This window comes from Dendrobates tinctorius, unplaced genomic scaffold (assembly GCF_039654945.1).
Source record: "Dendrobates tinctorius isolate UK_male_01 unplaced genomic scaffold, ASM3965494v1 ptg000028l, whole genome shotgun sequence".
Lineage (NCBI taxonomy): Eukaryota > Metazoa > Chordata > Amphibia > Anura > Dendrobatidae > Dendrobates > Dendrobates tinctorius.
In genome coordinates this window covers 26,320,187-26,392,275 of record NW_027361696.1, presented here as the reverse complement: position 1 = coordinate 26,392,275, position 72,089 = coordinate 26,320,187, and the positions used below count along the sequence as shown (strand labels likewise).

At 46.4% G+C, this 72,089-nt stretch overlaps 2 long non-coding RNA genes across 2 annotated transcripts; one reads left to right on the top strand and one right to left on the bottom strand.

Annotated features, from left to right (window-relative positions):
- Positions 1 to 45,411: 45,411 nt before the first annotated feature.
- On the bottom strand, positions 45,412 to 48,043 carry LOC141085239 (uncharacterized). The gene is made up of 4 exons (XR_012231239.1): positions 47,949 to 48,043; positions 47,334 to 47,397; positions 47,081 to 47,119; positions 45,412 to 45,871 (listed from the first exon to the last, which is right to left on the bottom strand). It is a non-coding gene; the product is annotated as an uncharacterized lncRNA (long non-coding RNA).
- Positions 48,044 to 48,142: 99 nt separating this feature from the next.
- On the top strand, positions 48,143 to 65,936 carry LOC141085240 (uncharacterized). Its single transcript, XR_012231240.1, has 4 exons — positions 48,143 to 48,334; positions 56,625 to 56,761; positions 62,015 to 62,080; positions 64,272 to 65,936. It is a non-coding gene; the product is annotated as an uncharacterized lncRNA (long non-coding RNA).
- The last annotated feature ends 6,153 nt before the right edge of the window (positions 65,937 to 72,089 follow it).

Here is a 72,089-nt window from a genome sequence, read left to right as displayed (position 1 = left end):
TGCTGGTACTGGGGAGGTTGCTGGTACTGGGGAGGTTGCTGGTATGTAATAGGAGGGGGAGGATGGAAAGTGGCTGGAGGGGGTGCAGGTGGAGGAACTACTGGGGTGGGAGGAGGAGGTTGGGAGGTAACGTGCTGGAGAGCACCGTGGCATGAATGCATTACATGCATCTGCTGGGTAGGAGAAAGCGTTTCCATGCGCTCCACAACAGACCTGAAAAAGGTGTGGTTTGGCGAAGATCTTGCTTCTGAATGCATGGTTTGCAGAAGTGTCTTCACCTCCAGAATGCTGGAGTTGATCTGCTGAAAGCCTGCGGAGATTTGCTCTGACAAGACTTTTAGACAGTTCTGGAAAGATGCATTCAGATGCAAGAACTGTGGCGCATAACTCTTTTCCTGACCCCTCTGCCGCTGCCGCCCAGTACCCGCAGGTGTACTAGAGGTGGCAGGGGCAGAAGGGTGGGGTAAAGGGAAAGCGATCTCCTCACCAGCAGCTTCATGTAATGTAGGCGGCCACGATGCTCCTGTGCTTGTGGATGGGACAGATGGGTCGAATGTGTGGGAAGGCTGGGAAAGTGCAGATGTACCGGGGCGGTCGAAGTGTCCCTCGGTGCCGGTCTCCTCAGGGATCGCCTCAGAAGGGTCCAACCGTGCAGGCTCCCGAGTGCTGCTCACTGTGCTGTGGAATAAAGAGAAAAAAAAACAATTAAAATAGTGACATGGCATGGCCCTGGCTGAAAAAAAATTGTTACATCTAAACATTTTTTTTTCACATGTGGTGTGTAATATTTACCTTCTGGTGACCATTGTTTCCCGGAGGAACGACAGGGCTCGTGCGTACTTGTACTTGCTCCTGCGTCCTCCAGATCCACTCGGGGCCCGCATCTCTTTATTGAACTCCTTCTTGAAACGATCCCTCACAGACCGCCACCGCTTCACAATTCTGTCCCCTGAAACGAGAAAGGACAAAGTGGTTAGTATACAACATCAGTGTTTCCCAAACTCCAGTCCTCATGGTCCCCAGGGGTCATGTTTTCAGGATTTCCATAGTAAATAGAAATCCTGAACACATGATCCATGGGGACCACGAGGACTGGAGTTCGGGAAACACTGGTTTACATCAAGCAACCGGTACTGTATATACTTACACTCTTTAATCTGGGCCCGAGCATCGAGGTCCTCCCAGCGGCCCACAAGGAGCGAACAGATTTCCTCCCAGAGTCGTCGGGTAACGATCAGGTCAGCATGGCGGCGGTCAGCCATATTCCATAGCGGCTCACTTTCTCTGACGAGATCGATGAGGTGGTCCACATCAATTCCTCCATCCTCACCGTCCGAGTCGGGAGCACGCTGTGAAGGCTGTTAAAGTAAAAGAGAAAAATAGCAAAATTAGTCACCACACTTTAAGACATGAAATAAAAAGTGTACCAAAATTTAAAACTTAAATATTATACTTACACGCTGGTGACCGCCGCTTTGCTGTCGCCGACGACCCTGGGAGGCACTGCGAGGACCTCTTGGCCGAGCACCAGATTGGGAAGACTAGAGAAGAAAAGAAAAAAATTTATGTGTTTGGATGTAGGCATTTGTTTGCTGTGTGTGGTCTGCAGAACATTGTTTTCTCTGTGTTGTGTGTAGTGTGATGTTGTGTTTCTGCGTTTGATGCAAAAAACTTACGAATTGTGAGCCCACTCCAGGTGTCTGTCCACCCCTTCCTTCTTCTTCTGGGAGCTCCTCTTCAGCTTGTGATTCCTGTTTTGAAATAAAAGCCAATGAATAGACATATATTACAGAGATGATGGATTTTGGAAATAAAAACTTACCGTCAAACGCTGACGATGCGAGGGAGGGCTCCCAGAAGAAGATGTGCTGTCCTCTTGCTGGCCAGACTCCATGGCTGTGGGAATTGCTGCTGCTGTTGCTGCTGCCAGTGCTGCCACTGATGCTGCTGCTGCTGCAGCATCTCTTGGGCGGCTGTTGAATAAAGAGAAACAAAGGGCCAATGAATATCTTGATATTCCATGGCCCTAGTTTGGAGGAATGGGGGATTTGATAATTACCGTCTCTCATCTGCTGCTGGACTCCCCTCCTCAGCATGTTCTATTTGCTGCTCCATTTGGGGTGGTGGTGGTGCTGATGGTGCTGCATTGGTCTCCTGATTCTCCTGCGCCTGGTTGCTGTCTTGGGTGGCATGTTGGGTGTGGCTGAGGGTCCCACTGTCTTGCTTTTATATATGTGTGATGTGGGCAGAGCTACTGAGCATGCTCAGACCTAAAAAAACGGATACGGCCACTGGATCCAGCTTTCGCCGGATCCGGCGCATTGCGGCGCTCATAGACTTTCATTGTGCGCAAAAGCCGGAGACGCCGGATCCGGCGTGTCCGGCTTTTTGCCGGAGACAAAAAACGTTACAGTAGCCGTTTTTTCCAGACGCCGGATTGAGACACATTGCCGGATCCGGCGAAAACCGGAAGAAACGATCCGGCGCAAATGCAAGTCAATGGTGGGGAAACCGGATCCGGCATTGCATTTCGCCGAAACCGGTTTTTGTCAAAAGAGACGGATCACGCCTGACGGCGAAAACCTGATGTGTGAAAGAGGCCTAAGTTATGCTTATATGGTTTTTATAATTGTCTTGCATTTGCTCTGCTGCCACCTGCTGTCTTTTTTTCTGCATGGCATCCTGCAGCTAATTAATTCTTGTTCATGCCTTTCACTTCTGGTTCAGAGGTTACGCCTTCCCTTCCTCTTTCCAGCCATTTGTTAGTTTCACTTTCTCTGGGAGATACATGCTTGTACCGAGCTGTAAAAGGCATCAGTTTTTTGACCACACTTCATTGCTCACACCTTGTTGTTAATACTCTGCATTTCTGGAGAACCTATTGTATTACCAATCATATGCTGTATGTCCAGATTTCCAATTAAACAAGTCTGGACTTCACACTCCCTGGTGTGCATTATCTCTCCAGACAATGAGCAACATGATCATGTCTGCCCTGCATTAAGGAAACGAAGGTAGGACCTCTCCCAGCCCCTAGTCACTAGCCACATCTTCATTCACCTCATGCAGGGACAGAACAGTCGAAAAACTGCCTTGAAACCCAGCAAAAAATCACCCTTATATCCCAACCCATCTGCCTGCTTACATACTGCAGCCCTGCTCTGCTAAGAAACTGTCTGCAGCGGCACCCCAGACCACATTGTGCATAGAGACTCTCTGTATATTATACCACATTGCTGCAGATTGTCAGACTGCAAAACCCCACAATTCTCCAAAAACAGCTTGGGAATCTTATCAGGACATCTTAACTAAGCTGCACTGTGATTTCCAGCCTCAAATTCAAAAGTTCAGTTTCTTAAAGAGACAGCGCACCTTAAATCAAAATGGCCGAAAAAGACTCGGCATTGTTCCCCAGTGTCGAAACAGAGCCAATACAACTCGATACTGCCCATTATGAAGAGCGGGAAACAGAGCCAGCTTCACAAACAGACCAACACTCATGACCAGTACGCTCCCTTAACCCCTTCCTGACATCCGACGTACTATCCTGTCCATGGGACCCGTGCCCCTATGCCCATGGACGGGATAGTACGTCTACCGCGATCAGCAGCGCCCACGTGGTGAGCGCCGCTGATCGTGGCTGGGTGTCAGATGATTATCACAGCTGACACCCGGCACAATGTGTCAGGGGCGGTCACGGACCGCCCCCGACACATTAACCCCTTGCACACCGCGATCAAACATGATCGCGGTGTACCGGGGGTTAAAGGGAAGCATCGGCAGGGAGGGGGCTCCCTCCGTGCTTCCCTGAGCCCCCCACGGCAGCGCAATGTGCAGTTCTTCTGCGGGGGGCTCCTTTCCTGCAAAGCGCAGGCATGAGGAAGCCTTCTGCAGTGCCTGTGACAGATTGCTGATCTGTCACAGTGATCTGTGATGTGACAGATCAGCGATCTGTCACAGGACAGTGATGTCCCACCTGGGACTATTTAATAAAGTTAAAAAAAAAAATAAAATAAATTGTTAAAATAATTTAAAAAAAAATCGCCAAATAAATTAGAAAAAAAAAAAAATATTCCCCCAATAAATCCATTTTTTGGAAATAAAGAAAAAAAAAACAATAAAAGTACACATATTAGGTTTCGCCGCGTCCGTAACGACCCGCCCTATAAAACTGTCCCATTAGTTAACCCCTTTAGTGAACCCCTTAAAAAATAAAAAACGAAGCAAAAAATAATGATTTATTATCAAACCGCCAAACAAAAAGTGTAATAACGCACGATCAAAAAGATGCATATAAATATCCATGGTACCGCTGAAAACGTCATCTTGTCCCGCAAAAAACGAGCCGCCACACAGTGTCATCAGCGAAAAAATAAAAAAGTTATAGCTCACAGAATAAAGCGATGCAAAAATAATTATTTTTTAAATAAAATAGTTTTCATTGCATAAAACCGACAAAACATAAAAAACCGACCTAAATGAGGTATCGCTGTAACCGTACTGACCCGAAGAATAAAACCGCTTTATCAATTTTACCACACGCGGAACGGTGTAAACGCACCCCCCCAAAAGAAATTCATGAAACGCTGTTTTTTGTTCATTCTGCGTCCCAAAAATCGGAATAAAAAGCGATCAAAAGATGTCACGTGCCCGAAGATGATACCAATAAAAACGTCAACTCGTCCCGCAAGAAATAATTATATTATTTATATTTATAGAAATTATAGCTCTCAATATGTGGTGATGCAAAAACTATTTTTACAATAAAAAGCGTCTTTTAGCGTGCGACAGCTGCCAAATATAAAAACCGCCATAAATAATAAATCGAACCCCCCCGTTATCACCCCCTTAGTTAGGGAAAAATAATAAAATAAAAAAAATGTATTGATTTCCATTTTTCCATTAGGGTTAGGGCTAGGGTTAGGGTTAGGGCTAGGACTAGGGTTAGGGCTAGGGCTAGGGTTAGGGCTGAGATTAGGGTTAGGGGTGTGTTGGGGTTTGGGTTGGAGTTAGAATTGGGGGTTTCCACTGTTTGGGCACATCAGGGGCTCTCCAAATGCAACATGGCGTCTGATCTCAATTCCAGCCAATTCTGAGTTGAAAAAGTCAAATGGTGCTCCTTCCCTTCCAAGCTCTGCCATGCGCCCAAACAGTGTTTTACCCCCACATGTAGGGTATCAGCCTACTCAGGACAAATTTCAAAACAATTTTTGGGGTCCAATTTCTCCTGTTACCCTTAGGAAAATAAAAAATTGGGGGCAAAAATATCATTTTTGTGGAAAAAAATGATTTTTTTATTTTCACGTCCGAGCGTTATAATCTTCTGTGAAGCACTTGGGGGTTCAAAGTGATCACCACACATCTAGATAAGTTCCGTGGGGGGTCTAGTGTCCAAAATGGGGTCACTTGTGGGGAGTTTCAATAGTTTGGTACATCAGGGGCTCTCCAAATGCACATGACACCCGCAGACCATTCCAGTCTGCATTCCAAAACGTCACTGCTTCCCTTCCGAGCCCCGACGTGTGTCCATACAGTAGTTTTCTCCCACATATGGGGTGTCAGCGTACTCAGGACAAATTGGACAACAACTTTTGGGGTCCAATTTCTCCTGTTACCCTTGGAAAAAATGAAAAAATTGGGGACTAATTGATCATGTTTGTGGAAAAAATACGATTTTTTTATTTTTTTTATGCCCGGGCATTATAAACTTCTGTGAAGCCCTTGGGGGTTCAAAGTGCTCACCACACATCTAGATAAGTTCCTTAGGGGGTCTAGTTTCCAAAATGGTGTCATTTGTGGGGGGTTTCCACTGTTTTGGTACATCAGGAGTTTTCCAAAAGTGACATGGTGTCCGATCTCAATTCCAGCCAAAAACGTCAAATGGTGCTGCTTCCCTTCCGAGCTCTGCCATGCGCCCAAATAGTGGTTTACCCCCACATGTGGGGTATCATCATACTCAGGGCAAATTGCACAATAACTTTTAGGGTCCTGTTACCCTTGGAAAAATAAGAATTGAGGGTGAAAAGATCATTTTTGTGGAAAAAATATGATTTTTTAATTGTATGGCTTTGTTATAAACTTCTGTGAAGCCCATGGGGGTTCAAAGTTCTCACCACACATCTAGATAAGTTCCTTAGGGGGTCTAGTTTCTAAAATGGTGTCATTTGGGGGGGTTTCCACTGTTTTGGTACATCAGGGGTTTTCCAATCGCGACATGGTGTCCGATCTCAATTCCAGCCAAAAACGTCAAATGGCGCTGCTTCCCTTCCGAGCTCTGCCATGCGCCCAAATAGTGGTTTACCCCCACATGTGGGGTATCAGCGTACTCAGGACAAATTGCACAATAACTTTTAGGGTCCTGTTACCCTTGGAAAAATAAGAATTGAGGGTGAAAAGATCATTTTTGTGGAAAAAATATGATTTTTTAATTGTACGGCTGTATGTTATAAACTTCTGTGAAGCCCTTGGGGGTTCAAAGTTCTCACCACACATCTAGATAAGTTCCTTAGGGGGTCTAGTTTGCAAAATGGTGTCATTTGTGGGGGGTTTCCACTGTTTTGGTACATCAGGGGTTTTCAAATCGCAACATGGCGTCCAATCTGAATTCCAGCCAATTTTGCATTGAAAAAGTCAAACGGCGCTCCTTCCATTCTGAGCTCTGCCATGCGCCGAAACAGTCGTTCCCCCCACATATCAGGTATCAGCATACTCAGGACAAATTGCACAATAACTTTTGCAGTCCAATTTCTCCTGTTACCCTTGGTAAAATAAAAAAAATTGAACCTGAAATATTTTTTTTATGAAAAAAAGTTAGATGTTCATTTTTTTTTTTAAATATTCAAAAAAATTCCTGTGACGCACCTAAAGGGTTAATAAACTTCTTGAATGTGGTTTTGAGCACCTTAAGGGGTGCAGTTTTTAGAATGGTGTCACTTTTGGGTATTTTCTATCATATAGACCCCTCAAAGTGGCTTCAAATGTGATGTGGTCCTAAAAATAAAATGGTGTTGTAAAAATGAGAAATCGCTGGTCAACTTTTAACCCTTATAACTTCCTAACAAAAAAAAATTTTGGTTCCAAAATTGTGCTGATGTAAAGTAAACATGTGGGAAATGTTAGTTATCAAGTTTATTGTGTGCCGTATCTCTGTGATTTAAAGGCATAAAAATTCAAAGTTGGAAAATTGCGAAATTTTCGCCAAATTTCCGTTTTTCTCACAAATAAACGCAAGTTATTTGAATGAAATTTTACCACTAACATGAAGTACAATATGTCACGAGAAAACAATGTCAGAATCACCGGGATCCATGGAAGCGTTCCAGAGTTATGACCTCATAAAGGTACAGTGGTCAGAATTGTAAAAATTGGCCCGGTCATGAACGTGCAAACCACCCTTGGGGGTGAAGGGGTTAAGTCAACTTTAAAGGTCCTCGAGAACTACCATTCCACGAACGATGAGTTCAATGACAACCTGGCGACCTATGGGAACGAGTCACCTCCCTCATTTCAAGCATCCAACGCCACAAAAATGATACAGCGAGTCTACAGGACACTATAAAACGGCTAGACACGGCCCACGGAAGATACAAGAGACTGTCTGCAAGGTACGTTGCCTTCCTAAAAGACTCTAATATCGACGAAGCCTCATCAGAGTAAAGCAAAGAAGATTCCACAAACAGAGAAAGGAATACCACCGTGCAAGACGCAATAGGTAAAGCGGAGTTCCGTATTGCTCATCTGCAAGAAGCTAGATCTCACAGGTTCGGTTCATCCAAGCACTCTTCTTGGTCATACAAATCATCCTGCTCAAGAACTTCAACTCTCAGCGACAGAATCCTAGAGGCCCGTTTAAACGCAGAGCGATCCAAACTAGGACGTTCCTTTACAGAAAAGAAAGCTGAAGCAGAGGCACAGGCCAAGAAAGCTGAAGCAGAGGCAGAAGCCAAGAAAGCAGAGGCAGAATCCAGGAAGGCAGAATCAGAGGCTCAAGCAAAGATTCTTCAAACACAAATGGAGGAAGAAATCTCATTAGCTGAAGTAAAAATACTCGAGCAAGCATTGAAGCAAAACCTCGACCCGATTTGCCTACCACCACTGGAAGAAGATGACCCAGCTGTACCAGTGACTACGTGCAGAAATAGATGTCTGCAGCACACACCTTTTCCAGCGACGTTCAACCCAACAATGTGGAAATGTAAAACCACATCCTTACAGAAACGTCCAAGTCCGCCCAACCTACGGTGCCAGTGTTACCCACAGCATCTGCAGAAACCCAAAACCAATGCCATAATGTCTCCCCTCAGGAGCAGCAATCATCACAAGACTACCACAAGATGCACTCCAGTCCATCTCCACAGTTCAAGCCGCAGTCATCGAAATCTCCAGAGGTTAAACAACAGCTCAACCCTGCAGCAACATCATTCTACCCAGGAACAATTCACCCTTCCACGCCACACAGCTTATGCGCCCGAGGGACACCACAAGCTAACACGGTAACAAGGAGTGAAGGATCAAACATGTCCGAGTTTGCCAGGTTTATGGTGAGCAAAAAGCTAATCAGTACCAGCCTCTCTCAAAGTTTGACGACTGTGTAGAGAACTACAGAGCCTGGAAAGCAACCTTCTAGGCCGCAATTGCTGACCTCAACCTATCCGCTGACCAGGAGCTCAACCTCATGGTTAAATGGTTGGGTGCTGACTCCACAAACCGTATCAAGAGTCTTCGGACCGTCTACGTGGGGCAAGCTGAAGCAGGTCTCGCTGCTGCTTGGCTGAGACTCGAAAGAACCTATGGCAGCGCTGAAGCCAAAGAAAAGTCTCTATTCAAGAGACTGCAGAACATTCCAAGCATCAACCTTAACTCCTTCACCCCCAAGGGTGGTTTGCACGTTCATGACCGGGCCAATTTTTACAATTCTGACCACTGTACCTTTATGAGGTCATAACTCTGGAACGCTTCCATGGATCCTGGTGATTCTGACATTGTTTTCTCGTGACATATAGTACATCATGTTAGCGGTAAAATTTCTTTCAAATAACTTGCGTTTATTTGTGAGAAAAACGGAAATTTGGCGAAAATTTTGAAAATTTTGCAATTTTCCAACTTTGAATTTTTATGCCCTTAAATCACAGAGATACGGCACACAAAAAACTTGATAACTAACATTTCCCACATGTTTACTTTACATCAGCACAATTTTGGAACCAAAATTTTTTTTTGTTAGGAAGTTATAAGGGTTAAAAGTTGACCAGCGATTTCTCATTTTTACAACACCATTTTATTTTTAGGACCACATCACATTTGAAGCCACTTTGAGGGGTCTATATGATAGAAAATACCCAAAAGTGACACCATTCTAAAAACTGCACCCCTTAAGGGGCTCAAAACCACATTCAAGAAGTTTATTAACCCTTTAGGTGCGTCACAGGAATTTTTTTGAATATTTAAAAAAAAAATGAACATCTAACTTTTTTTCATAAAAAAAATACTTCAGGTTCAATTTTTTTTATTTTACCAAGGGTAACAGGAGAAATTGGACTGCAAAAGTTATTGTGCAATTTGTCCTGAGTACGCTGATACCTGATATGTGGGGGGGACGACTGTTTCGGCGCATGGCAGAGCTCAGAATGGAAGGAGCGCCGTTTGACTTTTTCAATGCAAAATTGGCTGGAATTCAGATTGGACGCCATGTCACATTTGGAGAGTCCCTGATGTACCTAAACAGTGGAAACCCCCTACAAGTGACCCCATTTTGGAAACTAGACCCCCCAAGGAACTTATCTAGATATGTGGTGAGAACTTTGAACCCACAAGGGCTTTACAGAAGTTTATAACGTACAGCGGTACAATTAAAAAATCATATTTTTTCCACAAAAATGATCTTTTCACCCCAATTTTTATTTTCCCAAGGGTAACAGGACCCTAAAAGTTATTGTGCAATTTGTCCTGAGTACGCTGATACCCCACATGTGGGGGTAAACCACTATTTGGGCGCATGGCAGAGCTCGGAAGGGAAGCAGCGCCATTTGAAGTTTTTGGCTGGAATTGAGATCGGACATCATGTCTCGATTGGAAAACCCCTGATGTACCAAAACAGTGGAAACCCCCCACAAATGACACCATTTTGGAAACTAGACCCCTAAGGAACTTATCTAGATGTGTGGTGAGAACTTTGAACCCCCATGGGCTTCACAGAAGTTTATAACATAAAGCCATACAATTAAAAAATCATATTTTTTCCACAAAAATGATCTTTTCACCCTCAATTCTTAGTTTTCCAAGGGTAACAGGACCTAAAATTTATTGTGCAATTTGTCCTGAGTACGCTGATACCCCACATGTGGGGGTAAACCACTATTTGGGCGCATGGCAGAGCTCGGAAGGGAAGCAGCGCCATTTGACGTTTTTGGCTGGAATTGAGATTGGACACCATGTCGCGTTTGGAAAACTCCTGATGTACCAAAACAGTGGAAACCCCCCACAAATGACACCATTTTGGAAACTAGACCCCCAAGGAACTTATCTAGATGTGTGGTGAGCACTTTGATCCCCCCAGTGCTTCACAGTTTATAACGCCCGGGCGTGAAAATAAAAAATTCGTATTTTTTCCACAAACATGATCTTTTAGTCACCATTTTTTTTATTTTTCCAAGGGTACCAGGAGAAATTGGACCCCAAAAGTTGTTGTCCAATTTGTCCTGAGTATGCTGATACCCCATATGTGGGAGAAAACTACTGTATGGGCACACGTCGGGGCTCGGAAGGGAAGTAGTGACGTTTTGGAATGCAGACTTTGATGGAATGGTCTGCGGGTGTCATGTTGCCTTTGGAGAGCCCCTAATGTACCTAAACAGTGGAAACCCCCCACAAATGACCCCATTTTGAAAACTAGACCCCCTAAGAAACTTATCTAGATGTGTGGTGAGCGCTTTGAACCCCCAAGGGCTTCACAGAAGTTTATAATGCTCGGGCATGAAAATAAAAAAAATCGTATTTTTTCCACAAACATGATCAATTAGTCCCCAATTTTTTTATTTTCCCAAGGGTAACAGGAGAAATTGAGCCCCAAAAGTTGTTGTCCAATTTGTCCTGATTACGCTGACACCCCATATGTGGGAGAAAACTACTGTATGGACACACGTTAGGGCTCGGAAGGGAAGTAGTGACGTTTTGGAATGCAGACTTTGATGGAGTGGTCTGCGGGTGTCATGTTGCCTTTGGAGAGCCCCTAATGTACCTAAACAGTGGAAACCCCCCACAAATGATCCCATTTTGGAAACTAGACCCCCCTCGGAACTTATCTAGATGTGTGGTGAGCGCTTTGAACCCCCAAGGGCTTCACAGAAGTTTATAATGCCCGGGCATGAAAATAAAAAAATCGTATTTTTTCCACAAGCATGATCAATTAGTCCCCAATTTTTTCATTTTCCCAAGGGTAACAGGAGAAATTGGACCCCCAAAAGTTGTTGTCCAATTTGGCCTGAGTACGCTGACACCCCACATGTGGGAGAAAACTACTGTATGGACACACGTCGGGGCTCGGAAGGGAAGCAGTGACGTTTTGGAATGCAGACTTTGATGGAATGGTCTGCGGGTGTCATGTGCGTTTGGAGAGCCCCTGATGTACCTAAACTATTGAAACTCCCCACAAGTGACCCCATTTTGGACACTAGACCCCCCACGGAACTTATCTAGATGTGTAGTGAGCACTTTGAACCCCCAAGTGCTTCACAGAAGTTTATAACACTCGGACGTGAAAATAAAAAAATCATTTTTTTCCACAAAAATGATATTTTTGCCCCCAATTTTTTATTTTCCTAAGGGTAACAGGAGAAATTGGACCCCAAAAATAGTTTTGCAATTTGTCCTGAGTAGGCTGATACCCTACATGTGGGGGTAAAACACTGTTTGGGTGCATGGCAGAGCTTGGAAGGGAAGGAGCACCATTTGACTTTTTCAACTCAGAATTGGCTGGAATTGAGATCAGACGCCATGTTGCATTTGGAGAGCCCCTGATGTGCCCAAACAGTGGAAACCCCCAATTCTAACTCCAACCCGAACCCCAACACACCCCTAACCCTAATCTCAGCCCTAACCCTAGCCCTAACCCTAGCCCTAACCCTAACCCTAGCCCTAACCCTACCCTAACCCTAACCCTAATGGAAAAATGGAAATAAATACATTTTTTTTATTTTATTATTTTTCCCTAACTAAGGGGGTGATAACGGGGGGTTTGATTTACTATTTATGGCGGTTTTTATATTTGGCAGCTGTCGCATGCTAAAAGACGCTTTTTATTGTAAAAATAGTTTTTGCATCACCACATATTGAGAGCTATAATTTTTCCGTATTTTGACCCACCGAGCCATATGAGGTCTTATTTTTTGCGGGACGAGTTGACGTTTTTATTGGTACCATTTTCGGGCACGTGACATTTTTTGATCGCTTTTTATTCCGATTTTTGGGACGCAGAAAGAACAAAAACCAGCGTTTCATGAATTTCTTTTGGGGGGGTGCGTTTACACCGTTCCACGTGCGGTAAAATTGATAAAGCGGTTTTATTCTTCAGGTCAGTACGGTTACAGTGATACCTCATTTAGGCCGTTTTTTTATGTTTTGTCGGTTTTATGCAATGAAAACTATTTTCTATAAAAAATAATTATTTTTGCATCGCTTTATTCTGCGAGCTATAACTTTTTTATTTTTTCGCTGATGATGCTGTGTGGTGGCTCGTTTTTTGCGGGACAAGATGACGTTTTCAGCGGTACCATGGATATTTATATGCGTCTTTTTGATCGTGCGTTATTACACTTTTTGTTTGGCGGTTTGATAATAAATCATTATTTTTTGCTTCGTTTTTTATTTTTTAAGGGGTTCACTAAAGGGGTTAACTAATGGGACAGTTTTATAGGGCGGGTCGTTACGGACGCGGCGATACCTAATATGTGTACTTTTATTGTTTTTTTTTTTTTATTTCCAAAAAATGGATTTATTGGGGGAATATTTTTTTTTTTCTAATTTATTTGGCGATTTTTTTTCAAATTATTTTAACACTTTATTTTATTTTTTTTTTAACTTTATTAAATAGTCCCAGGTGGGACATCACTGTCCTGTGACAGATCGCTGATCTGTCACATCACAGATCACTTTATATGCGTCTTTTTGATCGTGCGTTATTACACTTTTTGTTTGGCGGTATGATAATAAATCATTATTTTTTGCTTCGTTTTTTATTTTTATTTTTTAAGGGGTTCGCTTAAGGGGTTAACTAATGGGACAGTTTTATAGGGTGGGTCGTTACGGACGCGGCGATACCTAATATGTGTACTTTTATTGTTTTTGTTTTTTTTTATTTCCTAAAAATGGATTTATTGGGGGAATTTTTTTTTTTTTTTCTAATTTATTTGGCGATTTTTTTTAATTTATTTTAACACTTTTTTTTATTTTTTTTTTAACTTTATTAAATAGTCCCAGGTGGGACATCACTGTCCTGTGACAGATCGCTGATCTGTCACATCACAGATCACTGTGACAGATCAGCGATCTGTCACAGGCAGTGCAGAAGGCTTCCTCATGCCTGCGCTTTGCAGGCACTGAGGAAGCCAGCTTCCTGCAGGCCCCCGTCGCCATCTTGGATTCGGGGGCCTGCAGGAAAGGAGCCCCCCGCAGCAGCACTGCACATTGCGCTGCCGTGGGGGGCTCAGGGAAGCACGGAGGGAGCCCCCTCCCTGCCGATGCTTCCCTTTAACCCCCGGTACACCGCGATCATGTTTGATCGCGGTGTGCAAGGGGTTAACGTGTCGGGGGCGGTCCGTGACCGCCCCTGACACATTGTGCCGGGTGTCAGCTGTGATAATCAGCTGACACCCGGCCGCGATCAGCGGCGCTCACCACGTCGGCGCCGCTGATCGCGGTAGACGTACTATCCCGTCCATGGGCATAGGGGCCCAGGTCCCATGGATGGGATAGTACGCCGGATGTCAGGAAGGGGTTAAGGAAGCCCACAAGCTTCTGGACTTAAGTGATCTGCTTATGTAGCTGGAACTTGCAAAAAGACACCCTCGTCTGTATGGATTGTGCTACCTGGACACTGCCCATGGGGTGAACCCAATCGTCTCATAGTCTGCAAGAGAAGTGGGCAGTATGTGTTTCCAGGTACAAAAGCTCACATGATGTCACCTTTCCTCCGTTCACTCAGTTCTGTAAGTTCGTTGACGAACAGGCCCAAATGAGGAGTGACCCTAGAATAGACTTGGAGTCTAACACTGCAGCTTCAGCAACACCCTCATCAAGGTATGAAAGCGTCTCACATAGACGCAAGGACTTGAGGAGCAGTGTAAAGGGCCCGTTACACATAGCGCTATCGCTAGCAATATCGCTATAACGTCATTGGTTTTGTGACGCAGCAGCGATATCGCTACATGTGATACTTACCTCCGACCGGCTCCCCCGCTGGGTATCGCTGATCACGCGAGAACGTCCTGGGCCGTTTCTCGTCGTCAGCTTCCTGCTGGGCTTCCTGCTGTGTCGACGAGCGACACGTGGACGCGGGCGGGAGGACATCAGGATCGCCGCTTCTGACAGGTAAGTAGCGACCGCCGACCACTGCTATGTCGCTGGTGAGATCTGCCTGTTTGGCAGCTCACTAGCGACCACTTAGCGATGTACCAGCGATCCTGACCTGGTCATATCGTTGTCGGGATCGCTGGTGCATCGCTAAGTGTAACGGGACCCTAAGGGTATGTGCACACGCTGCGGATTTGGCTGCTCGGATTTTGTAAAATCCGCAGGTAAATCTGCAGGTCAAAAGACCTGCGGTTTTACCTGCGGATTAGCCTGCGGTTTTTCATCTCCACAATGGGGGAGATGGATAACTGCAGCGGAATCCGCAGAAAGAATTGACATGTCAATTCTTTCTCTTATTTAGAAACCGCAGGAAAACCGCGCGGAAAAATCTGCATCGTCTGCACTGCGGTTTTTAATATCCATAGGATATTATGGTACTGTAAACCGCAGCAAAAACTGTGTGCGCACACACCCTTAGTGTCAGAAAGACTAACCTGCCAGCACCTACGGTACCCGCTGATAAGCAGTACACTATTCCGTCGAGGGATAAATCTTTCAATTGTGAGTGTTTCATTCACAAAAAAACACACTCGTCGAACAAATGTAGAGGCTTCAGGTCCAAAACCATGCAGGAGTGCAAGAAAATCCTCAGTGAACTTGGGGTGTGTTTCAAGTGCTGCGCCTCATTAGAACACATGGCCAAGGACTGTAAATCTTCCATTAAGTGTGAAGAGTGTCATAGTGAAAAACACCCATCAGCTTTGCATCCAACCTCAGCCACCAGCGAACCAGCAGTCGCAGTTACCTCTAGTCCGGCTACAAGCCATGGCGGGGAGCCACAGAATAACGCCAAGTCTACCACGGCTGTCTCCTGCTAATGCTCAAAGGTATGTGGGGAGAGCCAAAGTGATAAATGCTGTGCCAGGATATGCCTAATCAGAGTTTATCCAGAAGGGCAACCAGAGAAGGCAGTAAAAATGTATGCCATCATTGACGATCAGAGCAATCGATCCCTAGCTGGACCTAAGTTCTTTGAAGCCTTTGGAATTAAGGGACCAGCAATGCCCTATACTCTGAATACTCGCTCAGGTCGCATAGAGACTAGCGGCAGGAGTGCACAAGGTTTCATCGCTTCTCCTGTCAACGGAGGCGTAGAAATACCCCTACCTACGCTGATCGAATGCGATCAAATACACAGCCAAAGGGATGAGATTCCTACCCCAGAAGCTGCGTTCCACCAACCACACCTAAGGCACCTAGTCAGCGTTATCCCACCTATGGACACATGCTGAAATCCCACTTCTGCTCAGCAGAGACAATTTAAGTATAGATAAGGTCCGCCCAGGCTCGGTCTGGCCTGGCGGGGAACCGGGAAATTGCCCGGTGGGCCCCGGGGTCGCGGGAGGCCCCCTTAAATTTACTGCCCCTTTAAATGTCTGGCGGCTGCCGGGCCCTTTAAGAGCGCGCGCGTGCACATACTGGCAATTACTTGGCTTTGCACGTGCCACGTGCGGTCAGGCAGCCCCCTGGCTGGCGGCGGCGGCTCCTGAAGGTCTGGCTGGTGATGATGAGTCACGTGACGTCTCCTCTCCTGGCCGCCGCGTGACCTTGCTGCTGCGCTGCAGTGGTTCGCGCGGTGCCTGTTCTTGATGGGCGGTGAGTCTCTGCCCCGCGTTTCTGTCCTCTACTGTAGTTGGCTGCTGCCTGGCTAATAGCAGCGCCAGCACAGAGAACAGAGGACGTCGCCGCCGCTCATCCTGCTGCTCCCGCTCCTGTTGTTACAGACAGTCAGACAGTGTCAACCGCAGCCCTGAGCCCTTCGGTCCGCAGGTCCGGTGAGTCACACAGACACAGTGTATAAAATAGCAGGGGGAAGGAAGGGGTCCAGCACGGGACACTAGGGGAGACAGACAGACAGTCTGTCACACAGACTAGTGAGTGACAGTCCAATGTCCTCGGCTGATGGCTGTGTGGTGGTGGGTGGTGGACTCTCTGCCGGCTGTGTGGTGGTGAGTGGTGGTGGTGGACTCTCTGCTGGGCTCCCTGACACCTGCAGCCCTGCGGCCTGCCCAGTGCCGCGTCCAGTGTCCTCCTCGTCCTCGGTCATACATGCAGCTCTGCCGGCTCCCGATTACCGCTGTCCTGCAGTGCCGGACAGTGCCGGCCCGGCTGTGTGGTGGTGGTGGTGTTGTGTGCTCTCTGCCGGGCTCCCTGTCTGACTCCTGCAGCCCTGTGGCCTGCTCAGTGCCGCATCCAGTGTCCTCCTCAGTCATGCCACTCTGCCGGCTCCTGAATACCGCTGTCCTGCAGTGCCGGCCTGGCTGTGTGGTGGTGTTGTGTGCTCCCTGCCAGGCTCCCTGTCTGACTCCTGCAGCCCTGCGGCCTGCCCAGTGCCGCGTTCAATGTCCTCCTCGGTCATGCAGCTCTGCCGGCTCCCGACTACTGCTGTCCTGCAGTGCCGAACAGTGCTGGCCAGGCTGTGTGGTGGTGGTGGTGGTGTTGTGTGCTCTCTTCTGAGTTCCCTGTCTTACTCCTGCAGCCCTGCGGCCTGCTCAGTGCATCCAGTGTCCTCCTCCTCGGTCATGCAGCTCTGACGGCTCCCGACTACCGCTGTCCTGCAGTGCCGGACAGGCTGTGTGGTGGTAGTGGTGTTGTGTGCTCTCTGTCGGGCTCCCTGTCTGACTCCTGCAGGACTGCGGCCTGCTCAGTGTGTCCAGTGTCCTCCTCCTCGGTCATGCAGCTCTGCTCTGCCAGCTCCCGACTACCACTGTCCTGCAGTGCTGGCCCGGCTGTGTGGTGGTGTTGTGTGGTCTCTGCCGGGCTCCCTGTCTGACTCCTGCAGCCCTGTGGCCTGCCCAGTGCATCCAGTGTCCTCCTCGGAGTCAGGCAGCACTGCTCTGCCAGCTCCCGACTACCGCTGTCCTGCAGTGCCGACCCGGCTGTGTGGTGGTGTTGTGTGCTCTCTGCCGGGCTCCCTGTCTGACTCCTGCCCTGCGGCCTGCCCTGTGTAGAGAATGATGGCTAGCCTGGAGTGGTGAGCTGCTCTGCTGTATCTGCACCCTCCCTCATTTGGCCCCAGTGAGAGGAAAAATAGGTTTCTGGGGCCCTCAGAAACCTATTTTTCCTCTGATTGGGGCCCCATCAGGTAGCCGGCACAGCTTCCAGGGAGCATGGTGACGAGAATGATATACTATTAAACTGCGTAGGCGACAACCGTGGGGCCCCCAGAAACCTATTTTTCCTCTCATTGTGGCCCCATCAGGTAGCCGGCACAGCTTCCAGGGAGGGTGGTGAAATATACTATTACACTGCGTAGGTGACCACTGTGGGGGCCCCCAGTCTGGGGGCCGCCACAGTGGTCACCTATGCAGTATGTAATACTTTAGTATATATAATCTCAGCACCCTCCCTGGAAGCTGTGCCGGCTACCTGATGGGGCCTCAATGAGAGGAAAAATAGGTTTCTGGGGGCCCCACGGTTGTCGCCTACGCAGTTTAATAGTATATTATTCTCATCACCATGCTCCCTGGAAGCTGTGCCGGAGCAGAGGAGGCCATAGTATGCTGCATGGAGGAGCAGGGGGGCCATAATGTGCTGCATGGATGAGCAACGGGGCCATAATGTGCTGCATGGAGGAGCAGGGGAGGCCATAATGTGCTACATGGAGGAGCAGGGGGGCCATAATGTGCTACATGGAGGAGCAGGGGGGCCATAATGTGCTGCAATGAGGAGCAGGGGGGCCATAATGTGCTGCAATGAGGAGCAGGGGGCCATAATGTGCTTCATGGAGGAGCAGGGGGCCCACAATACTGTATGAAGGAGCAGGTGCCCCATAATACTGTATGGAGGATCATTATATAGGGCCCACAATACTGTATGGCGGACTATGTGGTGCCCATAATACTGAATGGCGGACAATGTGGTTGCCCATAATACTGTATGGCGGACTATGTGGTTGCTCATAATACTGTATGACGGACTATGTGGTTGCCCATAATACTGTATGGCGAGCTATGTGGTTGCCCATAATACTGTATGGCAGACTATGAGGTGCCCATAATACTGTATGGCGGATTATGAGGTGCCCATAAAACTGTATGGCGTACTATGTGGGTGCTCATAATACTGTATGGAAGATTATGTGGTTTCCCATAATACTGTATGGCGTACATTGTGGATGCTCATGATACTGTATGGAGGACTATGTGGTTGCCCATAATACTGTATGGTGGACAATGTGGTTGCCCATAATACTGTATGGTGGACAATGTGGTTGCCCATAATACTGTATGGCAGACTATGTGGTGCCCATAATACTGTATGCCGGACTATGAGGTGCCCATAATAATGTGTGGCGAACTATGTGGGTGCTCATAATACAGTATGGCGGACTATGTGGGTGCTCAAAATACTATATGGAGGACTATGTGGTTTCCCATAATACTATATGGTGGACTATGTGAGTGCTCATAATACTGTATGGCGGACTATGTGGTTGCCCATAATATTGTATGGCGGACTATGTGGACCCAATCGACAGAATGTGGAGCTTTTATCCCCATTAGACTGGAGTGGCATGTCTGACTTGATCACTGATCCATTCATTCCCTCCGTTGCTGCACTTGTTTTTTTATAGAAGCCCCAAAGAGAATGAATGGAGCTGCGGTCAGATATCCCACCTGCCGATCCATTTTAAAATGGGGATAAGTGTCCTATCAGGGATAAAACTTCCTCATTCTTCCAATCGGTCCAGTTTCTAATGGTCGGACCTAAGCGATCACCTATCCTGTGGAGCCCATGGATTGGTGATAACTTGTTTTACCCAAAGAACCCCATTAATGTAAGCTACTTTAATTATACATCCAGTTATGGGGGCGCACAGTAGATGTTCAGGAGCGGCCTGTGTTTTACAGCCGATGCTCCACTATAATGGGGATAACGACTGACAGATATTTGCGTATAACCGTAGGGTGGGCCCCAAGAGTCCATTCCCCTGGTGTGCCCCAGACACCCCAGTCCGACCCTGGGACCGCCAACAGTGTAATGGTCCTGACTATGCCCCCTACGCACAGAGACTCGACTTGGGGTGGGTAATCATAGGAAATGTGTGCTTGGACCGAACAAGAGTCGATTCCTTTAAGACCTACGTACACTGACACAGACTAACTACTTTCTGCAAACCATCACTATGAGGTGAAAGAGAAGCCTCCAAATTCCGTACAGCTGCCTGATGTAATTCCTTCTCCCTATGCAGACGACTTGGGAAGATCAGTGTTTCATACAACTAAGGATGACAACAAGGTAGCCTCGTCAATGGAAGACAAGGAATTTGTCAGGATAATGGACAATGAGTTCCTTAAGGACGAGACTAATCACTGGGTTTTTCGCTTACCCTTCCGAGCTACCAGGGTAAGACTCCCGAACAATCGTGAACAAGCCTTGTCCAGATTCAACTCTCTCCAGCGCACACTTAGCAACAAACCGGAGATTAAAGAACACATGGTCACCTTTATGAGCAAGATATTCCGGAATAACCTTGATGAGCCAGCGCCTCCCTTAAAGGAAAGCGAGGAGTGCTGGTACCTACCCTCATTCGGACTATTATCACCCACGGAAACCTAAGCAAATTAGAGTTGTCTTTGATTCAAGCGCCAAACATCAAGGTGTATCTCAACGATATCCTCCTCATTGGTCCTAATCTTACAACCTAGTAGGAGTGTTGATGAGGTTCCGGAAAGAGCCCATCGCCATCACTGCCGATATTGAACAGATGTTCCACTGTTTAATAGTCAGAGAGGACCAGAGGAATTTCCTCAGGTTCCTATGGTACAAGGACAATGACCCCAGCAAAGAGATGGTGGAGTATCGCATGAGGGTGCACGTATTCGGGAACAGCCCTTCCCCCACAGTGGCAACCTATGGCCTGCGGAGAACCGCTCAAGAAGGAGAGTCCAAATATGGAACAGACGCCAGATACTTTGTAGAGAAAGACTTCTACGTAGATGATGGACTAAAATCTCTACCCACAAGAAGAAGCGGCGATCGACCTACTCAAGAGGACACAAGGTATGCTGTACCGAGCTCAGCTTAGATTGCACAAAATTGCTTCAAACAGCCAGGCTGTCAAGAGAGCCTTTGAGTTAAGTGACCATGCACCAGGATTAAAGGACATAGACCTGGGACCAGACTGTCTGCCTGTGCAGAGAAGCCTAGGCTTGAGGTGGAACCTGTCAGTCGATACCTTCAGTTTCCAAATCAACTGTGCAGACAAACCATTCACTAAACGTGGTGTCCTGTCAGTGGTGAATAGCTTATACGACCCACTGGGATTCGTAGCACCAATAACCATACAAGGTAAATCCCTTCTGAAACAGCTTTCCGAAACCATCAAGGACTGGGATGCCCCACTCCCTCCTGATAAGGAACCAAAATGGGAAAAATGGAAGCAGTCCTTGTGTGCCTTGGATGAGATCCACATGCCGAGATGCTACGCCAGAACCTCACTTGCTGCTAGCACTAGGAAGGAACTCCATGTGTTCTCAGACGCATCCACAGAAGCCATTGCAGCTGTTGCCTACTTGAAGGTGACGGACCCAACAATCAAGATCACGTTGGGTTCGTCTTCGGCAAGGCTAAGTTGGCTCCCAAGCCTGACCACACTATTCCCAGGCTTGAACTCTGTGCGACCGTGCTTGCAGTAGAACTCGCAGAATTTATACAGCATGAGCTGGACACCAACATAGATGACGTACAATACTACAGTGACAGGTTGTCTTAGGTTACATCTACAACCAAACAAGGCGATTCTACGTGTACGTCACTAACCGCATCGAGAGAATAAGGACATCTCCCAAGCCTGAACAATGGCACTATATTCCATCTGAACTTAATCCAGCTGACCATGCCACTAGACCTATGGCTATAAGGTCCTTTGCTAACTCTTCTTGGCTTCCAGGTCCTAAGTTTCTGTTGGAACAGAAGGGAAGTGAATGTGTTCAGGAAGTCTTCAGCATCCAGGATCCGGATGGCGATCCAGAAGTCCGCTCCGAGGTCGTGCTTTGACCACAAACACTAAACCAACCTACAGCCACGGTTGCCAGCGCTTCGAACGCTTCTCCATTGGATGAAACTTGTCAAGACTATAGCAAGGTTAGTCCACATTGCGAAATCTTATCACAACTCACGTGGAGACAAAGACTGTCACCGCTGGCACGTCTGCCATAAACCACTCTCTGCCAAGGACATTTCTCACTGTGAGTCTCTTATAATATGTTACGTCCAGCAGAGCGTATTCAGTACTGAATGGGAATGCCTATACCACAAACAACAGATCCCTTTGAAAAGCCCCATTGCCCATTTGAATCCAGTAATGGACAGCTTCGGTTTGCTGAGAGTCGGTGGTCGTTTAAATCGAACCAAGATTGTGGTTTCAGAGCAACATCCTTGCATCATTCCCAGTAAACATTACATCACGATGTACTGATCCGGCACTTTCATGAAAAAATTGAACACTAAGGCAGGCAGATCACAGAAGGCAAGTTACAGTCTGCAGGACTTTGGATCACAGGTATTAAAAGACACATAAGTAGGATCACTACATCGCTGTTTGCAATGTCGCAAAACCAGGGGAAAATAGGTGCATCAACAAATGGCTGACCTGCCCTCTGACAGACTGAGTGCCGAACTGCCTTTCACCTACGTTGGCCTTGATGTCTTTGGGCCATGGATGGTATCTGCACACAGAACTCGAGGTGGCCACGGCAACAGCAAACGATGGGATTCACTTGCATGAGTGTCCGTGCCGTTCACATAGAAGTGATAGAATCTATGGACACATACAGCCTGACAGGCGAAACAGTTGAGGTCCGACCGCAGAAGCAACTTCATCGGTGCATGTCGAGAGCTGGATATTGACATCAAGCCAATTCAGGATCAACTGGCAGAAAGAGGTTGCACCTGGATCTTCAATCCTCCGCATAGTTCTCACATGGGAGGTTCCTGGGAAAGGATGATTGGGATCTCACGTAACATCCTGAACTCTATGTTTATGGACGTAAACTCTTCAAGACTTACGCATGAGACCTTGGTTACTCTTCTGGCTGAAGTTTCTGCTATAATCAACTTAAGACCACTTGTCCCAGTGTCAATAGATCCTGAAATGCCGACCATTCTTACGTCAGCTACTCTTCTCACCCAAAAGACCGGGAACACACTAACAGTGGAGAGTGTTGTGAATTCCCTGGCTCAGACTTCCGAGCCGAAGCTCCCCCTGCTCCCTCCGGTGGTTACTGGAGGTAGTGGAGCTGGCCAGATTGACAGAGATCTACCACCTGATGATGATGACGATTGGAGATCTGGGGTTGCGGATTGGAGTTTTTAAGTCTGCAGACTTCCTGCAATCCCTGCTGGTGATTGCTTTCCTGTGCGTTCAGAGGTCTGATGTCTCCTGCCCTGTTCCTGTATTGATCAGCTAAATGATTAATTTGCTAATCCTTTGCATCTGATCTGGTTATGTCTATCTCTGCTTGTTGTGCGGGTTCAGCTTGCTCCTGCTGGGGGCTGTGCTGGGCCACCGCTCCATATGTTACTGCTTGTGTCAGTTTGTTCAGTCCCCTGTTATATTGGTCTCTATTGCTTTGCCTCCAGTTAATACCGGAGTGTTGATATAGTGGGGGCGAAGTCGTGTGACTTCAGTGTTTTTGTGTACATCAGATGTGTTAGATTTTTCAGGGTTTTTTGCGTGATTGCAGGCAGTGTCTTTTCTTTCCTATCCTGTCTAGTCAGTTTGGGCCCCATCATTTGCTCAGTCTATTTTTCTGCTTGCGTTTGTGTTTCATCTTGTCTCACCGACAATATATGTTTGGGGGCTATCTATTCCTTTAGGGTCTGCTCCAGGGCAGTTTAGATTTCACTTTTCTTGCATTAGGCTTAGTTAGCTCTCCGGCTGTGCAGAGGCGTCTAGGGCATCGTAGGTACGCTCCACGGCTACTGCTAGTTGTGTGGATAGGATCAGGGGTCTGCAGTCCATTTAGTTACCAACCTCTCTGGTTTTCTGGTGGCTTAGCCTGTTCCTGCCATCCTCCTCGGTGACCCATTCATAACAGGAGAGTTTACTCATGCAAACACCTACCAGAAACAGTGGAAACGTGTGCAGTACCTCGCTGATTACTAGAGATGAGCGACTTTGCCTTTTTTCTTTCGCAAAAGTCGGGTTGAACGCAATCGGCCGATTATCATGAAAAGTCGAAGGCCGACTGAAACACGAAACCCAATGCAAGTCAAAGGGGAAGAAAAGTCAGCAGTGAGTGGAGGACAGGAAACACACCTACAGTGCCCATTTTAATGCCAAAAACATCAATTCTTATTACTTAAGCTTGTCAACCTTAATTTACTTTATAATAATAGTTAGGCATTGAAAACTGGGGGTTATTTGGCTAAAGTTGTGGAAGGGGGTAGGGCTGGCTCCAGATTTTCGTGGGCCCAGGGCCAAAGAGTGTCACTGGGCTCCTTTAACACATGCCACAATTCATGATCCTCTGATACGGCAGATAAATAGCGGTATAGTACAATGAAAGATACTTCACTTCTTACATCACATGACTGATATCCATTTTAAATTCTCCAATAGCTCCAAAAACGGACAGTATATTACTCCATACAGTATTATGGCCACCGCATAGTGCGCTATACAGAGTAATGAGGCCCATATATTTCTCCATACAGAATCATTGGTCCCATATAATGTTCGATACAGTATATGATGAGCTCCACATAATGTTACAGTATATGTTGGTCCCCATGGATGAAGCTCCACTGTCTTATGGGCCCAAATAATGCTCCATATGTAATGGGCACCATTTCTAATGCTGCTCCAGTGTATAATAGGCCCTGTAAATGCTGCTCCAGAGTCTGATGTCTCCCATTTGGAAAGCGCCAGCATATGATGGGCCTCACGGATGATGCTCTAGTGTACGATTGGTCCAAGTAATGCTCCATATATAATCTGCCCCATTTACAATGCTCCAGTATATGATGGGCCCCATGGATGATGCTCCAGTGTCTTATGGGCCCAAATACTGCTCCATATCTAATGGGCCCCATTTCTAATGTTCCAGTGTATAATGGGCCCTGTAAATGCTGCTCCAGTGTCTGATGTTTTGGAATGCTCCAGTGTATGGTGGGCCCCATATATCATTCTCCAGAGTATAGTGCTCCCCAAAAATTGCTCCCAACCTTTAAAACAATTAAATAAGTCTCCTCACTAGGGAATCCCTGTACTCTGGACTCCTCGTCGTCCCCATCTTCCATCTCTCTGCACTTGGACTGCTTAGGCAGAGGGCGTACAGACGTGATGTCATCGCGCTCTCTGACCAGAATGTCACTTTCAGGAAAAGCGAAAGATGTCACGGCGGTGGAGCAGGGAGAGGTAAGTATTTCAACTTTGCATGTGCTGTGATCCTGAGCAAGCAGGGGGGCCCACTCATTGTCGACGGCACTGGCACAGGGCCCCTCATAGTATGGCGGTGTGTCTGACAGCGTACTATGAGGGGCCCTGTGCCAGTGCCGTCGTCCATGAGTATGCCCCCCACCTGCTCAAGGAACCTGCACTTTCATCTGCACATTCCTCTTTGTCACCGTGTAAGGTGGTATAGTATGCGGGAAGGGGAACCTGAGTTTCATCAGGGTCAGATTCTGGCTGTGTAGAGTGCGAGGGGAATGTAGTGGTCTGGGTCAAGGTACCAGCAGAATCATCTAGCCACTCTTGGGCGACAGCACTGGCACAAGGTCCCTCATAGTAGAATCAAGTGTCTCTGACAGTGGGGGTGCACACCCGCCATCAGACACACTGGCGTACTATGAGGGGCCCTGTGCCAGTACCGCCGCCCATGAGTGGGCCCCCTCTGCTTGCTCAGGGCACTAGCACTTGCAATACTTACCTCTCCCTGCTCCACCACTGTGTAGTCTTGCTTGTTAAATACTTCACTGGGACTGCCAATACAAATTTGGATAAAATGATAGATGATGGTTAAGACGTAGCTATGCCCTGTCATGCTGGGCTTTATCTTCAGATGATCAATGGCTTCCATTTGTTATGGACGTCGACTAACAATGAGATGCAGTGGTGGTTTATCATCAGCCTTCACGGTTTTCCGACTCACAGACGTGTGATATTCCTGCCCACATTTTTAAATGTGTCCTCTCATGCCAATCCAATAGAATCGCTTATGGCCTGTGGCTTCTGTCTTTTGCACTCCAAATTTATCTGACAGATCATGATAGGCAGTGAGGACAATGTCTACATCTGTCCCTGTGATCACAATTTGATGGAGATGAGTAACGGTGATGGGTTCCACGGTACTGCGATACCGCAAACCTTTCTTCACAAGAACTGTTTTCGCTGTCTCCACAGACAAAGTAATTGAGGGTCAGCATCTCCTCTGAGAACTCTCCCGGGAGTTTTTACCGTGATTAGTAATCCAAAATTTCAGCAATCAGTCGACTTTCCGTCTGTACTTGTATCCATCTCATTTCCTCTTGCGGAGAGTCTTACTGAGACTGAAATATATATGAAGATTGAAAAATACCCCAACAGTGTATACTCGTGTACGCTTCGAATACATAACCCTTTTTCTACTTTTTAGATTCTTGTCTAATCCATACTGAGGCTGTGAGTGTCTTTGTCGGACTCCGGAAATATACACAGAGATTATTAATGTTTAAACTATGCTATATATACCTGCTATCCAGTGGTACTGTACCCTTTCTCAACTTTCTACAATCACGTCGAATCCATACTGGGCCTGAGACCGTCTGAGTCTGCCTCCTGATATATAGACCTAGGTTTTTAATGTTTAAACTATGCTATATATACCTGTTATCCGGTGATACTGTACCCTTTCTCAACTTTGTACAATCATGTCAAATCCATACTGGGACTGAGACCCTCTGAGTCTGCCTCCTGATATATAGACATAGGTTTTTCAGGTGTACACTATGCTCATATATACCTGTTATCCGGTGATACTGTACCCTTTCTCAACTTTTTACAATCAATCCATACTGGGCCTGAGAACGTCTGAGTCTGCCTCCTGATTAGAGATGAGCGGCGTTCGAGTCAACCTGTTCGACCAAGTTAAAATTCGAGCTGTTTTGGGCGGTGTCCGAGCCGTTCGTCAAACTCGAACACTTTGCTTAAAATTCGGCTGTTCGAGGTTCCATTCGAGAACGATTCGTTCACCAAAAGCGTAACTTCATTTTCACATTAATAATGGTTTTCAATGTTAATAGACTGTTTCATGGCATAGTAGCAGTGTGTGGTAGCAAGCGGTGTAGTACACCTGTCAAGGAGCTACATCGTGTGTGTTTCTAATTTTACCGCATCTTGTCCAGAAAATCCTTTTGGGCCTTGTAGCACTGTCTGCTAGTCAGCAGAGGAGCCCACCAGTGAACCTAGCTATGCCGCCTGTTTATGAAAGAGCCAGTTTTTGACTGCATTTAGCACAGTTAATACTTTGGGCTTAGTAACTGTGTCTTCTACTCATCAGAGGAGCCCACCCGTGAACCAAGCTGTGGCGCCTGTTTATTTAAGAACCATTTTTTAACTCCATTTAGCCCAGTGAATACTTTTGGACTAGTACCGGTGTCTACTGCTCAGCAGAGGAGCCCACCTGTGAACCTAGCTATGCCGCCTGTTTATGTAAGCACTGTCTGCTACTCAGCAGAGGTGTCCACCCGTGAACCAAGCTATGCCGCCTGTTTATGTAAGAACTGCGTGCTACTCAGCATAGGAGCCCAGCTGTTAAGCAAGCTGCAGCACCTGTGGTTTGGACACTTAATTTTTTTTATTTTTTCTGGAATGCCGGTTAGGCCTAATTCCGGAATTCCGGTTGACCTGCACTTACTGGGAAATCCTCGTTCGCTGGGAAGAATTGGAATCCCAGATCCCTATCACTAACGGGGTTCAGCGGGTTATCTGCACCTGTAAGCGACACACGCTGGACCTTTCAGTGTAGCGCGCATGCTGCCCCGGACATGTAAGGGCATGACAGACCTGTTATTGATCGATCTCGCGTACCAGAGCCTCGCGTGTCCCTCTAGTAAGCTTGACTCGTACCGCGGGGGCATGCCGGAGTCTCGTTCGTTAACGGAATTAAGCTGACAAATCGCTAGCACAACTAAAAACGGACATCCACCACAACCCACAGAATCGACAAAGCTTGCAATCTGTCAATCTTTTCTGTAGCTGGCATGGTTGAGGTTTCCCGGGTGGAGTCGAATTAAGCCGCAGGCTCCACTCCTGGTGGTGTCCTTCTGGACATTCCTTAAAGGTTCAGCTTTGCAACCATACTGCCCCCAGAAACCAAACACTTTGCCTTCATGGACGCTGTTCGGAAGTTTGTGGGAAGAACGCCGCCCGATCGGCAGTTGGCCTAATTTATGGTGGGAAGTCCGACAGTATATGATCATCATCGATTTCAGATTTTTACTGTTTTTTGGTATTTTACATTTTTATTCCAGCCTTTCTTGACTTCATAAGGGCATGACATGCCTATATCTGTGTCTCCTCCTCCTCCTTTTACTCCTCCACCTCTTTTCAATATGTAGTTGCCGTTTTCCATATGTTATTTTTGTATTCTGAGCATTTTGTCTGCTTTGGGACACCTTTTCAGGTGTTTTGTAATTGTTTTCTATGTGTTTGTATGTGTTTGAGTTTGCCTGCCATTGTTTTCAATGGTGTTCGACGTTGTTGTCGAACACGGGGCAAGTTCGTCGAATGTTTGTCGAACGTTCGATGAACTTGCCTCGTGTTCGACGAACCAAAACGAACTGGAACACTAGCGGGATGGCTCAACACTACTCCTGAATATATAGACGCACATTTTTAATGTTTAAACTATGCTATATATACCTGGTATCTGGTGATACTGTACCCTTTCTGCCAGGAAGTCCTCCTCCACCCACCACTCAAAGTGTATCATTGACACCTGGAACATTGTCCCACATGTGTGATTATTTCTTGCGGATCTTCTTGTTATATTGTGGTGTGATCCATCCTGAGCGTGTGACAGTCTGTGGGTTACTCCTGCAATTTAGATGTACATTTAAAAATTACCCCAACACTAGTGTATACAGCTCTACACTTGTGATACATTACCCATTTACTGCTTTTTATGTTCTGGTCTAATCCAAACTGAAAAAGTGAGAGTTATTTTCTGACTGTGGAAATAAATACTGAGATTGACAACAATGACCCATTACCGTTTTACGGCTTTTTATATTGTGTTGTAATCCATACTGAGCCTGAGAGTGTCTGTGTCTGCCTCCTGAAATATCTATGGAGATTTAGAATGTTTAAACTATAGAGTTGAGCGACTTTTGGTTTTTTAGGGTCGAGTTTCGTTTCGTGAAACCCGACTTTTCCAAAAGTCGGGTCGAGCAAGATCGGCCGATTATAGGGAAAAGTCGGGGTCATCCCGAAACACGAAACCCAATGTAAGTCAATGGGGAATAAAAGTCGGCAGTGAGAGGAGGACAGGAAACACACCTACAGTGCCCATTTGAATGCCAAAAGCATCAATTCTTCTTACTTAAGCTTGTCAACCTTAATTAACTTCATAATACAAGTTACGCACTGAAAAATGGGGGTTATTTGGCTAAAGTTGTGGGGGGGTAGGGCTGGCTCCAGGTTTTCATGTACCCTGGGCGAAAGAGCGCCCCTTTAACACATACCACAACTCATCATGCTCCGATACGGCAGAGAAATAGCGGTATAGTACAATGAAAAATACTTCACTTTTTACATCTCATGACGAGGCCCATCTATTTCTCCATACAGAATCATTGGTCCCATATAATGTTTGAAACAGTATATGATGAGCTCCACATAATGCTACAGTATATGTTGGTCCCCATGGATGAAGCTCCACTGTCTTATGGGCCCAAATAATGCTCCAAACATAATGGGCCCCATTTCTAATGCTCTAGTGTATAATGGGCCCTGTAAATGCTGCTCCAGTGTCTGATGTCCACCTTTGGAATGTTCCAGTGTATGGTGAGCCCCATCTATCATTCTCCAGAGTATAGTGCTCCCCAAAAATTGCTGTCCCAACATTGAAAACAATCAAATAAGTCTCCTCGCTAGGGAATCCCTGTACTAGTCTGGACTCCTCGTCGTTCCCATCTTCCATCTCACTGCACAGTATTTCAACCTTGCAAGTGCTGTGATCCTGAGCAAGCAGGGGGGGCCCACTCGTTGGCGACGGCACTGGCACAGGGCCCCTGATAGTACGGTGGTGTGTCTGATGGCGGATGGGCCGAACCTGCACTTTCATCTGCAGCTTCCTCTTTGTCACCGTGTAAGATGGAACTGTATATGGGAAGGGTAACCTGAGTTTCATCAGGGTCAGATTCAGGCTGTGTAGCGTGCGAGGGGAATGTAGTGGTCTGGGTCAATGTAGCAGCGGATTCATCGAGCAGTGGCTGGGCATCAGTGCACTTGTGTCGCCCCCAGGAGTACGGTCGCCTCAGTGGCATTACCTTCCTCCTAGGGAGTGTGATGTCATGCTTGGGAGCAACGAACGATCTCTCTAGCAGGTTAACTGATTGGGCGGCGTTATTCCCACGAGTCATGACCCTCCAAACAGCATTCATGAAGGCAAAGTGTTTGTTTTACGTGGGCAGTATGGTTGCAAAGCTGAACCTTAAAGGAATGTCCAGAAGGGCACCACCAGGAGTGGAGCCTATGGTTAAATTCGACTCCACCTGGGAAACCTCAACCATGCCAGCTACAGAAAAGATGCACACATTGCAAGCTTAATTCCGTTAACGAACGAGACTCCGTCATGCCCCGCGGTCCGAGTCCGGCTTACTAGAGGGACACGTGAGGCTCTGGCACATGAGATTGGCCAATAACTGGTGTGTCATGCCCTTACATGTCCGTGGCTGCATGAGCGCTACACTGAAAAGGCCAGCGTTTGTCGCTTACAGGTGCAGATAACCCGCTGAACAACGTTAGTGATGGGGATCACTGATTACAATTATTACCCGCAAAAAATGATTTCCCAGTAAGTGCAGGTCAACCGCAGTTCCGGAATTAGGCCTAACCGTCATTCCTGAAAAAATGAAAAACTTCCGTGTGCAAACCACAGGTGCTGTAGCTTGCTTAACAGCTCGCCAGCCATTCTCACGCCCAGTATGGATTACACGTGATTGCACAAAGGTGAGAAAGGGTACCGTATCCCCAGATAACATGTATGGATAGTTTACACATTCAAAATATATGTCTATACATCAGGAGGCAGGCTCAGACGGTGTTAGGCCCAGTATGGCTTGCACGTGATTGCACAAAGGTGAGAAAGGGTACCGTATCCCCGGATAACATGTATGGATAGCGTACACATTCAAAATATATGTCTATACATCAGGAGGCAGGCTCAGACGGTGTTAGGCCCAGTATGGCTTGCACGTGATTGCACAAAGGTGAGAAAGGGTACCGTATCCCCGGATAACATGTATGGATAGCGTACACATTCAAAATATATGTCTATACATCAGGAGGCAGGCTCAGACGGTGTTAGGCCCAGTATGGCTTGCACGTGATTGCACAAAGGTGAGAAAGGGTACCGTATCCCCAAATAACATGTATGGATAGCGTACACATTCAAAATATATGTCTATACATCAGGAGGCAGGCTCAGACGGTGTTAGGCCCAGTATGGCTTGCACGTGATTGCACAAAGGTGAGAAAGGGTACCGTATCCCCAGATAACATGTATGGATAGTGTACACATTCAAAATATATGTCTATACATCAGGAGGCAGGCTCAGACGGTGTTAGGCCCAGTATGGCTTGCACGTGATTGCACAAAGGTGAGAAAGGGTACCGTATCCTCAGATAACATGTATGGATAGCGTACACATTCAAAATATATGTCTATACATCAGGAGGCAGGCTCAGACGGTGTTAGGCCCAGTGTGGCTTGCACGTGATTGCACAAAGGTGAGAAAGGGTACCGTATCCCCGGATAACATGTATGGATAGCATAGTGTACACATTCAAAATATATGTCTATACATCAGGAGGCAGGCTCAGACGGTGTTAGGCCCAGTATGGCTTGCACGTCATTGCACAAAGGTGAGAAAGGGTACCGTATCCCCGGATAACATGTATGGATAGCATAGTGTACACATTCAAAATATATGGCTATACATTAGGAGGCAGGCTCAGGCGGTGTGAGGCCCAGTATGGCTTGCACGTGATTGCACAAAGGTGAGAAAGGGTACCGTATCCCCAGATAACATGTATGGATAGCGTACACATTCAAAATATATGTCTATACATCAGGAGGCAGGCTCAGACGGTGTTAGGCCCAGTATGGCTTGCACGTGATTGCACAAAGGTGAGAAAGGGTACCGTATCCCCGGATAACATGTATGGATAGCATAGTGTACACATTCAAAATATATGTCTATACATCAGGAGGCAGGCTCAGACGGTGTTAGGCCCAGTATGGCTTGCACGTGATTGCACAAAGGTGAGTAAGGGTACCGTATCCCCGGATAACATGTATGGATAGCATAGTGTACACATTCAAAATATATGGCTATACATTAGGAGGCAGGCTCAGGCGGTGTGAGGCCCAGTATGGCTTGCACGTGATTTCACAAAGGTGAGAAAGGGTACCGTATCCCCAGATAACATGTATGGATAGCGTACACATTCAAAATATATATCTATACATCAGGAGGCAGGCTCAGACGGTGTTAGGCCCAGTATGGCTTGCACGTGATTGCACAAACGTGAGAAAGGGTACCGTATCCCCGGATAACATGTATGGATAGCATAGTGTACACATTCAAAATATATGTCTATACATCAGGAGGCAGGCTCAGACGGTGTTAGGCCCAGTATGGCTTGCACGTGATTGCACAAAGGTGAGAAAGGGTACCGTATCCCCGGATAACATGTATGGATAGCATAGTGTACACATTCAAAATATATGGCTATACATTAGGAGGCAGGCTCAGGCGGTGTGAGGCCCAGTATGGCTTGCACGTGATTGCACAAAGGTGAGAAAGGGTACCGTATCCCCAGATAACATGTATGGATAGCGTACACATTCAAAATATATGTCTATACATCAGGAGGCAGCCTCAGACGGTGTTAGGCCCAGTATGGCTTGCACGTGATTGCACAAAGGTGAGAAAGGGTACCGTATCCCCGGATAACATGTATGGTTAGCATAGTGTACACATTCAAAATATATGTCTATACATCAGGAGGCAGGCTCAGACGGTGTTAGGCCCAGTATGGCTTGCACGTGATTGCACAAAGGTGAGAAAGGGTACCGTATCCCCGGATAACATGTGTGGATAGCATAGTGTACACATTCAAAATATATGGCTATACATTAGGAGGCAGGCTCAGGCGGTGTGAGGCCCAGTATGGCTTGCACGTGATTGCACAAAGGTGAGAAAGGGTACCGTATCCCCAGATAACATGTATGGATAGCGTACACATTCAAAATATATGTCTATACATCAGGTGGCAGGCTCAGACGGTGTCAGGCACAGTATGGATTTGACGGCCCAGACTACACAGCGGAGGAGCAGGGAGAGGTAAAGATTGCAAATGCTGGGGCCCTGCCCAAGCAAGGGGGGCCCACTCGTGGGCGTCGGTACTGGCACTGGGCCCCTCATAGTACGGCGGTGTGTCTGACGGCGGGTGTGCACCACCACCTTCAGAGACACTTGATTGCACTGTGAGGGACCCTGTGCCAGTGCCCGCGCTCAAGAGTCGGCCTACCCACCTGTCCAGGGCAACGGCACTCGCACGGTGTCGTGCGCTAGGTGGTGACCACGGCCATGGGGGGGGAGGCAGCACAGTTAGGGGTTTTTGAAAGTGGCATATGTTGATGTTGGACATTCAGCTGATGCAAAAGGCGAAATAGGTCAAGTCCCAGGAAGAGGTGGACCAAAGCAAGCCATTTTTCTGTCACCCTATGTGTCATCAGGGGAAGGTGGGACAAAATCCTTGGAAACCCATGCATAGTTCATTTTAATGAAGGTTAGATCCACATTTTGGGTTGACAGACGGGTCCTTTTTTCTGTCAGGATTGATCCAGCTGCACTGAAGACTCTTTCCGATAGCACACTTGCAGCTGGGCAAGCGAGCTCCTGTAAGGCATATTGTGCCAATTCAGGCCAGGTGTCCAGTTTAGCAGCCCAATAGTCAAAGGGGAATGACCTGTGTGGGAGAACATCGATATGGGAGGAAAAGTAGTTTGTAACCATAGTTGACAACTGCTGTCTCCTGTCACTTTCCATCGATGCAGTATTACCAGTTGTGTGAGCGGTACTTGAAAAATCAGTCCACAACATTGTCATGAAACCCCTGTCTCCAACGCCACTTCTGCTGTGTGCACCACGAACACCTCTGCCAAGCTGCCCCCGGCCCGTACGGCTCGTGTGAGAACCATCACCGCTGCTGTGTGCTGTGAATGCCTCTAGCAACCGATTTACCAGAGTTGCTTGTTTATTAGCCAATATTAGGTCAAGGTTCTCCTGTGGCATGATGTTTTGTAATTTGCCTTTATAGTGTGGATCCAGGATGCTGGCCAACCAGTAGTCGTCATTGTTCATAATTTTGGCAATGCGGGGGTCCCTTTTTAGGATATGCAAGGCATAATCTGACATGTGGGCAAATGTTCCCGGTGTCAATGATGCACTGCGAGTGCTGGTTGGAGGAGCACTTTCTGGAAAATCCACATCCCTCCAGTCACCCACAAACCCTGTACCAGACCTTGCCACGCCAACATTTTCACTTGCCCCACGAGATGCATCCTCCTCCCCTAAGTAATCATCCCCATTATCCTCCTCCTCCTCCTCCTCTTCTTCCTCCACCTCGTCCAGGAGAGGTCCCTGAGCAGACAATGGCTGAATGTCATCAAGGATTCCCTCCTCCTCTTCCTCCTCATCAACATTGGCTGCAGAAGCCTGCTCCTGAAGGTGCGTCAAAGTTTGCATGAGCAGACGCATAAGTGGGATGCTCATGCTTAGGATGGCGTCGTCTGCGCTTACCAGCCGTGTGCATTCCTCAAAACACTGAAGGACTTTACAGAGGTCTTTCAGCTTCGACCACTACACACCTGTCAACTCCATGTCTGCTCTCAAAGTGCCTGGCCGTGTATCCTCCCACAAATGCATTATGGCCTGCCTCTGCTCGCACAGCCGCTCCACCATGTGCAGGGTGGAGTTCCACCTTGTTGCAATGTCGATAATGAGGCGGTGGCTGGGAAGGTGGAGCAATCGCTGCAGCTTCTGCATACGAACGGAGTGTACCGGCGGATGTGCGCGCACAGTCTTCGCACCTTCTGGAGCAGGGCTGTTGACTCCGGATAATTTTTGAGGAAGCACTGCACCACCAGGTTCAAGGTGTGAGCCAAGCAAGGTCTGTGGCTGAGTTTTGAAAGGGCTATGGCTGCCACAAAATTACGGCCGTTATCACTAACTACCTTGCCTGCCTCAAGATGTACACTGCCCAGCCATGACTCAGTTTGTCGCTTCAAGTACTCGGCCAGCACCTCGGCGGTGTGTCTGTCGCCCAAACACATCATCTGCAACACAGCCTGCTAACGCTTTCCACTAGCTGCTCGATAGGGGGACACCTCGGGTGCAACAGTGGCAGCTGCAGATGGAGTGCTCGTACGACTGCGCTCTGTGGACGAGCTTTCGCTTCTGGAGGAAGAGGAGAAGGAGGAGGAGGAGGGTCGAAATCCTACAGCAAACTGTTTCCTATACCGTGGGCTAGGCAGCACTGTCCCACCACCGCTGTCCCCTGTGGACCCTGCATCCACCACATTAACCCAGTGCGCAGTGATGGACACGTAACGGCCCTGGCCATGCCGACTGGACCATGCATCAGTTGTGAGGTGCACCTTTCCGCTCACTGACTGCTTGAGTGCATGGACAATGCGGTCTTTCACATGATGGTGGAGGGCTGGGATGGCTTTGCGAGAGAAGAAGTGGCGACTGGGTAGGTCATAGCGCGGTACTGCATAGGCCATGAGTTCGCGGAAAGCTGTGCTTTCCACCAACCGAAAGGGCATCATCTCAAACGAGATTAGTTTGGCAATGTGGGCGTTCAAACCCAGTGTACGTGGATGAGAGACTGAGTACTTTCTTGACCTACTCATAGTGTCTGGGAGGGTGAGCTGGACTTGAGAGCTGCATATGGTGGAAGTAGCGGTGGACAGGGCGGACTGAGAGATTGTTGATGATGGTGATGGAGTTGGTGTTCTTTCTGATGGCCTAGAATCAGTCTTTCGTTGATATAACAGTGGGATTCCCTGACTGCTGTGGCCTTGCAACGACACCTCAACATTTGCTGCTGTGCTAACCGGTGGGCTTACAGTGGGGGAAACAATGTAGCGTTGCTGACTACCTTCGTTGTGATCAGTTGCACATGTGGCACTTGAGGTTTGGTGTTGTGTCCACGCTTGCAAGTGCATGGTGGTTAAATGTCTAAGCATGCAACTGGTATTCAAATTTTTCAGATTTTTCCCTCGGCTAAAGGTCTTTGCGCACTTCTTACAGATAACCTTGGCCTGATCATGAGGATTTTGTTAAAAAAAAGTGCCACACTGCACTCTTCCTACTTTGGCAGACATTTTGCGGCCTAGCACGCTGTGATCTTTTGACCCTCTGGACAAGCTGTCCAGCAACTCTTTTGATGTTTGGAACCTGTCTTTGGAGTGCTCCGGGCCTGCTAGATAACAGCTGTTGCGATGTCGATGTCTGCTGTGGATGCTCCTCATCTGAGCTATTGGAAGCAGCACCCTCTTCCCCCAATGGATGCCAATCTGGGTCAACAACTGGGTCATCCATCACCTCCTCTTCTATGTCATGTGCACCTTCCTCTGTGTCACCGTGTATGGTGGTATAGTGTGCGGGAAGGGGCACCTGAGTCTCATCAGGGTCAGAATCTGGCTCTGTACACTGCGAGGACAATGTAGTGCTCTGATTGAATGTATCAGCAGAATCATCTGTCAGCGGCTGTGCATCAGTGCACTCCATGTCAGATTCATCTTGGCCTGGGTAATTCACCATTTCACTTGATAATCCAGGCATGGTATGTGAAAACAGCTCCATGGAGTAATCAGTAGTATGGCCTGCGTCATCCTTCAATCTTGGTTGGGGTGAAGGACACAAGGAAAGGTGTGGTTCATGAACATGAGCCTCCAATGACGACTCAGTGCTTTTACTTTTTACAACTGAAGAAGAGGAGGCGATAGAGCTGGAGGCTGAGTCAGCAATGTAAGACAAAACTTTTTCCTGATGCTCTGGCTTTAAAAGCGGTTTGCCAACTCCTAGAAAAGTAAGCCTTCGAAGCCTTATGGAGCCAGACGATGACGCAGGCTCAACACCTCCTGCATTCGGTCCTATTTTGCTCTTGCCATTACCATCAGATCCACCACCAACACCATCATTACCAGCTGTCAACCCCCGCCCAATTCCACGGCCTCTTCCACCAGCCTTCCTCATTTTTGGTACAAATGTAGACAAAATCCAACAAACTATATAGTAATGTAAAACAAGGTACAAGGTGTCTATAGGACAGGGGAGATTTTGAATTTCTGCAGACACTTGTGGACACTGGACACTCTTGGATTGTGTGAGGCCCACTTAATATCTGAGCGCTATGTCACAGGCTCGATGGCACAGCTGTGACAAAAGTGACTAGAGAAAAAGGGAGATTTTGAATTTCTGCAGACACTTGTGGACACTGGTCACTTTTGGATTGTGTGAGGCCCACTGAATATCTGAGCGCTATGTCACAGGCTCGATGGCACAGCTGTGACAAAAGTGACTAGAGGATAAGGGAGATTTTGAATTTCTGCAGACACTTGTGGACACTGGACACTTTTGGATTGTGTGAGGCCCACTGAATATCTGAGCGCTATGTCACAGGCTCGATGGCACAGCTGTGACAAAAGTGACTAGAGGATAAGGGAGATTTTGAATTTCTCCAGACACTTGTGGACACTGGACACTTTTGGATTGTGTGAGGCCCACTGAATATCTGAGCGCTATGTCACAGGCTCGATGGCACAGCTGTGACAAAAGTGACTAGAGGATAAGGGAGATTTTGAATTTCTGCAGACACTTGTGGACACTGGACACTTTTGGATTGTGTGAGGCCCACTGAATATCTGAGCGCTATGTCACAGGCTCGATGGCACAGCTGTGACAAAAGTGACTAAAGGATAAGGGAGATTTTGAATTTCTGCAGACACTTGTGGACACTGGACACTTTTGGATTGTGTGAGGCCCACTGAATATCTGAGCGCTATGTCACAGGCTCGATGGCACAGCTGTGACAAAAGTGACTAGAGAATAAGGGAGATTTTGAATTTCTGCAGACACTTGTGGACACTGGACACTTTTGGATTGTGTGAGGCCCACTGAATATCTGAGCGCTATGTCACAGGCTCGAAGGCACAGCTGTGACAAAAGTGACTAGAGGATAAGGGAGATTTTGAGTTTCTGCACACACTAGTTGACAATGGACACTTTTGAGTTTTTGAGGCCCACTTAATATCTGAGCGCTATGTCACAGGCTCGATGGCACAGCTGTGACAAAAGTGACTAGAGGATAAGGGAGATTTTGAATTTCTGCAGACACTTGTGGACACTGGACACTTTTGGATTGTGTGAGGCCCACTTAATATCTGAGCGCTATGTCACAGGCTCGATGGCACAGCTGTGACAAAAGTGACTAGAGGATAAGGGAGATTTTGAATTTCTGCAGACACTTGTGGACACTGGACACTTTTGGATTGTGTGAGGCCCACTTAATATCTGAGCGCTATGTCACAGGCTCGATGGCGCAGCTGTGACAAAAGTGACTAGAGGATAAGGGAGATTTTGAATTTCTGCACACACTTGTGGACACTGGACACTTTTGGATTGTGTGAGGCCCACTGAATATCTGAGCGCTATGTCACAGGCTCGATGGCACAGCTGTGACAAAAGTGACTAGAGGATAAGGGAGATTTTGAATTTCTGTAGACACTTGTGGACACTGGACACTTTTGGATTGTGTGAGGCCCACTGAATATCTGAGCGCTATGTCACAGGCTCGATGGCACAGCTGTGACAAAAGTGACTAGAGGATAAGGGAGATTTTGAATTTCTGCAGACACTTGTGGACACTGGACACTTTTGGATTGTGTGAGGCCCACTGAATATCTGAGCGCTATGTCACAGGCTCGATGGCACAGCTGTGACAAAAGTGACTAGAGGATAAGGGAGATTTTGAATTTCCGCAGACACTTGTGGACACTGGACACTTTTGGATTGTGTGAGGCCCACTGAATATCTGAGCGCTATGTCACAGGCTCGATGGCACAGCTGTGACAAAAGTGACTAGAGGATAAGGGAGATTTTGAATTTCTGCAGACACTTGTGGACACTGGACACTTTTGGATTGTGTGAGGCCCACTGAATATCTGAGCGCTATGTCACAGGCTCGATGGCACAGCTGTGACAAAAGTGACTAGAGAATAAGGGAGATTTTGAATTTCTGCAGACACTTGTGGACACTGGACACTTTTGGATTGTGTGAGGCCCACTGAATATCTGAGCGCTATGTCACAGGCTCGATGGCACAGCTGTGACAAAAGTGACTAGAGGATAAGGGAGATTTTGAATTTCTGCACACACTAGTTGACAATGGACACTTTTGGATTTTTGAGGCCCACTTAATATCTGAGCGCTATGTCACAGGCTCGATGGCACAGCTGTGACAAAAGTGACTAGAGGATAAGGGAGATTTTGAATTTCTACAGACACTTGTGGACACTGGACACTTTTGGATTGTGTGAGGCCCACTTAATATCTGAGCGCTATGTCACAGGCTCGATGGCACAGCTGTGACAAAAGTGACTAGAGGATAAGGGAGATTTTGAATTTCTGCAGACACTTGTGGACACTGGACACTTTTGGATTGTGTGAGGCCCACTGAATATCTGAGCACTATGTCACAGGCTCGATGGCGCAGCTGTGACAAAAGTGACTAGAGGATAAGGGAGATTTTGAATTTCTGCACACACTTGTGGACACTGGACACTTTTGGATTGTGTGAGGCCCACTGAATATCTGAGCGCTATGTCACAGGCTCGATGGCACAGCTGTGACAAAAGTGACTAGAGGATAAGGGAGATTTTGAATTTCTGTAGACACTTGTGGACACTGGACACTTTTGGATTGTGTGAGGCCCACTGAATATCTGAGCGCTATGTCACAGGCTCGATGGCACAGCTGTGACAAAAGTGACTAGAGGATAAGGGAGATTTTGAATTTCTGCAGACACTTGTGGACACTGGACACTTTTGGATTGTGTGAGGCCTACTGAATATCTGAGCGCTATGTCACAGGCTCGATGGCACAGCTGTGACAAAAGTGACTAGAGGATAAGGGAGATTTTGAATTTCTGCAGACACTTGTGGACACTGGACACTTTTGGATTGTGTGAGGCCCACTGAATATCTGAGCGCTATGTCACAGGCTCGATGGCACAGCTGTGACAAAAGTGACTAGAGGATAAGGGAGATTTTGAATTTCTGCAGACACTTGTGGACACTGGACACTTTTGGATTGTGTGAGGCCCACTGAATATCTGAGCGCTATGTCACAGGCTCGATGGCACAGCTGTGACAAAAGTGACTAGAGGATAAGGGAGATTTTGAATTTCTGCACACACTTGTGGACACTGGACACTTTTGGATTGTGTGAGGCCCACTGAATATCACAGCGCTATGTCACAGGCAGAAATTGGCTAGTGTATCACAAACTACAAGGTGTATGTAGAATTGGGCAGAATAGGAATCTCCCTAGAGTGAAGGTCTGTAAGAACGGAACAAGTCCTCCACTTATCCTTCCACAGTGACACACAGATAGCTCCACTGTGGCCGTGATAACAGCCGTTACACGGTACTGAGAGGAGCGTGCACGTACACGGCTGTCCGGTGTACGTTAAATTGTCAAGCTCCATGTTTTTTAAGTATACGGACTGACCCACGCTGTCTCTCTATAGTTTTGAATGCGATCAAACAGCAAATATATTTAACTGTTTGAAAGCTAGACAAAACTAGTAGGTGCAGGTCTGTAAGAACGGAACATGTCCTCGACTTATTCTCACAGAGTGACACACAGATAGCTTCACTGTGGCCGTGATAACAGCCGTTACACGGTACTGAGAGGAGCGTGCACGTACACGGCTGTCCGGTGTACGTTAAATTGTCAAGCTCCGTGTTTTTTAAGTATACGGACTGACACACGCTGTTTCTCTATAGTTTTGAATGCGATCAAACAGCAAATATATTTAACTGTTTGAAAGCTAGACAAAACTAGAAGGTGCAGGTCTGTAAGAACGGAACATGTCCTCGACTTATTCTCACAGAGTGACACACAGATAGCTTCACTGTGGCTGTGATAACAGCCGTTACACGGTACTGTGTGAGGAGCGTACACCGCTGTATGGTGTGAAAAAATGCACGCTCAGTACCTCAGCAGGACAAAAAAAAAAAATTGGGATTGCTTTTAAAAAAGCAGTTTGCAGAGCAGTGGGTAAACAGCAATGCAGCTGTCAGGAAGCCTTAGACGGCAGCCCAACAACCAACACCACTGATACACCACAATATAGCCTCCCCTTGCACTGCACACACAGTGACTGGTGTGTTGTACAGGCAAAATCGCTAGCAGTAGAAGCAGTTTTTTTTTCTTCTTCCCTGCCTAACGCTCTCCCTACAGAATCAGCAGCAACCTCTCCCTATGCTAAGATCGGCAGAAGTAAGATGGCGGTCGGCGTGCACGCCCTTTTATACCCCCTGTGACGCCCACCAAAGCAAGCCAATCACTTGCATGCCCTTCTGAAAGATGGTGGTGACCCGTGCCTATGTCATCACGTTGCCCACAGTGTCCGTGGATCCTGATTGGCTGAAAAAGAGCGCAAAACAAACTTTTGAAACGCGACTTTGGCGCGTAAGTCGCCGACCTCGTGGCCGACCTCATCCTAGGGTCGGGTTTCGTTTCATGAAACCCGACTTTGCCAAAAGTCGGCGACTTTTGAAATTTTTCGACCCGTTTCGCTCAACTCTATTAAACTATACTATATATACCTGCTATCTGATGATACTGTACACTTTATCTACTTTTTATATTCTTGTCTAATCCATACTGAGCCTGTGAGTGTCTCTGTGTGACTGATGGTATATATAGGGAGATTGACAATCATCCTTTGACTGTATAGAGCTGTACGCTTTTGATACAGTACCATATATCTGATGTTATTTTGGGTTCATTTTCTGCAACATTTTGAAGTTTGGTGGAAGAGGCCGCGGACGAGGGCATGGGGGGGCCAGCTGGTGCTGATGGTGGTGGTGCATCTGCTGGTAGTGGCAAAAGCACAATAGCAGCTAAGGCAGGAGGTGTTGAGCCTGCATCATGGTCTGGCTCCGGAATGCCTGGAAGGCTACCTTTTCTGGGAGTAGGTTAACCGCTTTTAAAGCCGGAGCATCAGGAACTGGTTTTGGCTTACATTGCTGAAACAGACTCCAGCAAATATGCCCTCCTCTTCTGAAGTTTCAAAAAAATGCAAGCTCTGAGTCGTCAAGTGCTGGCTCCTGGTCAGGAAGAACCCCTTTCCTTGTGTCCTTCACCCCCACCAAAAGTGAATGATACAGCAGGCCACACTTCAAATTAGTCCATGTAGCTCTTTCTATCATACCATGCCTGGGTTATCAAGTCAAATCGTGAATTCCCCAGTCCAAGATGAATCTGGCATGGAGTGTGGGTGGCCAGCCAGGGCAGTGGGGTTAATCGGTACCGGGCCGGTGTCTCAGAGGGATGTGTCACGTTGGTGGTGACGATGACCCGTTCCGTGGCCCTGGGAGTCCATGCAAAGGAACGAATAACGTTTATAGGTGAATGATACGTGACGCCACCTGTGGTTTCTGATCAGATTGACCCGCGCTGCAGTGTCGCTTCTCTGGGACAGATGTTGTGGTGCAGCTAAGATGTAGAAGCCCTGCACAGGTAGGGCCGTAGTTGCAGGGCAGATGAAAGAGTTGGTAGAAGGTGTGCAGTGCAGGATGTAGAAGAGCTGTGCGCCAGGCGCAGGAGAAAGATGACAGACACAGTCGTGCAGTTCCTTTACCTGTACTTGGTAAGTGCCGTCCACGACCCAGAGTACAGATGGAGAAGGAGCTGGTCAGCCTGGAAGCAAATTAGGAATTCTCTCTCTGCAGATAGGTAGTGTGGCCTCAGTTCTAGCGCTTATCTGAGGTACTCGCAGTACTGAGTTCACTGAAGTTCCCCCTGTTGACTCATTTTTGGAACTTTCTCTTATGGCAGGCAGCCATAGCCTTTTCCTTCTGGCTCACACACGTCGCTGCTGGGGCATCTGAGCTTTAGTTGGGAACAGAGCATTTACAGCTGCTACTTACTCCGGTTTCTGCTGCAGGACCGTCAGTGTCCCTACAAACTCGGAGACCGAAATCCCGACCATTCGCTCCAGCTAGGAGTGAGCCTTAACTCTGCTCATCCTCCAGCTCCCCTTCTCACGTCCACACACTTCCCCTTCCCTTCACAGACTACCCTAACTTACCTCCTCCCGACCACAGAGAGCAGCTCCTCAGCAGTCAGGTTCAGAGGTCTTCCTACTGGCCTGGAATGGGAACTGTGTTGTGTGTTGGTTTAACTGCTAGAGAGATCCTTCGTTGCTCCCAAGCATGACATCACACTCCCTAGGAGGAAGGTAATGCCACTGTGGCGACTGTACTCCTGGGGGCGCCACAAGTGCACTGATGCCCAGCCACTGCTAGTTGATTCTTCTGGTACATTGACCCAGACCACTACATTCCCCTCGCACTCTACACGGCCTGAATCTGACCCTGATGAAACTCAGGTTCCCCTTACCGCATACTATACCACCTTACACAGTGACAAATAGGAAGGTGCAGATGAAAGTGCAGGTTCCTTGAGCAGGTGGGGGGGCATACTCATGGGCAACGGCACTGGCACAGGGCCCCTCATAGTACGCAAAAGTGTCTCTGCAAGTGGGAGGGCCCACCCGCCGACGGACACACCACTGTACTATGAGGGGCCCTGTGCCATTGCCAACGAGTGGGCCCCCCCTGCTTGCTCAGGATCACAGCACTTGCAAAGTTGAAATACTTACCTCTCCCTGCTCCACCGCCGTGACATCTTCCCCGGTTCCTGACAGTGACATTCTGGTCAGAGAGCGCGATGACATCACGTCTGTACGCCCTCTGCCTAAACAGTCCAAGTGCAGTGAGATGGAAGATGGGGATGACGAGGAGTCCAGACTAGTACAGGGATTCCCTAGCGAAGAGACTTATTTAATTGTTTTCAATGTTGGGACAGCTATTTTTGGGGAGCACTATACTCTGGAAAATGATATATGGGGCCCACCATACACTGGAGCATTCCAAAGGTGGACATGAGACACTGGAGCAGCATTTACAGGGCCCATTATGCACTAGAGCATTAGAAATGGGGTCCAATATATATGGAGCATTATTTGGGCCCATAACTCAGTGGGGCTTCATCCATGGGGACCACTATATACTGTAGCATTATGTGGAGCTCATCATAAACTGTTTCAAACATTATATGGGACCAATGATTCTGTATGGAGAAATATATGGGCCTCATTACTCTGTATAGCGCACTATGCGGTGGCCATAATACTGTATGGAGTAATATACTGTCCATTTTTGGAGTTATTGGAGAATTTAAAATGGATATCAGTCATGTGATGTAAGAAGTGAAGTATTTTTCATTGTACTATACCGCTATTTCTCTGCCGTATCAGAGGATCATGAATTGTGGCATGTGTTAAAAGAGCCCAGTGACACTCTTTGGCCCTGGGCCCACGATAATCTGAAGCCAATCCTACCCCCCCCCACAACTTTAGCCAAATAACCCCCAATTTTCAATGCCTAACTATTATAAAGTAAATTAAGGTTGACAAGCTTAAGTAATAAGAATTGATGTTTTTGGCATTAAAATGGGCACTGTAGGTGTGTTTCCTGTCCTCCGCTCCCTGCTGACCTTGGTTCCCCATTGACTTGCATTGGGTTTCGTGTTTCAGTCGGCTTTCGACTTTTCACGATAATCGGCTGATTTCGTTCGACCCGACTTTTGAGAAAGTCGGGTTTCATGAACCCGAAAAAAGGCAAAGTCGCTCATCTCTACTAATAAGATTTCTTTCTATGGAAAACACTGCGACTGGGTTGAAGTGAGTTGCGATGATTCGTACCTGATGAGACAACCATATCGGGCTTTCCTGGTGGGGTATAATGTCTGTCTCTTGAGGTGTAAACTGTGAGTTATTCTTCAGAGGGGTACTGGGGCTGATTTTTGGAGGGTGCTTTAGCTGGGAATTCTTATTGACTATCTGGCTTCCTCTTGGAGGACATTGTCGGGGACTCTGTGATTGACTATTAAAAGGCTACAACCATGATCCCACTTTTGCTACAGCAAGGAAAGATATAAGAAGTGAGCCAAAATCCCAAATCTGCTCTGGAGCCCACCAGATTATAGATGCACCCCTCGCTGCTGGTGTTGTGGGCAATGATTACTTTACTGAACCTTACAGCGATCCCAAACTGTTTTTACACGAGGTTAAAAAATAAAAGAAGTAATATAACCAGATCAATAGATAATTTAGACATCAATATAGATTGACGGTGGTCTGATTGGTCAGAGATTGGTCAGAGATCTGTGTATGTAGGAGTCCTAATACAAATAAAAACAAAGAGGTTAGACAATCACTTTATTTATATAAGATGCCTCCTTAAAAATCAGACAAAGTCACTTTAAATGTATCAGTTATAACAAAGACATAAAGTGGCAGAATTAATAGGTGTTACTACTTTTGGGGCAGTACTTGGGAAGGGCACATTCTTTGCTGTTAGGTAGGCGCTTGTATCCGAGTCTGCAGAAGCAGCCAGTAGAACACTCAAGCACATTACTGGATCCGGACTGTTGTGTGCCGCACAGGTGTTGGGACAGTCACTACCACATTCCTGGTACTCGGTGTTCATACTTCAGCAGTGTTCCTCAGTCACACAATCCTGATTGGCGTTTCTTATGGTGCCCTCCTTGCAGAAACAGCCGGGCACGCACATTAAAGGACAAGCAAATATACGGCCTTTATTATCGCAGGTCGGCGGACAGGCGCTCCCACAGTCATTATATTCCTCGTCTGCTTTACATTTGGCTGCAAAAATATAAGAGATGAGAACGGTGCTTCCGCTCATAGAGAAAAAACAATGATAAGTCCTAAACCAAATGCTGTAGAAGCCACTGCCTAATATATATGAGGTGCAGCCTTTATCACTGTTTTGTCTTTTCTTTGTCAATAACAAACATTGTACATAAATATTTAGGGGTCTGTAAATAAATAAGATGTGCTCTGGATCAGCTCTGCAGGATAAGAGGGTGAACTGCACTCACTATGGCGTCATTAAAGGGGTCCTATAATTTTTGGGACTTTTTTAACTTAAAGAAGCCTCCCTATTTATATGTTTATGGCTTCTACCTGTGTGTATGTAATATGCAGTGTAGCATAGGTGCATTGGTAAATTCACCGATCGCAGTCTTCTACGGCGTCCAGTGCTGCTCTGTCCTATTCTGGGTCACTTTTCTATCATGCCCGATCATACAGGGCTCCATGTGTGACCCAAAAGTCACTGTTACAATGTAAATCTACAGAGCCTCATTCACGAGTTCCAGCTCTTACATGGAGCGCAGTGTGATCTGGAGAACTGGAACTTTAGTTACATGACTCAGAAGATGACAAGAGCGGCACTGGACACCGAAGAAGACGGCAATCGGTGAGTATATTAACACACCTACTCTACACAACATGTACATTCACACAGATTTAACCCACAAAAATTTAACTGGGAGAGCCCGTGAAAGCAAAATGGAGCAAAAGGTTTAATAAAACCTGAATGCGAAAATTATTTTTAAGTAATTCTAAAGTATATACTGTCTCCAAATGTGGACAACCCCTATAACAATAAAATATCTGTTTAAGAATGATGATTTTTAATTTAAAATGAAGCTACACAAGCAAATCTGATAAAATATGTTATAACACCTAATGGCCTGAAGGGTGGAGCCTGGCACAGGACACAAAAAAGGAAGCCAAACTTCACCCTACATAATGGACATGACACAATGTATCAGTTTTCTCTTCAGTGCTCCATTTCAAGATTACACTTTTAGATAAGAGCTTTATCTAAATCCTACAAAAGAAGAGTACAAGTGGGGGAAGGGATGTGAGAACACCCCTAAACACAAGTTGTCACTGTGACCCATGGGAAACTCCCTGGAAGATTAGACAAAACCAAATCCTTACATTATAATCGTCATGATACAAAGTAGGACATCATGTATATCATAGAGAATATCAAATACTTACTGGTTGCTGATTGTGCAGCGATCACCATGAAGAGCAGAGCTACAAAATAATAATAAAATAAATAATGATAAAAATAATAAGAAAATAAATAAATAAATAGTAATAATAAATAATATTTCTAGCGCGAAATATACAATAAAAAGAGCCAAAGAAAAAAATTGAATTCTTCCTTCTTATATTATTGGTAAATATCTATAGTATAACAAAATGTAACAACAGTATACAGATACTGTATATGACGCATGCAACTCACTCAGCGATGCCAGCAGCACTGCAGATGTCCGCCCCATGTTTAGCGATGATGTTCCACAGCTTTTCTATTAATTATCAATTGCATGGATTAGAATGAGAAAGCATTAGATATTTAGTTTTATTCTCTTGCTATATTGCAAAAATCATAAATAAACGTTTGAGATAACACTTAAAAGATTAGCCTAATTTTCCAAAAGCCTTCTCAAAATGAAGTCATCCCTATAATCAACTGATTGATGGAGGTGCAGCTTCTCTTGGAAGCCACTCAATTCCCTACAGTAGCCACTAGAGGAGAAATGTGGTATAACATGCCAGCTGTTTAAATAAATGGAGAGTACCAAGAAAGAAGAGCTCTTTACAAAGGTCTCCAGCTTCTGACACTTTCTCCCTGACATCCATACATTTTATCGGATGGGATAAACCCTTTAATACAGCAATGAAACAAGTGACAGATCCATTATAAGGGGAGCTCCAGTGTGGTTCCCAATGGATGCTATGAAGAAAAGAAAAGCTCCATCTCCTGGAGAGTATTCTATAGATGAAGCACTTGTCTCTGGAATTGGGATAATGTGATTCTATCTTTCCTCTGGATAAGAGCAGTCATTTTGGTGCCTACCTGGAGGATGCACGGCGCACGGGCTCCTGGTGATGCCGGATCCTACAAGTGCAGGATCTTATATACAGTAAGATTAGGAGCGCCCAGGGTGTGATCTGTGACATGTGTATAATGTCATCACCTAATAATATGCAACTAGTAATTGTGCCAACAGCAAACCAGAAAAGCAAGATCAAGAATTGCAAGATCAGAAGATTATGCAACTTTATCCAGATAACTTCTCCTGGCTTATTCTAATAATGAAAGAGCGGCAACAGCCGAAAACATCCCTGTTGTGAATTCGCTTTCTGGCCTACCTCTGGTTACTTGTGAAGGCAGTGGAGCTGGTTGTATTGACAGAGGGGTCGTGAGTTCTCTTTCCGGGCTCCCGCTGGTGGTTACTGGAGGTAATGGAGCTGATCTAATTAACAGAGGCTTGCCACCTGATAATGAGGAGGATGACTGGAGATCTGGAGTTTCTGACTGGATTTAAGACAGCCAACTCCATCTATCCCTGCTGGTGATTTTTTTCCTGCCTCCTGAGGTCTTAGTTTCCAGCTCAGTCCCTGCATACTCAGCTACGTGTTCTTTTGCTATTGTTCACATTTGATATGGTTTTGTCTATTTCAGTTTTATATGGTCAGCCAGCTCTGGCTGGGGCTGTGCTGAACTTCCATCCTTATGTTACTGCTTGTGACAGTTTGTTTTTGTCCCTTATTAGATTGGCCTCTTTTTGCTCTGCTTTCAGAATATACCTGAGTGCTGATATAGTGGGCGAAGTCTAGTGACTTCAGTGTTTTTTCTATTAGACATGTTTGGCATTTTTGCAGGGTTTTTTGCGTGATTGCAGACAGAGTCTTTCCTTTCCTGTCCTGTCTAGTTAGTGCGGGCCCCAGCGTTTGCTCAGTCTATTTTCCTACCTGCGTTTGTGTTTTCATCTTGTCTCACCGACAATATATGTTTGGGGGCTATCTATTCCTTTGGGGTCTGCTCTGGGGCAGTTTAGATTTCCCCTTTCTTGCTTTAGGCTTATTTAGTTCTCCAGCTGTGTCGAGACGTCTAGGATAATCGTAGGTACGCTCCATGGCTACTGCTAGTTGTGTGGATAGGATCAGGGGTCTGCAATCCGCTTAGTTACCAACCTCTCTGGTTTTCTGTGGCTTAGCTTGGTCTTGCTTTCCTCCTCGGTGACCCAATCATAACACATCCCCTACTAATACACAGGAGAGCCCGGAGATAACAAGGGTCAGAAAATAATACAGGGAGTAACTCAGGATCAGTAATGTAATGTATGTACACAGTGACTGCACCAGCAGAATAGTGAGTGCAGCTCTGGAGTATAATACAGGATGTAACTAAGGATCAGTAATGTAATGTATGTATACAGTGACTGCACCAGCAGAATAGTGATTGCAGCTCTGGAGTATAATACAGGATGTAACTCAGTGTCAGAATTTTTTTTTTAATTTATATATTTTTTCCTCATTTTCTCTGGGGCCATAGGAGGATTTTTTCTTTAATGGAGATTAAGCAATTGTCTGATCGTGTTGAGCAGCTCGCTGGTGAAGTGCAGGGAATTTCCGCCTATATCGCTCAATCATCTGCTGTTGAACCAAAAATTCCTACTCCTGATGTGTTTTCTGGGGATCGGTCTAAATTTTTGAATTTTAAGAATAATTGTAAACTATTTTTTGCCTTGAAGCTTAACTCATCGGGGAGCTCTGTGCAGCAGGTTAAAATTGTCATCTCCTTGCTGCGCGGCGATCCCCAGGATTGAGCTTTTTCTCTGACACCTGGAGATCCTATTCTGACTAATGTGGACACATTTTTTCAAGCCTTGGGGTTGTTGTATGATGAACCTAATGCTATTGATCAAGCTGAGAAAACCCTATTGGCATTGAACCAGGGTCAGGATTCTGCAGAATTATCTGTCAAAAATTCTGAAAGTGGGTGGTCCTTACTACATGGAATGACGGTGCCTTAGCAGCGCTCTTTCAGAAGGGTTTATCAGAGACCGTAAAAGATGTTATGGTGGGATTTCCTGTTCCCTCTGGTCTTGATGATTCTATGTCATTATCCATTCAAGTTGATCGGCGTTTACGTGAACGTAAAACTACACGAGAGGCATCTGAACCCATGCAATGTGATAGGGTTTTGTCTAGGGCGCAACGTTAGGAGTTTAGAAGGCGTAATAAGCTGTGTTTTTTCTGGGGAGACGCCTCTCATGCTATTTCTGTCTGCCCTAAATGAGAAAAACGTATTGCGCACACATTTGCTGTGGGCAGTGTACAGCCTAAGTTCCTTTTGGCAATTACCCTGATCTGCTCCTTTTCTACATTTTCCGCTAAGGCTTTTGTAGATTCAGAAGCAGCTTTGAATCTGATGGGTTTAGACTTTGCTAAACGTTGTGGTTTTCCCATGATTCCCCTGCGGACTCCTATCCCTTTGAGGGGTATTGATGCTACTCCTTTGGCAGAGAATAAACCCCAGTTTTGGACCCAGGTAATAATGCGGGTCGCCCCGGACCACCAAGAAAATTGTAAATTTTTGGTGTTAAACAATTTGCATGATACTATTTTTCTGGGTTTTCCCTGGTTGAAAACTCATAATCCTGTTTTGGATTGGAAATCTGTGTCTGTGGTGAGTTGGGGTTGTCAGTGTGTTCTTAGTGACACTCCTGTTTTCTCCACCTCTCCCCAGTCTCATGATATTCCTGATTATTTGGCTGATTTTTCTGATGTGTTTAGTGAGAGTAAGTCTGCGTCTTTGCCTCCTCATAGGAGTTATGACTGTGCAATTGAGTTAATGCCCGGGTGTAAATTTCCCAAGGGTCGGCTTTTCAACTTATCGGTACCCGAACATGATGCTATGTGATCTTATATCAAGGATTCATTGGAGAAGGGTCATATTAGACCATCCTCTTCACCTTTAGGTGCTGGGTTTTCTTTTTTGTGGCCAAGAAAGATGGTTCATTAAGGCCTTGTATTAACTATCGCTCCCTTAACAAAATCACTGTTAAATATCAGTACCCGTTACCCCTGATTTCTGATTTATTTTCCAAAGTTAAAAGTGCCTGCTGGTTTACCAAGCTTGACCTCAGGGGGCGTATAATCTTATTCGCATCAAGCACGGGGATGAATGGAAGATGGCATTTAATACTCCGGAGGGACATTTTGAGTACCTGGTGATGCCTTTTGGGCTCACTAATGCCCCTTCTGTCTTCCAATCTTTTATGAACGATATTTTCCGGGACTTTGTGGATAAGTTTTTGATCATTTATCTGGATATTTTCATCTTTTACAGTGATTGGGATTCTCATGTGGAACATGTCCGGACTGTATTCCGGATTTTAAGGGAAATTTCCCTGTATGTTAAGGGATCGAAGTGCCTCTTTGGTGTACAGAGGATTTCATTTTTGGGATTTATTTTGTCCCCGTCGGCTATTGAAATGGACCCGGCCAAGGTACAGGCCATTTATGATTGGGTTCAGCCCACTTCTTTGAAGGCTCTCCAGTTGTTTTTGGGTTTTGCTAATTTCTATCATAAATTTATAACTACCGTATTTTTCGCTTTATAAGATGCTCCGGATTATAAGACGCACCACAATTTTTGAGGAGAAAAATAAGAAAAAAATATTTTTTAATAAAATGGTGGTGCCTCTTATAATCCTTGCATCTTATTGCTTACCGGGGTTGGTGGCTGCGGTGTAGAGGGGTCCCAGGCTCGCTGCTGGAGGAGGCAGGCGTGGAGTGATGCTGCAGGCCGCATTCAGGGATGAGGGGGGGCTCCGATGTGTGCTGTTGCTGCTGCAGAGTCTTGTGCTGGTGTCAGGTTTCTCCACTTGTCCGGCGGTTGGAAGCCGGTGCTGCGGGTGCTCCGGTGCGGCGTTGTGTGCCCATCGATGCCCGGGGCTCTGCCGACATTGTTCGACAGACCAGAGCCCCAGCATTTCCTCGGTTCCCTGTATATGTGCGCTGAAGTGCCGGTAAAAAAAAAATGGCCGCCGGCGCGTGCGCAGATGGGATCTCGGGACCAGTTCTCGAGAGATGAGATCTGAAATCTCATCTCGAGAGCTGGATCCCGAGATCCCATCTGCGCACGCGCGGCGGCCATTTTTTTGCAGGCACCACCGCGCGCACACAGGGAACCCAGGGAAAATGGCCGCCGGTGCGTGCGCAGATGGGATCTCGGGACCCACCTCTCGAGAGATGAGATTTCAAATCTCATCTCTCGAGAACTGGGTCCCGAGATCCCATCTGCGCACGCGCCGGTGGCCATCTTTTTACCGGCACACAGGGAACTGAGGAAATGCCGGGGCTCTGGCCTGTCGCACAATGTTGGCAGAGCCCCGGGCATCGACGGGCACACAACGCGGCACCGGACACACCCGCAGCAGCGGCCAGCAACCGCCGGACGCCCCCGATCACAGCCTAAGTAAGGCATGTCCGCTTTGTAAGACGCACCCCTGTTTTCCCCCCAAATTTTGGGGGGAAAAAAGTGCATCTTACAAAGCGGAAAATACGGTAATTTTTCTGGTAGTGTCAAACCACTGACTGATCTGACCAAAAAGGGCGCTGATGTGGTGAATTGGTCTCCAGAGGCAGTCTCGGCATTTCAGGAGCTTAAGCGGAGATTCACTTCTGCTCCGGTTCTACGGCAACCTGATGTCTCACTCTCATTTCAGGTGGAGGTAGATGCTTCTGAGATTGGTGCAGGAGCCTTTTTGTCCCAAAAAGATCCAGTGACTTCTAAAATGAATCCCTGTGCCTTCTTTTCTCGAAAATTCTCCCCATCTGAACGTAACTATAACGTGGGGAATCGGGAATTGTTGTCCATGAAATGGGCATTTGAAGAGTGGAGACATTGGTTGGAGGGAGCTAGACATCAAGTTGTGGTCCTCACCAACCACAAGAATTTGATTTATCTTGAATCAGCCAAACGCTTGAATCCTAGACAGGCTAGGTGGGCCTTGTTTTTCACGCGTTTTAATTTTGTGGTCTCTTTTCTTCCGGGCACTAAGAATGTTAAGGCGGACGCCCTTTCTAGGAGTTTCTTTGCAGATTCACTTATTGTGACCGAGTCTACTACCATTCCAAATGAGGGGGAAGTTCTTTCCACCTTCTCACCCGATTTGAGACGTGCCCTGGAGGAATTTCAGGAGGACAAACCTGAACGTTGCCCTATGGGAATATTGTATGTTCCTGACCAGTGGAGGAAGAGAGTAATGTCTGAAATTCATTGCTCCGCGTTGGCTGGTCATCCAGGTATTTTTGGTACCAGAGATTTGGTGGGTTGGTCTTTTTGGTGGCCTGCCTTATCTCGTAATGTCAGGAATTTTGTGCAGTCCTGTGGGACTTGTTCTCGGTCCAAACCCTGTTCTCGTTCTAGTGGGTTGTTGATGCCCCTGTCGGTGCCCAAGAGGCCATGGACCCATATCTCAATGGATTTTATTTCTGATCTTCCTGTCTCTCAGAGAATGACTGTTATCTGGGTGATTTGTGGCAGATTTTCTAAGATGATCCATCTTGTACTGCTCCCAAAGTTGCCATCTTCTTCAGAGTTGGTGCCCTTGTTTTAACAACAGGTTGTTCGGTTGCATGGGATTCCTGAGAACATTGTGTCGGACAGAGGAGTCCAGTTTGTTTTCAGATTTTGGAGAGTCTTTTGTTTCAAACTGGGAATTCAGTTATCTTTCTCCTCTGCATTTCATCCTCAGACCAATGAGCAGACTAAGAGAACAAACCAGACTTTGGAGTCCTATTTGAGATGTTTTGTATCTGCTGATCAGGATGACTGGGTCTCATTTTTGCCCTTGGCCGAATTCTCGCTAAACAATAGAGCTAGTTCTGCCACTTTGATGTCGCCCTTTTTCTGTAACTTTGGTTTTCATCCTCGATTTTCTTCAGGTCAAGTGGAATCTTCGACCTGCCCAAGTGTGGATATTGTGGTAGAGAGAATGCAGCAGATTTGGGACCAAGTGGTGGATAAGTTGTCCCTCTCTCAGGAAAAAGCCCAACGGTTTTCCAACTGGCATAAGACCATTGGTCCCCAGTTTAAAGTGGGTGATATGGTTTGGTTGTCGTCAAAGAATATTTCTATGAAGGTTGTGTCTCCAAAGTTCAAGCCAAGATTCATTGAACCTTATAAGATTTTGGAGATTCTTAATCCTGTTTCTTTTCGATTGGCTCTTCCAGTTACGTTTAAGATCCATAACGTGTTTCATAAATCTCTGTTGAAGAGGTTTATGGAGCCAGTAGTTTCTTTGGCGGTGCCTCCTGACCCTGTATTGGTTAAAGGCAATGTGGAATATGAGGTAGAGAAAATATTGGATTCTCGTTTGGCTTGACGGAGACTCCAGTACTTGGTCAAATGGAAGGGTTATGGCCAGGAGGATAATTCTTGAGTCTCTGCTTCTGACATTCATGCCGATAGATTGGTTTGTGCTTTTCACCGGGCCCATCCTGATCGGCCTGGTGGCGTGGATGAGGGTTCAGTGACCCCTCCTCAAGGGGGGGTACTGTTGTGAACTCGCTTTTTGGCCTACCTCTGGTTACTTGTGAAGGTAGTGGAGCTGGTTGTATTGACAGAGGGGTCGCAAGTTCTCTTTCCAGGCTCCCTCTGGTGGTTACTGGAGGTAATGGTGCTGATCTAATTAACAGAGGCCTGCCACCTGATAATGAGGAGGATGACTGGAGATCTGGAGTTTCTGACTGGATTTAAGACAGCCAACTCCATCTATCCCTGCTGGTGATTTTTTCCTGCCTCCTGAGGTCTTAGTTTCCAGCTCAGTCCCTGCATGCTCAGCTAAGTGTTCTTTTGATATTGTTCACATTTGATCTGGTTTTGTCTATTTCAGTTTTGTGTGGTCAGCCAGCTCCGGCTGGGGCTGTGTTGAATTTCCATCCTTATGTTACTGCTTGTGCCAGTTTGTGTTTGTCCCTTATTAGATTGGCCTCTTTTTGCTCTGCTTTCAGAATATACCTGAGTGCTGATATAGTGGGCGAAGTCTAGTGACTTCAGTGTTTTCTCTATCAGACGTGTTGGGCATTTTTGCAGGGTTTTTTGCATGATTGCAGACAGAGTCTTTCCTTTCCTGTCCTGTCTAGTTAGTGTGGACCTCATCACTTGCTCAGTCTATTTTCCTACCTGCGTTTGTGTTTTCATCTTGTCTCACTGACAATATATGTTTGGGGGCTATCTATTCCTTTGGGGTCTGCTCTGGTGCAGTTTAGATTTCCCCTTTCTTGCTTTAGGCTTATTTAGTTCTCCAGCTGTGTCGAGGCGTCTAGGATCATCGTAGGTACGCTCCACGGCTACTGCTAGTTGTGCGGATAGGATCAGGGGTCTGCAATCTGCTTAGTTACCAACCTCTCTGGTTTTCTGTGGCTTAGCTTGGTATTGCTTTCCTCCTCGGTGACCCAATCATAACACATCCCCTACTAATACACAGGAGAGAACGGAGAGGACAAGGGGGCAGAAAATAATACAGGGAGTGACTCAGGATCAGTAATGTAATGTATGTACACAGTGACTGCACCAGCAGAATAATGAATGCAGCTCTGGAGTATAATACAGGATGTAACTCAGGATCAGTACAGAATTTGTAATGTAATGAATGTACACAGTGACTGCACCAGCAGAATAGTGAGTGCAGCTCTGGAGTATAATACAGGATGTAACTAAGTATCAGTAATGTAATGTATGTATACAGTGACTGCACCAGCAGAATAGTGAGTGCAGCTCTGGAGTATAATACAGGATGTAACTCAGGATCAGTACCGAATTGGTAAAGTAATGAATGTACACAGTGACTGCACCAGCAGAATAGAGAGTGCAGCTCAGGAGAATTATTCAGGAGGTAACTCAGGATCAGTAATGTAATGTATGTACGCAGTGACTGCATCAGCAGAATAATGAATCCAGCTCTGGAGTATAATACAGGATGTAACTCAGGATCAGTAAAGGATCGGTAATGTAATGTATGCACACAGTGACTGCACCAGCAGAACAGTGAGTGCAGCTCTGGAGTATAATACAGGATGTTACTCAGGATCAGTAGTGTTATGTATGTACACAGTGACTACACCAGCAGAATAGTGAGTGCAGCTCTGGAGTATAATATAGGATGTAACTCAGGATCAGTAATGTAATGTATGTACACAATGACTGCACCTGCAGATTAGTGAGTTCAGCTCTGGACTATAATACAGGAGGTAAATCAAGATCAGTACAGGATCAGTAATGTAATGTATGTACACAGTGACTGCACCAGCAAAATAGTGAATGCAGGATATAACTCAGGAACAGTAGTGTAATGTATGTACACGGTGACTGCCCCAGCAGAATAGCGAGTGCAGCTCTGGGGTATAATACAGGATGTAACTCAGGATCAGTACCTTATATCTTATGCTTTTATATCTTAAAATGGAAAAAATGAAATATTACCAATGCCCTAATTTGATTGATTGCAGTTTTCATCGTCTTATATAAGTTTATTAATATATAGGTGCGGTCATAGACATGAGATACTTTTGCAACACACATCAAGTTATATACTGTATAATTGAATCCTAAAAATAAACTACAAACTCTAATACCACATGTTCTGTAATAGTGATCTGATATACAAAGTACAAAGCTGACATCATTGCAGATTCATCTACCGTAATTATTAATTATAGAGGTTGCATCTTACAGGATAAGATTGCCAAGATCCGTAGGAGATGACGAATATTCAAGACGCAAAAGAGCAGTAGATAACTGAAGTGACGAACAATGGACTATACATCCTCCTGCTTGTAGCCGTGCCAAGGAGGGGCAAGCACAGCCATCTGGTAGGGTGCCAGCCTTTATTCTGTGTCAGCAGAATTGTTTCTTTCTTTCTGTTGAGGTTGTTACTTTGTATCCTTTTGGAGCTCATCTGCAAATCGCAGCTTCTTATTTGCTCTGTGCAGATTTATTAATGCCGCAGGCAGGATGATATTATCTGTAAGTGAAGATATGTTGCTCCTGTGTACTCAGCTGTTCCTGATCTAGATTTCCTGGTTCTGAATATTTGCTCATTATCACCTGAGTTCTTCTTGTTCCTGTCCCCGAATCCGGCTGTGTATACTTGTGTATCAGATTATCTGACCATGTGTCTACATAGGAATTGATGGCTGATTGCTTCTGAATATTCCCAGTCTGACCATCATGAACATTGTAGTGCAGTCATCTCTGCATGTGGTCCCTCTCCCCCTGCTGAGATGCCTATATACTCACTGCCACGCTCCCCGTCCTGCTCCTTATACTCTGCAGCAGTCTGGGTTGTGTGCACCGCAGGGCACCGTGTTTAGGGTGCGCACACTTCCCGTTTCTTAAAGGGGTCCCGCTTGGTCCCCAAAAGTTTCCCGAGCCAATAACTGGAGGTCTCTCACTATTTAAAGCGCCTCCTCCAACATGGAGGTGTCTGTGCAATGTTGTGAGTTTGTTTTCCAACACCCATGTGAGTCCTTCGGTCCAAGTGCTCATATCTCTGTACACTGCACCTGCCAGAGCTCATCTCTACATCAGCCGGTCCCATTACACTGTCAGTGCTCATTTCTACTTCAGCCAGTCCCATTACACCTGCCAATGGGCAACATGAGAAACCGTGACTGTTGTGGATGCCGAACCAAGAGGCTGAAATTAATTCTGCTCAATATTAATATTAACATTAGTTCTAATTATTTTATATTCATATTAATTGTACTACTTAATATTAAGCAAAATTATGGTAAGTATGCTGACATCCTCCAATATACTGTTTGAGCCCGCACACAGCCCCTTCTATATACCATAAGAGCCCCTAAACAACCACCCCATATACAGCATGAGCCCCCCCATAGCCTCCCCATGTCCAGCATGACCCCTCCAGGGCCTCCCCATATCCAGCATGACCCCCCAGGACCTCCTCATGTCCATCATGAGCTCCCTATAGCCTCCCCATGTCCAGCATGACCCCCAGGACCTCCTCATGTCCATCATGAGCTCCCTGTAGCCTCCCCATGTCCAGCATGAACCTTCCATGGCGTTCCCATGTCCAGTAGGAGACCCCCACAGCCTCCCCATTTCTAGCCGGAGAACCCCATAGCCTCCTCTTGTAAAACTGGAGACTCCCATAGCCTCTCCATTGTAGCAATATGTTATATGTTGATGTGGCCTCTAGGGGTCTCACTACGTTGATGTGTGTACTATAGAGTTTAAGAACTTTTTGGTTGTTGTTAGCAGACATCTTGTAATGGAGGAATGCTTTGCAAGTCTCATGTAATAAAAAGCCTGGAGATATCCATAGAGTCTGATCCATGACAGGAAACAAATAAAAGAACATGGTGGCAGCTGGGCACAGAACCTGCAAATCCTCAGAGCTTGTGCGAGGCTGGGACTGTACAGAGGATCACAGAGAATCACAGCACTTTAAGTACAGATTCCCTGACATTACTGCAAAATGGAGACTGGTCTGAAGCCCCCTCAGGGACTGGATGTGACTTCATGTCATCTGTCCCAGACTTGGAAACATTGGAAGGAAGAGTTTACACTGTATGTGGATCTCACAGTGGCCCCCACTGATGACAAATGAAAAGTGAAGCTGTTTTACTACCTTATTGGGGAAAATGGCAGAGAATTAAGGGCATGTCACACTAAGCGATATCGCTAGCAATATCGCTATAACTTGTGACGCGTGGAGCCGTGGGAGGACACAGGATCGCCTGGTGTGACAGGTAAGTAGCGACCCCCGTCCCCAGCGATGTCACTGGTGAGATCTGCCTGTGTGGCAGCTCACTAGCAACCACTTAGCGATGCACCAGCGATCCTGACCGCGTCATATCGCTGGTCGGGATCGCTGGTACATCGCTAAGTGTGACAGGGCCTTTAGCCCACACCTTACTCCCACACACAGAAAACCTCCGTCTAGCAGATATTGTGCAGGCATTTGATAAACACTGTGACCCAAAGAAGAATGAGACAGTGGAAAGATATAACTTTTTCACAAGACATCAGGAGGATGGTGAAAATGTGGACAGATATCTGACAGAGCTGAGGAGGCTGGCAACAACATGTGGTTTTGGAGAGATCAGGGACAGTCTAATCAAAGACAGAATGGTGTGTGGCATAAGAGACAGTCATCTCAAAGAAAGATTACTGAGAGATGAAGACATGACTTTAGAGAAATGCATGCAAATCTGCAGGGCTGCTGAGCTGTCAAAACACAGCCTGAAGATGATGGCAGGCACCAGTGAGAATGATGATGATAAGGTACATGCAGTATCTATGAAACTGCATGTGACCGCGGCATCTTTATGCTTTGGGTGTGCACCGGTATACCTCCGGTGCCTCCTACTGCATGACGCGGCGTGCACCTTGCGTTCCCGGTCACCATGGTGATGCATGCGTCATTTCCGGTACGCGTCAGCGGCCTTCCGGTCCTGCGCTATTTTAATCTGTGCACTGTCATCAATACCACGCCCCCTGATGAAGGAGCCTTGCTCCGAAACGCGCGTCGGGAAGACGCGCCGCCAGCCTGCTTTACCGCACCGATGCCCGCACAGGTAATCTGGAGAATAATTCTACTCTACTGCTCTCTCTTCCCCCCACTTTATCCGGTATGTCCGGTGGTGGATTCACTGTACCCTCCATTACGGGGGTCTGTTAGTGGGATATCCGATTGTACATTCCTGCTAGTTATTGCTATTATTCACCGGGATTTAAGGATACAATCTCAGCTTTATTTGAGATTGGTAATAATTGTATTACCTCTTCATTCCTTAACCCTGTGTAGTATCAAGTACAGGGTTGCCCCATACACCTTTTTACAACTGGCATATACAAAGGGCATGTGTCATAGTTGTTATTGGTGCAATCGGTTTCTATGAGCCAACATCACGGTTACCCCTTTTTTTCTATTTCCATAAGCACAAAATATGAGGAGACTTTTACCATTTGTATTCAGGTGGCATCTACTATTTAATGTAATTAATTATTTAATTGTGCTTTAGCAGTTATTCATATGGGTAATCCTGTGTCGGTCTTGTCGGGCAGGCGCGTTCCTTAGCACTGTTGCACTTTATCTCCCCTGCACATGCTCCCCCTTCTCCCTGCTCTGTCCATTTTGTTTAATAAAGTGATTTTTGCTAATATTTTGGATCTAGAATTCGTATTTGTGTGGTTTCTCCACACCCCCCGCCTCCCCCTTTGTATCTACGATGGATCCCCAGTTGTCGATTTCATAAAACAGCATTTATTTATGTTCATTGAAATATTAGGATGCTGCTATATACCTCTGCTGTAATATTGTACTATTTTTCTGTGTTATGCACAGGGTGTTGCTTTGGTAACATGGACTACAAAGCCAGGGAGAAATCCTGGCTTGGACAAGTAGATGAAGTTTTTGGACAGGACGGGACTAGTGGTATGAGTGCTGGTGGTCACAGAAATGATGTCACATTTGATTCTGTTCAAAAAATGTTGATTAAAAGAACAAGGATCTGGTGGAACAGAATTTTTCTTGAGAAATATATCACGAGAAATATGATACCCAGGGGCCTTCGGGTCCGAGTTTTACCTACCTTCCCTATTGATGATGTCGATTTTGTGTCCGGCTGGGAGGAGGCATGTGGGACATGTTCAATGACTTTCATGAAATCATTAGTGGGTTTGAATACTAAAACAATTAATAACCTGGACAAGGATATAGATCAAGGTTTAATTGAATTGCGGGCCAATTGCTCTGCTGAGCAATTGAAGTCCTATGAGGAGATTTTGGAAAAAGCAGTCAACACCGTGGTGAAAAAAATCAATGAGACACAGACTTCTAAATTTAACAGAGATTTGAACGATTATCAAAGTAAAAGTCTGTATCATTGGAGAAATCCAGTGACAAATGCTCCATCTATACATCGCAGTGCTTCCAACACCTCAGTTTCATCTCTCAGTACACAGTCCGATGTGTTATGAATGAGTCACCGTAGGAGGCAAAAACAGAAATGCTAGCTAAGTCCAGAAAACCAGAGAAGTTGGCAGCTATCGGATTGCAGACCCCTGAACCTATCAACAACAACTAGCAGTAGCCGTGGGGGGTTCCTACGATGCCCTAGACCCCTCGATCACAGCCGGAGAACTGCCTAGCCTAAATACAGAAAGGGAAATCTAAACTGCCCCAGAGCAGACCCCAAGGCAATAGACAGCCCCCAACATATAATGACGGTGAAGCAAGAAGAAAAAACACTAACACAGATAGAAAGATAGACTGAGCAAATGATGGGGCCCAAGCTAACTAGATAGGACAGGATAGGAAGGCTGCTGTCTGCAATCCTCGAAAAACCCTATCAAAATAAGAGCCAACAGACTGACAGGGAAAAAGGCCCTGAAGAAGCTAGGCTTCAAAAAGACTATGTCAGTACTCAGGTATTTTCTGAAGACAGAGCAAACCGACAAAAAGGAATTCAGCTCACCCCAGCAGGGAGTGGCAGAATCCAGAAAAGCAAGGCAATCTAAAACCAAAACACAAATGCAAAAAGGCAAAGCAGAAAACTTAGCTTTTGAGGAGCAGGAATCAGACTGGTTCTCTAGAATTCCACAGAGAAATCACCAGCGAGGCAGAAGGGCGTCGGCTGCCTTATATCCAATCAGAGATCCCCATCACCCAGTCATCCTCTCCCAGCTCAGGTGCTTGGTAATCAGCCTCACTACCTTCCTTCACCAGAAGAGGGAGTTCATCAGACCTCAATGGTGAAGGGGAAAATGAACTCATAACACCGATGCCTCTGCCTCCTCATTTGTTACCCGCTCTGGCACGAATTATGGGAGAATGAGAAATCATAACTACCATCCCTACAAGAGGAAGAAGTATCGCTCTCCAGGGGATCCTGGCAGTGATAATAAGGTAATTAATCTTAGCAGCCATAGGCTCACAAGAGCGGATTGTACCCTATTATACAAGGGTCTATCCTTTTCACCTGTGGCTTGGTTTGACAGGTTTACTGCCATCAAGGACATGAATATCTTTGCCAGATCTCTCCTTTTCAAGCGATTCTTCTTTGATGGTAACTTGAATACATTGTTCCCCACAGAAGAAGAACAGTCGGCACTGAGAACACTCGAGGAATTATCTGTGGAGCATCTAACTCCTGAGGGAGGTAAGATACCACCCTCTTTGAGGATACGGTCTAAGAAATTTCCTCCCCTTTTCAATTGCAGTGCGATAGACCTCTTTGTCAAGGTGGTAACCAATGAATTTCTGGATGTGCCACAATACATCCAGAGAGATAATTTGTCTGTGGAGGAGAGGAGACGGTTGACTTTTTTGAAGGGTCTCCCTGATGTAGTGATCAAGCCAGCGGACAAGGGGGGTAACATTGTGCTTTGGCCTAAACAGGCCTATGAAAAAGAAGCAATGCGCCAATTAAACAATGCCACATGTTACAAGAGACTAACCTTTAACCTCTTGTCCGCCTTTTGCTCACAGCTCAGGGTGATTCTAAATAGGGGATTAGAAGCTAAAATTATTACCAAGGAGTTATGGTCTACATTGTTCGTGATCGAACCCACCATCCCCACCTTCTATCTCCTCCCCAAGACGCATAAGAACATGCAGACCCATCCAAGGAGGCCTATTATATCTGGAAGGGGGGGTTATTTGGAGCATGTGAACAAGTGGTTGGATTCATTACTCCAACCGCTAGTCGAAGATCTACCCTCATATTTAAAAGATACGAATCAATTGTTACGTAAGACTGATGGCCTCTTCCTGGATGACGACACGGTTCTATGCACTATGGACATAGAATCATTATACACTAATATTCGTCATGAGGATGGCCTACGGGCCACAGAATTTTTTCTGTCGAAGGTCTCCCCGGGTTTGAAGTCTTTGGTTTTGGAGGTTCTGGAGTTCGCTTTGACCCATAACTTTTTTTTCTTCAGGGGGTCCTTCTTCTTGCAGCTCCAGGGGACTGCTATGGGGCGGCTTACGCGCCCTCGTTTGCAAATCTCTTCCTGGGGCTGTGGGAGAGGGACCTCCTGATGTCAGATCCTCTGTCATCTATGGAGCGCGTCCTTTTATGGACGCGTTACATAGACGACATTCTCCTGATCTGGCAAGGGGACAGTACATCATTAGTCAATTTTATAGGCAATTTGAATGATGGTTATCGCAACATACATCTGACTGCCACCTTTGACAGCCACAAGGTGGAGTTTTTGGATGTTTTGATATGTAGGGACAAAGAGGGGACTGTCCAGACTACAATCTATAGAAAACCCACGTCAACGAACATGCTCCTACATGCATCTTCCTCACACCCGCCACACATGGTTCGCTCAGTACCTGTAGGTCAGTTTCTGAGGCTACGACGCATCTGCTCTACGAGAGAGCAATTTGAAGCTCAGGCTATGGATAGGAAGACCCGTTTCTCTGAAAGAGGTTATAGTAATCGATCTATTAAAAGGGCCTATCTACGTGCTAAACATAGCGATAGAAATGCCCTGTTATATAAACCCAGAGAAGATTCAACCAAGTCTGATAGTGTGAGGTTTATTACTAACTGCAACACTCGCTCGGAGCAGATGCGGAACATTCTCAAGAAATCATGGTCTATTCTCAAAACAGATCCGATTATTGCTAAAATTATACCTGATACACCTCAAATTACGTTCAGGAGGGCCAAAAATCTGGGTGACCATTTGGTACGCAGTCATTATGTTGGGGACCCTCCCAGGATGTTTTTGGATAATTTTGCACGGCATAAGGGTGGTGGCAGTGCCCCTTGTGGACACTGTGTGGCCTGTGTGAATATGGTCAGAGAGGACTCTTTTGTAGATTCCTTGGGCAGCAAGGTATATAAAATATCTAAATGTATTACGTGCACATCTCGCAACGTGGTCTACTATGCCACATGTCCCTGCTCCCTAATCTACGTTGGGTTGACCACCCGACAACTCAAGATTAGGGTCAGGGAACATGTTTTAGGCATAGAGGCCGCACTTAGTGAAACAGACCCACATGTACTAAAATCAATCCCGAGACACTTTAAAACTTTTCATGGTTGTAATAGTAAAGAACTTAAAGTGAGGGGCATTGACATGGTGGATCTGGGTATACGGGGTGGAAAAATTTCCCAGCAGCTTGCCCAGAAGGAGGCACGGTGGATTTGGGCCCTCAATACGGTTCACCCCCATGGGTTGAATGAAAACTTGTCCTTTGTTCCTTTTCTGTGATACCCATCTCTCTTTGGGGCTATGTTGCGGTGATGATATGTGCCACGGTGCTGTGTTTTTAACTTCTTTTAATTTTTATAAATTTTTATCGTTTGTTTCCATTCTTTGTAGATTTGTGTTCTGCGCATATATAGGACCTGGCATGTATGATCCTCTCTATCTTGTTCGGGGAAGAAGGCCTTGAATCTCTCCATTGATGTTCATCCAACCATGACTACATAGAAGACAGAGTTATATGTTATATGATGAACATTTATGCCATTTCTGAGAGAAAAAATTATTTCTGAGTGATAAATTTGGGAGAGCATGCATTTATGTCATGAGTGATATATGTTATGTGTAATATCATCTCACCATGCAAACCATGTTTTGCCTGCATGTGTTGTTTCTTTTATGTTATTAGGCCACTCTTCTCATGATGCATAAATATCACTTTTTTCTGCTAATATGGGAACTATGGATACGTTTAGTATTTTTGCTATAATTTGACAAATTATGACATCGTCCTTATGACGTTTGTGTCTATTCGTTTCTCTTCGTTCATTATGCTCGACGAGCATATGATTGCCATCATCGTTAGGGTCCCTTATTAGCAGCTCCTTACAGGGGCTATGTGTATTGTTCTCCCTGTCATTTGTCACACTGGGAATCCCAGGATATTCATTGGGAGTGTCTGTTCCCTTGTTGACAGCAAGAAAGATATGGATACGTTGGTGGTAATATTATTATGATATTCTCTTCTATGCTGTCTACATGATTTCATATACTCTTAATGCATCACCGTTTATATATGCATAATGATTATCTTTCTATTGTTATTATGGTGGGACTTAATTACTCGGCATGTTGGGTTATTGTCTCCACCTGTCTCTCTCCCCTGCTGGTTGCTCCAGCATCAACATTCACATGACCACTGTTGCGTCCCTGTACGCATGCGCGCCATGCCCGGGACGCTCTGGGTGACCGCAGCGTCTTTATGCTTTGGGTGTGCATCGGTATACCTCCGGTGCCTCCCATTGCATTGCGCGGCATGCACCTTGCGTTCCCGGTCACCATGGTGATGTATGCGTCATTTCCGGTACGCGTCAGTGGCCTTCCGGTCCTGCGCTATTTTAATCTGTGCACTGTCATCAATACCACGCCCCCTGATGAAGGAGCCTCGCTCCGAAACGCGCGTCGGGAAGACGCGCCGCCAGCCTGCTTTACCGCACCGATGCCCGCACAGGTAATCTGGAGAATAATTCTACTCTATTGCTCTCTCTTCCCCCCACTTTGTCCGGTATGTCCGGTGGTGGATTCACTGTACCCTCCATTACGGGGGTCTGTTAGTGGGATATCCGATTGTACATTCCTGCTAGTTATTGCTATTATTCACCGGGATTTAAGGATACAATCTCAGCTTTATTTGAGATTGGTAATAATTGTATTACCTCTTCATTCCTTAACCCTGTGTAGTATCAAGTACAGGGTTGCCCCATACACCTTTTTACAACTGGCATATACAAAGGGCATGTGTCATAGTTGTTATTGGTGCAATCGGTTTCTATGAGCCAACATCACGGTTACCCCTTTTTTTCTATTTCCATAAGCACAAAATATGAGGAGACTTTTACCATTTGTATTCAGGTGGCATCTACTATTTAATGTAATTAATTATTTAATTGTGCTTTAGCAGTTATTCATATGGGTAATCCTGTGTCGGTCTTGTCGGGCAGGCGCGTTCCTTAGCACTGTTTCACTTTATCTCCCCTGCACATGCTCCCCCTTCTCCCTGCTCTGTCCATTTTGTTTAATAAAGTGATTATTGCAAATATTTTGGATCTAGAATTCGTATTTGTGTGGTTTCTCCACACCCCCCGCCCCCCCCTTTGTATCTACGATGGATCCCCAGTTGTCGATTTCATAAAACAGCATTTATTTATGTTCATTGAAATATTAGGATGCTGCTATATACCTCTGCTGTAACATAGTATCTATAAAAGGAAAGACAAGACCAAGCTTCCCTATAAGGCCGGTTTCACATTAGCACTTTTGAGCGCAGCGACGGCCTGCGCACGGCCGCCGCTAAGCCACGCCCCCTGCCGCGCCTCCTCCGGTAGCTCCGCCTACCGGTGCATGACGCTGCATGCATCCTGCGTCCCCTATCTTTATCACTGGGGGCGCAGGCCGTGCGCAATATGCGTTTGGCGGCGCATGCGTCCTTTTGACGGTGCGCCGACCTGCGCCAAACGCAACCTGCTCTAGGTTGCTCAAAAGCGCTAATGTGAAACCGGCCTAAGCACTGTCCACTGCAAGTATTGTGGGAAAAGACATGAGAGAGACAAAACCAAGTGTTCAGCATATGGTGAAACCTGCAGCTCATGTGGAAAGAAGAATCATTTCTCAGCTGTCTGCAGGCAAGGAACAGGCAAGCAGTACAGACAGCTCCACACTGTGACACCAGACACTGACAGTGCAGAGGACATTACATGGCTACAACTGCAGCCTGCAGCAGAGAATGTCAATGTAGTCAGGCAGTCAGTAGGCAAGGATGCCAAGCAGCTTTATGCAACATTCTTGTTGGATGAGAAGTTGATTAGATTTAAGCTGGATTGGAGCAAGCTGCAATGTAAAGCGGGAGTCACACATAGCAATCTCACTAGCGACATCGCTGCTGAGTCACAACTTTTGTGACGTAACAGCGATCTCACTGTGTGTGACAGCGATCAGCGAGCGGCCCCCCTGCCGGTATCGCTGATCGCTGTAAGAAACCTCTGGACATTTTTTTGGTCGCTGGTCTCCCGCTGGCCAGCACGCATCGCTGCGTGTGACAGGCGGGAGACCAGCGATCAGCTGTAAAAAATAGAATTAAAATAAAAAATATTGTTATTCTCACCTTCCGACGTCCCGCGCAGCCTTCCTCTCCCCACGCTCCGGTCCCAGTGATCCTTTGCACGAATGACCGCGAGACTTCGCGCTCCCACGAGACCGTGACGTCTCGTGGTCATTCGTGCAAAGGATTACTGGGACCGGAGCGTGGAGAGAGGCAGGATGGCTGCGCGGGACGTCGGAAGGTGAGAATAACAATATTTTTTATTTTAATTCTATTTTTTACAGGGATGGCCAGCGATGCCGGGCGCTCGGCATCGCTGTACTGATCGCTGGTGAAGCTGTCAGTGTGACAGCTCACCAGGGATCACATAGCGACTTACCAGCGATCCTGACACCTTGATATCGGTGTCGGTATTGCTGGTAAGTTGCTATGTGTGACTCCAGCTTAAGTCCATCTGCTCTGCTGAACAAACAGGTTTCTATTGAGCCAAATGACAAGGTACTGGTGATGTACAGCAAAAGTGTTCTGAAACCGATGGGGACATGTAAGCTCAAAATACGGAACCCATGTAACAGAAAAAGTTATAGAGTTGAATTTACCATGTTGCATGGTGGTAACCATGTACCATTATTGGGAGTAAAAGCTGTTCAGGCAATGGACTTAATAAAAGTACAGTCTCAGAATATTATGTCTGTTGACGTTTCCCAGGATATACCAAATCCCAAACTAAACGCAGAGCACAACTTAGATATTCAGAACATAAAAACGAAGTATGCTGATTTATTTGAAGGTGATGGGTGCTTTCAGGCGTTTTTAAACGCTCAGGAAAAGGATCCCCTTCCCAGAAAACGCGCGTCTTTTTCCGCGCGTTTTTTGCGCGATTTTTGACGCGTTTTTGACGCGTTTTTTGACACGCGATTTCTGGGATCATTGGGGATGGCTAAAAACGCTGAGCAATGCGGGAATTAATGAGCATGCTGCGTTTTTAGCCGCTAAGGCTAGTTTCACACTTGCTTTTTTTTGCAGCGCGTTTTTCCCGCAAAAAAACGCATTGAAAAAACGCATACAAAAGCATACAACTGCTGCGTTTTTTTCAAGCATTTTTATGAGCATGCATGAAAAAAACGCAGCGTTTTTATGCGTTTGTATGCGTTTTTAGTGCGTTTTTACCGCGTTTGCGTTTTTTTCCAACATTAGTTGGCCCCTCACACTAACCCAAACCATGACTTTACTAACCCTAACCCTGACCCTAACCCTAACCCTAACCCTGACCCTAACCCTAACCCTAACCCTAACCCTGACCCTAACCCTTAACCAAACCATACTTAACCCTAACCCAAACCCTAAACCCTAACTAACCCTAACCCTGACCCTAACCCTTAACCAAACCATACTTAACCCTAACCCTAACCCTGACCCTAACCCTGACCCTAACCCTAACCCTAACCCTAACCCTAACCCTGACCCTAACCCTTAACCAAACCATACTTAACCCTAACCCTGACCCTAACCCTAACCCTGACCCTAACCCTTAACCAAACCATACTTAACCCTAACCCTGACCCTAACCCTGACCCTAACCCTTAACCAAACCATACTTAACCCTAACCCTGACCCTAACCCCAACCCTAACCCTGACCCTAACCCTTAACCAAACCATACTTAACCCTAACCCTGACCCTAACCCCAACCCTAACCCTGACCCTGACCCTTAACCAAACCATACTTAACCCTAACCCTGACCCTAACCCCAACCCTAACCCTGACCCTGACCCTAACCCTAACCCTAAACCCCTAAATTCCATGGTTAAAAAAAAAAAACGCATGTGCAAAAAAACGCATACATGAGCATGCCAGTGCGCATGTATGCGCATCCATAGGCTATAATGGCCAGTTTTAGCGCAAAACGTGCGCATATGTGCGCATGCGCTTTTTTGCAGGGCCAAAAAATGCAACATGCTGCGTCTGGAAAATCCAAACGCACACCCCAAAAAAACGCAGCGCATGAAAATCGCATACATGCGCTTACCAGCGCGCAGGTATGCGCACCCATGTTAAATATAGGGGAAAAAACGCATGCGCAGGTATGCGTTTTTTTCCAGCGCTAAAAAACGCAAATGTGAAACCAGCCTAAGCGATTCCTGAGCGGTTAAAAACGCATGCATTGGCACAAAAAGCCAAAAACACATGCTAATTAATTTGATGCATCTTTTAAGCGTTTCTGCAGCGTCTGATCCGGCTCAAACGCTGCAGAAACGCTTAACAAAACGCATCGTGGGCACACAGCCTCAAGGTAAATATAGGCTAGAAATTGACAACACCATGCAGCCTACCAGATTACCTACAAAGAGAGTGCCTGTAGCTTTAATGCAACCACTGGTAGTAGAACTGCAAGATTTACAGAGAAGAGGCATGATAGCACCAGTCCATAAGAGCACAGATTGGATCAACCATTTGGTCATAGTGCAGAAACCATCTGGCAAGTTAAGAATATGCATTGATCCTAAGCCACTCAACAAGGCACTGAAAAGAAATCATTACCCCATGCCGACATTAGATGGTGTTCTACCAGATCTATCAAAAGCTAAAATATTTTCTGTATATGATGTGAAAAATGGATTTTGGCATGTGGCACTGACTGAAGAATCAAGTTTATTGACAACATTTTCTTCACCATTTGGATGCTTTAAATGGCTGAGAATGCCCATGGGACTAAAACCTGCTCCAGAGGTGTTCCAGCAGACATTAATGCAGGCTTTGGAAGGACTTCCTGGAGTGAAGACAATAGCAGATGATATACTAATAGTGGGAGAAGGTGAAGATATGGAATCTGCAATCAAGGATCACGATCAGAAGATGATACAATTTTTGGACAGATGCAGGGCAAAACACATAAAGCTGAACTTGGACAAATTGAAATTGACAGAAGTGGCCTATATTGGACATCGTCTGACTTCAAACGGTGTAAAAGTGGATCCTGAAAAGGTGAGAGCAATACAAGATTTGCCTACCCCTACTGATGTTTGTGGAGTACAACGATTTTTGGGCATGGTAAATTATCTCTCCAAATTTTGCAGTCATCTGTCAAACATGTGGGCCCAGTGCTCCTTGGGATGTTTAAAGTTTTGGAAATCATTTTGTATCCAAATCCGACTTTAAACATCTCCACAACAGTATCACGGACCTGCCTGTTGTGTTCCTTGGTCTTCATGATGCTCTCTATGCTTCAAACAGAACCCTGAGGCTATCACAGAGCATGTGCATTTATACAGAGACTTGATTACACACAGGTGGATTATATTTATCATCATTAGTCATTTAGGACAACATTGGATCATTCAGAGATCCACTATGAACTTCTGGAGTGAGTTTGCTGCACTGAAAGTAAAGGGCCGAATAATATTGCACACCCCCACTTTTCAGTTTTTGAATTTCCTCAAATATTTAAAATAACCAATAAATTCGTTCAACTTCACAATTGTGTCCCACTTGTTGTTGATTCTTCACCAAAAATTTACATTTGGCATCTTTACGCTTGAAGCATGATATGTGGGAAAAGGTTGAAAAGTTCCAGGGAGACGAATATGGGTCGCCCCCACCCAGGGCCGTGGGGTACTCGGTACCGGGCCGGTGTCAGGGGGATGTGTCACAGCAGCGGTGACCCGGTCCATGGCCCTGGGCCCTGGGCGCCCAAGTAATGGGAGAATGGAAATAGTGGATTATAGTTAATGGAATAGTTTGTGACGCCACCTGTGGTGTTCGACAAGTGAGATGTTAGGCCGACGCTGCATGCGGATCCTCTGGGACAGATGGTGTGCTGCAGCAATGATGTTATAGCCCTCCACAGGCAGGGCTGTTGTCCCAGGGCAGAATAGGTGAAGTGACACTTAGATGGCGTAGTGTCTGTCGCACGGGATGTAGCAGTGTCAGGCAGGTGGACGCAGGAAGGAATGGAGGACACCAGGGCATGTAGTTCCAAAGCTTTACTCAGTCTGTAGTGCCCGCTTCTGTGCCGTGTCCTCCGGGTCAGGGACTCAGTCAACCTCCAGGCAAGATGGAATGCTCCCTTCCAACACTCCGCCAACTTATGTGCCTTTTCTGAACGTCTCCTCTATAACGCCTTTAAGTGTGAAGATCTCCTAGTACTGAGTTACACTGGAGTTCCTCCTGACAGATGTTCCCAAGAACTCTACTTGTATGGCAGACAGCTGTAGCCTGCTTCGAGGGACTCTCTACTCCTGAGTCCCGGCTCTCTATTCAAGCTGCTGCTATGCCCCCAAGTCTTAGATGGGAGTAGTGCATTTACAGCCCACTACTCCACCGGTGTCTGCTGCAGAACCATTAATGTCCATACAACCTCGGGGACCGGGCCCCGGCCTTGCGCTTAGAACTTCTAGACAGGGTTCTCTCCTAACCCACGTCCTCTCTGTTCCCTTTTACTCCTTCGTACCGTACTAATCTCTCTTTCTGATGGAAGTTCAGGCTTCAGTTCAATGTCTTTCTCCTTCTTTCCTTTCCTGTGCCAACTGGCTCAGATCACTGAGGCAGCTGCAGCACTCCTTCCTCCATCCCTCTTCCAGGGATCCCCACTCCTCTTTGAGTGGCTTCCTTACCGACTGACCTCCTGTCAAACTGACCTGTCATCCTAAACCTTCCCGCTCTTTTATATGCATTCTAAACTCCACCCACCTCCCAGCACGTTTAGTGTTCCAAGCAGGGAACCACCAAAAGTGCTCTGCTTCTCTCTAAGCAAGGAGCCGCAATGTGGTTTTGCTGAACTACTTTATTGTGTGGGGTGCGAGTGTTGGAGCGTGGTCAGGAGCCTCCAAATTACCTGGATGGTGGGGCACCACTCCCTAGGAGAAGGTGCAGTACCTCTGTGGCAACTGAGCCCCAGGGGCGCCACAAATACTTTTGCAAGGCACTGTATAGTATCAGTGTACAGGTAATACCTGTCACATTATACACAGGAGCTCTGTATATAGTGTCAGTGTACTGGTAATACAGTGATCACCAGTGACATTATACACAGGACCTCTGTATATAGCATATAGTGTACAGGTAATACAGTGATCACCAGTGACATTATACACAGGAGCTCTGCATATAGTGTCAGT